The following is a 72,089-nucleotide window of genomic DNA, read 5'->3' as shown; positions in this document are numbered from 1 at the left end:
TGCTCAAGTGTGCATAAGGGCAACCCCTCTGATAACCTCCCAGGTCTTTTTGGATACTCATAGCCCTATAAACTCATTTGTCCTTTCCATTTCCCCCTTTGATTCAGGTCAAAAGCATTTTTAACTCCTGGTATTATATGTAGATTGAGATATTCTGCTGGTCCGAGTTGACCCTTTTATTCAAGGTCATTTTCTAGTTACATCATCAGCTGGTACTTGGGAGTAATTCCTCAGTGCCAGGGAGGCTCATCTCCAGGAGTCATGTCAGTTGGGAGGATTTTGATGATTAATTCAATCTTGCCACTTGTGATTGGTTTGTTTAGATCATGAATTTCTTCTTTCATCAATGTAGGCTGCTTATGTGTTTCTAGAAATTTTCCATTTCCACTAAATTGTCCTTCTTGTTGGAATATAGTTTTTCAAAGTATCCTTATGATGTTTTCTATTTCTGTGAGGTCAGTGGTGATATTCTCTTTCTCATTTTTTATTTTGTGCATTTGCATCTTCTCTCTCTTTTTCTTTGTTAGTCTAGCTAAGGGTTTGTCAATTTTATTGATCTTTTCAAAGAACCAACTCCTGGTTTTATTTTTTCAAGTGCTTTCTTATTTTCTATTTCATTTCATTCTTCTCTGATCTTTGTTATTTCTTTCTTCTTCCTTTGGCATTAGTTTGTTGTCTTTTTGATAATTCCTCCAAGTGTGCAGTTAGTTCTTCAATTTTAGCTCTTTCTTCTTTTCTGATGTACAAATTTATGGCTATAAATTTCACTCTAAATACTGCTTTTGCTGCATCCCATATGATTTGATAGGTTGTGTTATCATTTTCATTGGTTGCAAGGTAGTTATTGATTTCTTTTGAGATTTCTTACTTGACCCAATGTTTTTCTGAGTGTGTTGTTTAACTTTCATATTTTCTTCACAAATCTGGGTCTCTGGCCCTTGTGAACTTCCAGCTTCATTCCACTGTGGTCAGAGAAATTATTTTGTATGATTTTCATCTTTCTGCATTTATTGAGACTTTCTCTGTGGCCTAACACATAGTCTATCTTGGAGAATGATCCGTGTGCACTTGAGAAGAATGTATATCCTGCTGTATTTGGGTGTAATGTTCTGTATATGTCTATTAGATCCAGCTCCTCTAATATATTGTTCAAAGCCTTTGTTTCTTTATTGATTTTTTGAGGTGTTCTGTCCAAAGTTGATAGTGGTGTATTAAAATCCCCGACTATAATTGTAGAGGCATCTATTCCTTCACTTAGTTTTTCCAGTGTTTGCCTCATGTATTTGGAGGCTCCCTTGTTAAGAGCATAAATGTTTATGATTGTTCTTTCATCTTGAAAGATTATGCCTTTCACTAATATGTAGTGTCCATCTTTGTCTCTCCAAATTTTTTTGCATATAAAGTCTATTTTGTCTGATATTAATATAGCTATTCCTGCCCTTTTTTGGTTCTTTCCTTGTAAGATTGTTTTCCAGCCATTCAGTTTCAACCTCCTTGAATCCCTGGCTATAAGATGTGTGTCTTGTAGACAGCATATATTATAGATGGGTCATATTTCCTTATCCAGTTTTCCAGTCTTAGTCTCTTGACAAGTGAATTTAATTCATTGACAATCACTGTTCTTACTTATAATAGCCATATTTTTTTTGATTAGTGTTTGTCATATTTTGTTTGACTTTTGTTTTCCCTTTTTGTCTTTTCAGTTACTCTTACACTCTCCTCCAACTCTGTCTCTCCTGTTTTTTCCTTTCCTCCTTCAGAACTTCCTTTAGTATTTCTTGAAGAGCAGGAATCTTGTTGGCATACGCTCTTAGTTTCTATCTGTGGATGTTTTGAAACTCCCCATCATTTTTGAATGCTAGCTTAGATGGACAGATTATTCTTGTTTGGAAAATTTTCTTTTTGTTCTTTGACTATGTCATACCACTGCCTTCTTGCCTCCATGGTTTTTGATGAGAAATCAGCACTTAATCTTATGGAGCCTCCTTTGTATGTGATGGTTCTCATTTCTCTTTCTGCATTTTGTATTTTCTCTTTGACTTGAGCATTGGATACTTTAACAAGTATATGTCTTGTGGTAGGCCTGTTGGAATTTATGCTATTTGGAATGTGTTGTGCTTCCTGGACATGTACATCCATCTCCCTCAATAGGTTTGGGAAGTTTTCAGCCATGTTTCCTCCAGCAGCTCTTCTGTCCCCTTTCTCTTCTCTTCTCCTTCTGGGATGCCTATAATGAATCCCATATGCATATGTTTGTGCATTTTGAGTTGTCATTCAGGTCCCTAAGTCCCTGCTGGATTTTTTCTATCTTTTTATTGATCAGTTCTACTATCCCTTTGATTTCAGATGTACTGTCTTCCACATCACTAATTCTTTCCTCTGCCTCTTTGAATCTACTGTTATTTGCTGAGAGTGTATTTTTGATTTCTTAAATTGTGCTGTTCATCACCATCATATCCATTATCTTTTTTGGGTATGATTGCAATTTCTTCTGTATTCTCTCCAACTATTTTCTTCATGTTCTTAATCTCTTCATTCACTTCATTAAGTTGGTCCCTAATATATGTTTTGAGAGCTTTAATTACTTGTTCCACGTTCTGTTCCTCTTTCTGGTTTTTAGTTTGTTCCTTGGATTGGACCATGTTTTCCTGTTTATTGGTTTGGTTTATCATTTTTTTTGTTGCTGTCTGGTCATCATTTTATCTTGATGGGTTTATTCAGTTACTTAGCTTCTTTGTCTAGTCTTGGGTTTTAAATCATTGCTGTTTTTGTATGCAGGTTAAATCTTCTCTTTGTCACTTTTTCTATTTATTCTATTTCCTTGTTCTTGGCTAAGTTCATTTGAAGGAAAATTTTAGGGCAAGAGAAAGCAAAAGGAGTAATAAAATAAAACATATAAAAGCAGTATTGATAGTAAATATTAACAGAGGAACCATGTGAGACCCAGGAGAATGGATATTAGATTCATGTAAGTTGTGAAGAGTTATAACTGTAAGAAAATTGGGGTATCTATAAAGAGACACTAAATTGAATATGGGAAGGAATATAGTATGAATTGAAATGCCAGTGCAGCCAGAAGAGAGAGGAAGAGAAAAGAAAGGACAATAATATAAAGAATGAACAAAAGAAAACAGAACAAAGATATTAGGAAAAATAAGGTCAGAAAAATTGCAAGCCAAACAAAGAGAGGTGGAATATAAGAGAAACAATAAACAATGGAGGATAGAAAGATGCAGAGGAAAAGGGATGGTGTTGGTAGCCAAAATCAGTACACTCAGAAAAGAGGAAATCGAGGATGAGGAAACACAGCAAATGTGAAGTGCTCCCTGTAGCACCTAATATATAAAAAATTAAAAAGGAGAGAAAGAAAGAAAAAAGGGGAAGGGGAAGCAGGAAGGAAGCAGGAAAAAGAAAAAGAAAAAAGAAAAAAGGGCTATGGCAGATAAAGAGAAAAGAAAAACAAGAAAACAGACCAACAAAAAACAGAAGACAAAGTGTCAAGCAAGAAATCCTCTTTGCAGTTAAATAAAATGCTTAGGAGTCTGACATTCCTCCTTTCTTCCTCACTTCCCTCTCTCCCAGAGCAGCAGGAAAGCTGTGTGAAGGGTCTGGTACAGATTCAAGTGGGTCCTTGGTACATGTAGCTCACCAGAAAAGACAATGACTTGTAATTTCCACAGAGAGAGCACCCACACCTCACCAGGAACCCCAAATATGCTATTGGAAGGTTGGAAAGCATGTCCTACAGTCCTTCTCCCTTAGGTGTGCTACAGGAAGTCTAGTTGATTGTCTGACTCTACCTTCTCCCAGACCAAGTCTCCTATTCCAGGGCGTTTAGGTAAATTGGGCTTTCTCAGCAGATATGCCTCTCCTTTCTTCCCAGGCTCTCCCCAAGCCAGTTGGTATGCTCCTCCAAAAAATAAATAAATAAAAGGGAGAGGACCAGAGGATTGAACCTGCCCTGGTTTGGCCCCTCTCCACCTCCCACCAAATCCCTCCCACTCACAAATTCAGTCCACAGCTGGAGGGCCAAGTTTAATCCCAAACCTCAGGGAGAGCTGGATTCTGGAAAGGGAAGTCCAGGATATTGTGGACTCGGGGTATGTGGGTCTATGGAACATGGACTACAGGGGCTTAGGGGACACCAACTTGGGGACTACACATCTGGGAAATCCCAGGCTTGGGAATGCCACCACAAAACTGACAGTTTTCTGGGAACACTGTGGCCGCCAGTCCTAGGGTGAAGGGTCCTACCTCTCCACAACTTCTGACCTCTTTGCTAAAAACCCACAATTCTACCTTTAGCAAGCACTAGTTCTGCTGCAGTCTCTCCAAATCGATGTCCAGACACCTCCTGCCTTGCAAGTCCCCAAAACAGTCCATTCTGGCAAGATCCCAACCCTATTTGGCCAGTCCTTTGCAGGACAGTTTTTGAGGTGCACTCACTCAGGCACCATATTGCTCCACCTCCTACCTTGTTTCTTATTTTGTGTATTTACATTTTCTCTCTCTTTTTCTTTGTTAGTCTAGGTAAGGGTTTGTCAATTTTATTAATCTTCTTGAATAACCAGTTTTGCTTTATTTTTTTTTTTAGTGCTTTATAAAATTTTCTATTTTACTTACTTCTGCTCTAATCTTTGTTATTTCCTTCTTTCTACTTCTTTTGGAGTTAGTTTGTTGTTCTTTTTCTAATTCCTGTAGGTGTGCAGTTAGGTCGTCAATTTTAGATCGTCCTTCTTTTCTTGATGTATGCATTTATGGCTATGAATTTCTCTCTCAGTACAGCTTTTGCTGCATCCCATAGGTTTTCATATATTATGTTTTCATGTTCATTCATTTCAAGGTAGTTACTGATTTCTTTTGTATTTTCTTCCTTGCCTAACTGTTTGTCTAAGAGTGTGTTGTTTAATTTCAATATCTGTCTGCCTAATCTGGTTGTCTGGTCCTTTCTCATTTCCAGCTTCATTCCATTGTGGTTGGAAAAATTACTTGGTATAATTTCAAACATTCTGAATTCGTGCAGAGTTGTTCTGTGGCCTAGCATGTGGTCTATCCTGGAGAATGATCCATGTGCACTTGAGAAGAAACTATATCCCACTGTATTTGTGTTTAGCATTCTGCATATGTCTATTTGGTCCAGATCCTCTAATGTATTAATCAAAGTCATCGTTTCTTCACTGAATCTCTGTGAAGATATTTTGTCTAATATGATAACGGTGTATTAAAGTCCCCCACTATAAAAAGAGGCATCTTTTTCTCCATTTCATTTTTTCAGTGTTTGTCTCATCTATTTTGATGCACACTGGTTAAGTGCATAAATGTTTATGATTATTCTTTCTTCTTGAAAGATTACCCTTTTTACTAATATATAGTGTATGGCTTTGCCTCTTAAAATATTTTTGCATTTAAAGTCTATTATGTTTGATATTAGTATAGTTATTCCCATTCTTTTTTGGTTTTTGCTTGCAATATTGTTTTCCAGCCATTCACTTCATTAACTTGCTTCATGGTATTTGTTTGGACAACTCTGATTAGCTGTTCCATGTCTACATCTCCTCTTGGTTTTTAGATTGTTCAATGCACTGGGCCATTTATTCTTGTTAGTATGGTTTATAATTTTTGTTGTTTAGTCATCTCTTTATTTTGATAGGTTTATTCAGTTGATTAGTTTCTCCCTCTCTCTAATTTAGTGTTCTATTTAGTTGCCGTTTTTGTGTGTGTGTTAAGTTTTCTCTTTGACATGTTGTTCCTCTTATTCTGTTTCCTTGCTGTTGTCTCTGTTCCTTGAAAGAAAAAGATTAAGGCCAGAGAAAGGGAAAGAGGTAAGAAGAGAAAAAGGATAATAGTAACAATAATAGTAAAAGGTAGAAGAGGAACCATATAAGACCTAAGAAAATGAATAATTAACTAATGTAAGAAGTGCAGAGAAATAAGAATAAAAAAAGTGTGGTGCAAACAATGACATGAATAACCAAATACAGAAAAATATTTAGAATGAATTAAAAGGCCAGAATGATAAGAAGAGAGTGAAGGAGACAGGAAAAGAAAGTAAGAAAAAAGTTAAAAAGAAAGAAAACAGAATAGAGGCAATAGAAACAAAGACAAGGAAAATTGAAGACTGAACAAAGAAAGGTGGAATGTTGGAACAAAAAAAAGTGTTGGGAGAGAAAGAAGGAAAAAAGGAAGACAGAAAGAAAGAACAAACAACAATACTCAACCAAGCAATCAAACAAAATATAGGAAAAACAGCTTTTCCTCTTAGGCCCCTGAGCTGCTTCTCAGGCTGCTGGTGTTCATCAATTAATTACTCTGCAGCCTGCCCTCTGCAGATTTTGAATTGAGTTTTAGTGAGTAAACTAAGTTAAATTTTAAAAAGGGGCATTTTTAAAGAAAAATAAGAGACTCAAGAGAAGCCAATACAAAAATAACGTCTGTGTGTTCACTGTCCAAAAGTATCAGCTGGGTGTTTGATAATCTGGTGGATCAGTACTCTGTGGAGAGCTGGAAATTGAACCACAGACTGCATATATTCAAAGCAGAGACACCTCCAATGAGCTAAACTTTCTCTTTGGTCTGTTACCTAGAGAGCTATCCAGTCACTTTCCCTAGGGCAGGTTTGACTCTATGCAGTTGGGTGGATTCCTGCTGATTTGGAGCCTGTCTGTCCCTGTCCCTTTTCTATTCCTATTGCCTTCTCTCCCAGGGCAGCTGGTCCTGATAGTCTGTGTGATCCGATCCCCCCCTCACCTCTCCTCATCAGGTTGAGTTCTCTTCTGAAATTCAAATGGGACCCTGGTGACTGAACTCTCCACAGAGAAATGACTCTCAACCCTCTTCCAGACCTCCCCCTCCTCCTGGGACCCTAAATAGGCCTTTGAAAGCTTATTGAAGCTTTCTACTGCCTGCCTCCCTTAGGGAATTTGGAATTTTTAAAAATTAAAATTGTCTTTTTAAAAAAAGATACATAGATCACAAAAAAAAGTTACATCATAAAATATAAAATTTTCCCACACGCCCCAAACCTCACACCCCAACTCCTCCCCTATCAACCTCTTTCATCATTGTGGCACATTCATTGCATTTGGTGAATACTTTTTTTTTTTTTTTTTTTTAAGATTTTAGTTATTTATTTAATCCCCCCCTCCCCCGGTTGTCTGTTCTCTATTTGCTGCGTCTTGTTTCTTTGTCCACTTCTGTTGTCGTCAGCAGCATGGGAAGTGTGGGCGGCGCCATTTCTGGGCAGGCTGCACTTTCTTTCCCGCTGGGTGGCTCTCCTTACAGGTGCACTCCTTGCGCGTGGGGCTCCCCTACGCGGGGGACACCCTTGCGTGGCACGGCACTCCTTGCGCGCATCAGCACTGCACATGGGCCAGCTCCACACGGGTCAAGGAGGCCCGGGGTTTGAATCGTGGACCTCCCATGTGGTAGAGAGACGCCCTAACCACTGGGCCAAGTCCGTTTCCCATGGTGAATACATTTTGGAGCATCATAACCACAGAAAGGAAACCCCTCTCCAGCCTTCACCAGTACCTTCTTACTTTCATAGAATGCTCCCCCCTGCTCGGTGGCTGCTGTAAGTCAGGGGGTTTGCAGGGATTTTTTTGTCTTGAGGGTGGGGCTTAGCTTTCCACACTATTTCCAGCCACCGGGTTGAGAAACTCATGGTATTCCCTTGGGCTCTTTATTTCTTTGTCTAGTTCCCTTCAAATCAATGCCCTGAAGCCTCCTGCTCTGAGGTTCCCAAAACAACCCACTCAGGCAGGATCTTGCTCCTGCTCAACTGTTTTTTGCAAGAGAGCTGCTGAGTACTGATTTAAATTGATGCCAACTTGCCCGTATTGACACGTGTTGGAGCAAAATGGCTGCAAACGTCTGCAAGGATTCAGCTTTCTGGGTTCCTCTCTTCCTGGGGCTCGTTTCACTTTATACGCACCTGCTCTCCTCTCTCCACAAGGCCAGCTATAGACTATCAGGCGAACAGCTCATCTCTCTTCCAGGGCATCTGCTATGTCTAATAGGACCTTCTGTCCTTCCTCACCTATCTGCTTCTCTGTGGGTTTACTTCCCCCACTCCAGCATCAAAACTCCTATAATTAGTTTTGAAGCACTGGAATTCTCTAATGGAGAAATTTTCAGTGAGAGAGAGGAGCTAAAAAACCTTTTACTTAGATTAATATACTTGCCAAGGCAAAGCAAGTCAAGATTCTGAGTCTTTTGCTGCACTTTTCAGCCAGGGTACACACAGCAATTCTCACGAAGCTGGAAGGAAGGACAGCTGTGCTCCAGCCTTAGGGAGCAACACTTGCTGTCCAGTTCACCACTTTGCATCTTTCCAGACTTTCAACTGCTGGATGTATATTTAAGTTATCCACATGGCTACGTAAAATATTTTAAAACAATACTTCCAATTAAGACAAATAAATGCAAGTAATCAGAACTTAAATACTGATCTAGTTTTAGTTCTATTTTTGGTTGTTAAAAATAAAAGCTACAAATACACAGTCCCAGGATTTCCCCTCAAATCCATTAGCAGTGTTTTGGTAATTTTAGAGTGAGCAATATGACTGCCATACTAATTACATGCTTTTTAAGAAGTCTAAATAAAGAGTTAGGTAGAAATAGGAAGATAAATAGAAATGTGTGAAACACTATATAAACAGAAAACATAAATGAACAAACTTAATTTTGCCCATAAATGAAGTTGACATTTTTTCCAGTTTTGCAAAGGCAGTTACTACATGAGACACTTATAGAATGTAAGCAGTAAGAGTACTATGCAAAACAGTTTAGGAGAAAAGTCAGTGGTCGTCTCACTGTAATGACCCACACCAAATAAGGTAAAAAAAAATGGAATACATAGAATAGATATGAATATGACCCATTAAATATGATAAGTCATGTAATCAAACTAATCATTCTCCCCACTTTAATTTTTATGCATCACTTGTTAATTATACATATTATCAATTACACTAAAATTAAACAAAAAACAAATATGCTTTGATTTGAGTAATTCCACACGGTAAATTGGGTATATGGACACTAGAGTTTTAATGAAATTTTTGACTAAGATTCATATACAACAAAGTAGTTCTGTCAAAGGCAGCTATAAAATACACACCACAAGCTATACAGAATTATAAAATTCCCTTGAGTGGGGAAAGCCTGGCCTTTCCCAACATACCTTGTGAGCGCTGCAAGCCCGAAGTCAGAAGCATGTTAAGTAGAGAGCATTGGGTATTCAGGCAGGTGCAGTTTCTACTGTACTGTGTCTCCATCATATACAGGGGTAGGCGTCGCTCGCCTGTGCTCGAAGGCGGCTGCGGCCGGGAGGCGCAGGTGGGTTCTGCCATCACACCTGACCCGCAGGTGGGCCAGTCTCGGGACAGCTCGTCCTGCTCGGCCGGGGCCCACTGGTGCCCGCAGAGCCGGGCTGCCCCTGCAGCAGCTCCACGCCGAGGCTGAGGCCCCGCCTGCCCTCTGGAAGGGCATGTCCACCTGGCTCTGCAGTGTGGTCACCTCCACCGAGGCCTCCATCTGCTGCGCTGCACGGCCAGCGTCTCAGAGTGGTGCTGGAATTGTCCACCAGGGCGAACATCTGCTCCAGCCTCACGGCCTTCAACGTCGTGTCCACCAGCTCCGCCACGCCGGCCGCGGACCTGGTCACCCCACCCACCGTCACCGTCTGCACCCGCCGCCCCGTCGCCCCGCGCGCTCCCCATAGGAACAGGAACACGCTGCCGGGTTCTTCTGGGGCAGGGGGTTTCCCACGTTTCCTCGCAACTGCCCGGCTGCCTTCCCAGTGGCCTTCTGACCTTGGCCTTTAAAAGGCCTCTCCTCTTGCTGCACATCTTGGCACTCATGCTCGGTTCTTTGGCCGCGAACTTGAGAACTTGAGGTTCAACAGTTGGAGAAGGACTGAGTTCTGCTCAGGTGCCGCTCCTTAGTTTTGGTCACTCCTGTTTCTCTATTTCTTGAGATCAGTTGTGGGTCTAGAATTGGAACTGAAGCTCTTTAGTTCTAGGGACCCCCGTGGATCAGCCATCCGTGAAATTCACCATGTCATTTTAACTTGTTTCCCTTGTTGATTGGAAATCCACTAGGATGATGAAACCTTGACCAGCTATTTTCTTCTTCCTGTTATTTTCATTTGGGGTGTTATTTAGGAAATAGTTTTCCTCCTGAAATCATCATGACATGGTCCTAAGTTTTCTTAGCCAGGCTGGAACCTGAGCCTTGACGTAAGTGGCTGCACAGGCCCTGGGCTCTGGAGAGCCTCTCTCTTGGCTGCGTGATCTGCGCTCACTGTTCTGAAATGATCATAACGTTTGATCTAGGGACCCTGTATTTTTCTAGTCCTAGCATTTATGTAGCTGATCTGTTTATTAGCTTCAGAATTTTAGGTGTGCTGTTTGCATACCTAGCCCTCTTAGAGTTTACCTTACTTATGCCGTGAGGCAGTCTCCAAGAATTGACTCTACTTTGTCTCTGTGGAGTCAGATAACTAGCTATTCTTCACAGACATGTGATGCCATTTCTAAAGTATGCCATGTCTCCATAAATATTCAGCCTTTTGCTCCACTGATTGTTCCATTTATTTTTCTCTTTTTATTGCAGGAACAAACTGTAGAGTAACTGAAGACCTTACTGTGAGTCTTAATATCTTATAGGTGGGTCCACTGCTTCTTCTATATTTGTTAAAACGCCTTGGGATAGTCTACTGTCATTATTGCACATCCTGGCCAGATTGAGCAGGGAAGTTCTAAAGGTTTCCACTTGATCTCCCTCATTATGATAACTCATTTCCCACATTGAAAAGCCTGGTGTAGGGTTTCTCCAATTGCCAAGTGTGGTTTTGATCTCAATTATACCACCAGGAACTGGGTAAATGACTTTAGGGTGTGTCTGCAGACCAGAAGGTCCACTGTAGAACAGATTTGAAACAGGACTCTGTTTATTACCTGGCATCTGTATGCTCCTCTCACAGGTGAACCATGATGCCTAATCTCTTGGAGGATCAATGTCAAGCAAATCATGTGTCTAATAAACCTTAAAGATATGCATATTCCCCTTCTCCAAGGTAAACGGGGTCTGCAAAAGTGAATACAGGTTCTTGAATGGGTAGACCAACATTACAAAATGTATTTTTATGGTCTTGTCTAATTATTTGACTTTTTAAATGCATAAAAATACTGGCAACTGCTAGCATTTTAGTGTCATTTGTGACTTACAGGTACCTCGAGGTGAGGAATATCACACCTATTGTCCATTTGCTTCAGAATCATCTCAGTAAGTATGAAATCATTGCTTTAAATTTGTATGTGTTGCCAGGAAAGGAAAATAATATGTTTTAGTGAATTCTTCCTATTTTACCAGTATTGCATCATATTACAATACAACCTGTCAAAAAGGAAAACAAAAAATTTAAAGAGTTTTGAATCATAAATTTCCATGTCCAAGACAAAGGGAAAATAATACAGTCATTAGACAAAAGGAATTCTGCAGATATTTCAACCTGCCTGCAGTTTTATGCAATTTCACAGAATTCTTTGACAGTTTGGCTAGTTGAATTCCAAAAGCTCTCAGGATAGAGGGGTCCCAGAACACTTTAGGTGACCCTTGGTTATTTTATTTATGTTAATTACTGATTACAATGTCATTGACTTTAGTTAATTATTGATTTCCCTGCATGGAGAAGAAAAAATCAAGACATACCTCTGAAAAATTCCACTTAACTCATGTGTGAATTAGGAAATGCTTGTAGAGTTGAGTAATCATGACCATAAATCAACATAATCAAAATTTAACTACAACAATGAAAATATTACTAATAATAGTAACTTATTGCTCACATTAAAATGTATTAATCAAGAAGGATCACACAGATAAAAAGACCTAATTCTATTCACACGTATAATATAGGCATATTAATTCATCTGATTTCATACTAGAGTACATTAGAGTATATAACCAATCAGTTATAGCAATTATATCTAAAACAAATTCACCATTAAGGTTTCAAGGCTGGTGTCTATCTGTTCAAGTTTCTCTTATGTTACCTAGGAATGCACTGTTTAATACAACTGGACTAGACATTCTTATTTATCTTTTATGTATCCAATCCTCTCATATATATTATAAATTATTTGAGACAAGGTATACGTTCAAATTTCTACTTTCTCTTTGCCTACTTATTTATGCCTCAGAACTTCCTTCTGACTGCCCTACTCAAAGCCCGTTGTTATTTACCTCTCTAGTCCTCTTAGAGTTTAGCTTGCTGATAGTACATCCAAGACTTGGGTGTACTTTGTGAAGTTGAACAACTAACTATTCTTCACAGATGTGTGATGCCATTTCTAAAGTTTGCCACATCTCCAGAAGTACTCAGACTGCTCCTCCACATTCTACTTTGTTCCATTGATTTTTCTCTTTTTATCAGCAACAAGCTTTGTATTAATTGATAGATTTATTATAAGTTTCAGTATCTTATAGGTGGCTCCAGTATTTGTCTGTCTTTAGTAAAAATGCTTTGATGTGATTTGACAGCTCATTTCACAAGGAATTTCCATTTTTTTATGTGAACACTTTGCTTTGAGGAGGACGATCTAAGGCCACTAGAAGAGGGTGGGTTACAACTGAGACCCTTGGGTAAAGTCAGGATTCTTGAGGAATAATAATGTAGCTAATGGAGTATATTACACAGGAGTTTACCCACAAACAAAAGGAGATTATCAAGAATTTCTTCTGCTGTGTTCTAGGCTTTGTAGTGTAACTGCAGGGCTGCCCCTCAGAGTGTTTGGAATGTGAACTTACACTTCTTGAGAAAGCTCAGAACCAACCTAACAATACTAAGCAATTAACCTAACAATATTAATATAAGTGTGGTTAGAGAGATAAAAGTAAGAAGGACAGGGTGCTGTTACTGGCTTGAAAGTGGAGGAAGAGGGTCTCTAGCCAAGGTACGCTTCTAGAAGCCACAGCCTTCAGGTCATAGGCAGCAAGACAATGAGGATGCAGTCCTATAACTACACAGGACTGCATCCTGCCAGCAATTCCAATGGGCAGGCATGAGCCCTCCCAGAGCTCCAGAAAGGGCAGGACCTTGCCAAAACCCAATTTTACCCAGGTGAGACCCATTTCAAACTCCTGACCATCAGAATTGAAAGGCAGTACATTTTTATTGTTCTAAATGTGTGGTAATTTTGATGGTGAATAGAAAACTAATCCCTTTTCTGTCTGTGGTTGACAATTCCATCCTTCCAGTTGCTCAGGTCAGCAAGGTAAGCATCGACCCTGACTCTCTCTTATCTCACATCAGAGCCATCAGGATGATTCTGACTTCCTCTCCTGTAAGTACCCAGATCCATCTGCATCTATTGCCCTGGACTCAGCCATCACCTCTCACCTGAATTACTGCCAGAGCCTCCTCATTGATCTAAACATCTGTTCTCATCAGAATAACTAGTCATCCTTCAAAAACATAAATTAGTTCACATATCACTTTTCTAAAAACCCAGCAATTACTCCCCACAAAAGCAAGTCCTCACAATGGCCTTCCAGGTCAACACGATCTGGATACCCATTAATTCTCTACTGTCCTCTCTGACTACTCATCCCCCAACTCTGAAACAGCCCCATTCCCCCCCTCACTGTTCAACAAACCCAGCAACCATGGTCTATCCTCACCCTCCCTCTTGTGCTCATTCCCATTTCCACCCCTTCATCTTCTTCATATATTACCTTTTGTCTACTTCATGTCTGTCAAGAGACTTCCAGTAGAGCTCTGGATAGAGAGCTCCAGAACATTTAGGCCAGGGGTTCTTAGCCAGGGAGTTCAGGAGCTTGAATTAAAAATTAAAAAAACATTATTCTTCTTTGGATGTGTTGGAGCAGGTGTGATATATTTATTAAATATTGTGCCGTGTAGTGTGGACTTAGTACGATTTTTATTTTGAGGTAGCATGTTCCCTGTGCAGTGCATAACTGCCCACAAAAAGATTGGTAAGAATGGTGGAGTCAGTGTTATGACACTGTGGGAGAACCCAAAGTTCTCAATGTTTGAACAGATGTTGAACTGTGTTATCAGGCATTGAAATTATGGGAAAGCTGTAAACTGTAATTTTGAATAATTCTAAAGTTTAATTTGAAGACATAACAATATTGAGTGTCATAAAACTATCTCAACTACATTCTGAGAAGAAGCCCATGAATTTCAATTGACTGGCAAAGGGTTTGGAAAAAAAAGGTTAAGAACCCCTGCTTTTGGTGAATCATGTGTTATTTTATTTCTGTTAATTAGTGATTATAATTTCTTTGGCTTAATTACTTGCCTGCTTCCCTGATTGGAGAACAAAAAATCCTGACATACTTTTAAAAAATTCTCCTTAACTTCTATGTGATTTAGCATTTACATTTATAATTGAGTATGTATGTCTGCTATACAGGTACTAAAATATAATAATATTAACAATAATAATAATAGTCATTTTATTGGTAATTAAAATAATTACCCAAGATGGATCACACATCCACACAAGCCAAAGTCTATCCACATGAATAGTGCAGGCATATTTCTACATCTGATTTCATGTAAGAACATATTAGAACATTTAATAAATCCATTATAACAATTGGTATCCTAAAACAGTTTCGCATTAGGGTACCATGACTAGTATCCGTCTGTTCGAATTTCTCTTATGTTACCTAGGAATGTATTGCTTAATACTGCTACACTAGACATTCCCATTTATCTTTATGTACCCAATTCCTATGTATTATAAATCATTTGAGGTAAGTTATACATTTTTATTTCCACTTTCTCATCATTGCTTATATATGCCTCAGAAGAGTTTTCTATGTTTACTCAAGTCAGAACTTCCTTCTGATCACCCTACTCAAAGCCTGCTTCACCTCCCTGTTCCTCAAGGTATAGATCAGTGGATTCAGTACAGGAGTCACCACACTGTACATGAGGGCAATGACTGCATCCTGTTCCATGGAGCTGCCTGAAGCAGGACGAATGTAGGTGAAGAGAACAGGAAAAAAGAAAAGAGAAACTACCATGAAGTGAGAGGCACAGGTGGACAGTGCTTTCTGAAGCATTCTGCAAGAATGAGTCTTGAAGAAGAGGTACGTGAGAATGGAGAAATAGGAGAGAAGTGTCAGAGAGAAGGAGCCAATGGCAATGGTTCCTGTGATGGTATTAATCAACCACTGGTTGAGGTCAATGTTCCCACAAGCCAGTTCCAGCAGTGGCTTAACATCACAGAAGAAGTGATGGATATGGTTGGATCCACAGAAGTTCAAGTGAGAAGTCATTATGGAGTGCAGCAAGGCATAGAAGAAACCAATGACCCAGACTGTGCTGGTCATCTGGATGCAGAGGTGATGATTCATGATGATGGTGTAATGAAGTGGTTTGCAGATGGCCACAGAGCGGTCCAAGGCCATCACAGCCAACAGCAAGGCTTCCGTGCTGCCCAGTGAGTGGAAGAAATGCAGCTGGCTCATGCATCCCAAGAAGGAAATTGCTTTGTGTGAAGAGACTATGTTTTTCAGCATCTTTGGCAGCGTCACCGTGGAGTAGCAGATGTCTAGGCACGAGAGGTTTCCCAGGAAGAAGTACATAGGAGAGTGGAGTCTTGGGTCAGAGATGACGACCATCAGGATGGCTCCATTCCCAGCCAAGCTGCCAATGTAGATGGTGAGGAAAAGGATAAAGAGAAGAGGCTGCAGCTTTTGGATGTCTGTCAGTCCCAGGAGGAAAAACTCACTGACTGAGGTTTGATTTAGCATCACTGGAAGAAAAGACAAAATAAGGTCTGGGGAACTTTTACTCTTTAGAGTCAAATCCTTCCAGCCCAGGTATTTTTTCCAAGACAAAAATGCTTTTGGGAGAGCAAGATTGTTTTAAATGACAGAAAACACAGAGTTTTTACAGATATTGGGCAATCAGTCTGTTAGACATTAAGGTTATATATAGACTGAGCTTTAGTCAATTTTTTCATGTTAGCTATCTAATTTATATTTTCTCAGAGATCCATGTTTTCAGCCTATTATGTCTGTAAACATTTTCATTTTGATACTACTTCCCTGTCTTCTTCCTAAGTTGTCTAACAGGGTGACAATTTTATGTACTCCACTGTGCTACATCAATAAGCCTCAAGAAAAGACCACCTAAGGATTTTATCTTAAGGAAATAGACAGGGATAAACTAATTATAACTACCTGATCTTTAAAGATGTGAACGAAACCATTTAAATGGTAATCATAGCTTTTCCTTATCTTAGAATGGAAACAGGACTAGAGGTGACTTCTTTCTGATAACTTTGAATATGAAGATTTCTGCCTCCAATGATCCCAGGAATTCCTTTCTTAGATCACAAAATACTGACTTCTTGAGGTATCTGTGACTTCAACTCCTTGAAATCCTATCTTCTAGTATGATAAATTTCCTTAATTCCTGTTTTAATTATCTATTAAATAAACTCACTCTTTAAATATTAAGGAATAATCTACTTTAAGAGAGATGTTCCTTCTCCATCTTAGTTCCTTTAATATGACACTGGCCGTCACATTGGCTTCCATAACTTCAGTAAAATATTTGCTTCATTTCAGCTTCTTTTGAGGTCACCATAAGTTTCAGCTCTTCTCATTTGAAAAATATGCTTTCTCTTTATGCTTATCTTTCCATCAATAAAACTCATGCTTCCGACAAAAAGAATTCCTTAATTTTCATTTCACTCACACTTTTGTAATAATAATGTTTTCTTTAGTGATATTAAAACTTGAGGATTTGTAAATATGTAAATTTTAATAAAGTTTAATACTTGACTAAATTTGGATTGTTTACAGACAGGCAGAAAAATATTTTGAATCTTATTTCCTTCATTATTTGCAAAGAGCTGATATTATCTCCTTTATTTACTTAGACAAAAGTAGGAATATTTTGTGTTATAGCTTCTTTTTTTGGTCCTTTCATTTTCAGATGTAGTGAATTAGTTCTTGTAATTGAGAAGAAAGAAGGAAGATTGTAAGGGACATTTTCAGGTGTGGGAAACACTGATGAAAGAATAAAAATTTAAATTGAAAACTGGATGAGATGCTGACTGGGGAGTTTTCTTTAATAGAGTTTGAGAAAACAATGAAAGGAGAAGAAAATGATTTGAAATGGCTAGAATAAAACAGTGAGTGCCCTGGGGAGCAGATTTAGGAAGCACATGGGATTGTAGGTTTTATAGGTGGAAAAATGTTTGAGAAATGTTCTCACCTCTACTATACTTTCATTGAGGTCAGTTTCAGAACATCCCAATAACTTTTTCATTGTCATATATAATTTTTCTACTTAAGGAATTTTACCATCCTGGTAAAATACACGATATGCCAAACACCATTACTAATTTTCTGACTCACAAAACAGAATTGTATGAAAAATCCATTTAGGAATAATACTTTCTTGATAAATAAAATTAGAAATTAAACTCAATTCTTAAAGATTTTCATGCAGTTTTTAATATGTGAAGTTTATACATATGCTTTGAGAATGTCTGGAAAGCTAGGATGTTGAATTGAAAATAAGATATGGCAATAAAAATGTGGGAAGTAAATTGGCTCCATTACCCACAACATAAGGTGTGCCTTACTGTAAGGTAAGAAATATTTTTAAAATCCTGGCCTTTTAACTTTAATAATAGGAAGAAGACAGATCATTCACTAACAGATAATATATATGGGCAACTTACCAAACTGTCTCCTTTTTCATTCTTACCTGAATGATTGTTCAGATAAACAGGCAAGGATGCTGTATAGGTTTATACTCCCAGTGATTATAAATAATAGAAAAATATTTGAAGGGATAATTCATGGTGTAATCCCAGCATAGGTTCTACATCTTCCAAAACGTCTTTCTGAAATTCGACATGCCTTTTTGAGCCAAAGTTCTCTAGCTATGAAAATCCAGAGAGAATAGGTCCTCTGGGTGCTGAGAAGAACTGTTGTAAGAATAAACAGGGTAAGCTCCCCAACCCTCCCTGCAATATGGGGAAATAGCTTTGTGGAATTCCTCTCTTTAATTCCATTGTCCCTTCTTTTTCTCTTCTTTCCTTGGAATGCTTTGCCCTTTATTTCAGAACCATGGACAGCAACACAAGCCTCGATTGTCTGATGTTTCCATAATTGATATTCCTCTAATTTCCTGGCACAGAGGTTTGGATTTGATTTCTCATTTGGGGGCTCCCTTGGAAAATACTCTTTGGTTTATGAAGTGGAAAAAAATTGGCAAATAGTGTCAGGGAATGTGATACAGACACATCCTATTAATTAATGCAAGAATATGATTATCTTTAATATATTCTCTCTCTTTTTTTATTACTCTAGTTCTGTGGAAACAAGAGAAAGAGGACTTGAAATCATGGGTAGGTCAAAACTAGTTGGAGTGATGTTTTATGGTCCTGTAACCTTTTCTTCTGAGCTTGTTTTACTGTAGGTCATATAACCTGAACCTGTCCAGAAAACACTGACTCTTGTCCTTTAGGCCAACTTTGAGACAGCAGTAGCAGAACTCACCTTCCTCGGAACCAAGATTAGGAGGGTGAGGAGTCATCAGAGGATTACGAAAAGCAATGGGTCACTCAACAAGGAAGATCTGGTGCACACGCGTATTACCACCACATACAGACAATACTATGAGCAACCTATCAAAACCGGCCATCCCATGTCCCCAACACTGCCCCCACCTCCCTTTATTCCAATGCCATAGAAGTCTTCTAAATTATCATATAGACAGGTGTTAAAAACTTCTTTTTGACCTTGAATAAAAGGGGGAAATGGAAATGACAAATGAGTTTATATGGCTATGAGTCTCCAAAAATAGTCGGCAGGTCATCAGAGGGGTTGCACTTATGCATACCTCAGCAGGGTTCTAGAGACAGCCAAAGTAGATACAACCCCAGGTACTGGTTCTCCTGAGGGCTACAGAGACCTACAGTTTCTATGGTCATGGCAGATGACTCTGGAGTTCAGCGCCTTATCAGTTGGCCCTACTTTGGAATTTGTGCTCCTGAGTGTGATGGAGTTGGACTCAGATGTGACCTTTTTACACATGCCTCTTTTGTCACTTTTACTGAACCTGTGCTTGGCACAGAGGTTGGTGTATACTCAGGATACCTGAATCTCTGGACTGTCCATGTGACAGCCAGGTCCTGAGCCTCAGCAGACTTGCAACTCCTACCCTCTGGTTTATTGGACTTACCCTGGCCAGCTAACAGGGAGTTGAAGAAGATCAATCACCACACCAGGGAGCCAAGAGTGCCTACAGCTGAAAACAAGAGAACTGCATCCATCATCCATGTGGTATCTAAAACCCTTTCCATATAGAGGTGGAGTGGACATAACTATCCCAGAGTCCACAGGGTGGAGGAATAGAGTATGGATTAGAGTGTACTTATTGATATTCTACTATGGAAATAGTGTGATTAGTAATGGAAGAAACTGTAGCACTGATGTGGAGAAAGTGGCCACAGTAAATGCTGAGGGTAGGGAGAGGGAAGAAGAGATAAGATGTGATGTGGGGGCATTTTCAGGACTTGGTGTTGTCCTGTGTTTTACTGCAGGGACAAATGCTGGACATTGTATGTCCTGTCATGGCCCACTGGGTGGACTGTGGGAGAGTGTAAATTACAATGTAAAGCATTATCCATGTGGTGCAGCAGTGCTCCAAAATGTATTCACCAAATCCACTGAATGTGCCATGATGATGAAAGAGGTTGTTGATGTGGAAGGAGTGGGGTGAGGGGTTGGTGGGTATATGGGGACCTCATATTTTTTTGAATGTAACATTTAAAAAAAAGAGAGAAAAAATTATCAGATGGAGGAGCCGGATTTGAGCTTGCCTTCTGTGTCCTTGCTGTTCAACCTTGCAATAAAATTTTCTTTTTTCAGAATCCTGGTGTCATAATATTAGCTTCTGTGCACATCAGGCAGCAAACTTATTGCTCTATAACAATCAAGAGAAGTAGGATTGCTTTATGTCCCTGCCAAACCTGACTCTTTACTATGGAACTATGATACTAACACTAATATATTTCTTTTAATTTTGTGATCTAAAAGATCACGTTTCTCTGTGGGGAAATATCCAGTATGTATCCCCAAATCTTGCTGTATTCTTTAGGTAAGAAAATACTATCTTTTTCATCCAAAGATCATTGCCATGTAATCTTGCCATCTAGACAAACTTTCTAGTAAGTGTTATAAATGCAGAGTTCTTTTTCCCTCTTTGTTTTGCTTCCATTTTTATTGTTTTAAAGGAGAGTTCAGTTTGTAGTCATCATATTAATATCACCATTTTTTAATATTTTGCAAATATGATAAAAACAAATAAGGTTTACTGTTTGTTTTGTAAGTGTAAGATATTGTTCTTTGTTAATGCATATTAGTTCACTTATTGATTACAAAAACCCTGCAAAGAAAGTCCTGACACCATTACCATTTTAATGCAAGAAAACTGATGGTTAGGGGAGTTAAGTAAATGTCTCAGTTTCTTGAGATTAATTCTGGAACTAAGATTAGGTCTGAGGCTCTCTAGTTCTAGAGACAACTGCCATGTCATCTCCATGTTTTTTGAAATGTCAGTATGTTAATTTTTTTCAACAGTTTCATTTGTAGAGTAATGGTCTGTTTTTTTGATGAGGTCATGAACAGCAATTGTCCTCTTTATGTTTGGTCATTCTGGGGTCTTGTTTATGAATTAATTACCCTCCTTTAGTCATAATGATAATATCTTAAATTTTCTTGTATTAGCAAGGCCAGCTTCATGGACTTGAAACCTACAGAGTTACACAGAGCTCTGTGATAAGATGGCCCCACATTTCTGGTTTAAAACTTTGCTGTCACCATCTTAATACACTTCTTTGCTGTGCTAAGTCAGGAGTCAGTTGCCTTGAAGGGAAGGCAAAGCAGATCTTTACAAAATAAAGGACAGAGAGAAGACACAAGAGAGGAGGTAAAGATGGAATCAGGGGACTCACAGCTTCTGGAACTAAGAACCTGAACCCTAGTTTCCACATCATATTTATTTAGAAACTAATGAGCAGCTGTTTGCTTTCAGAACTGCAACATTTACAATAACAGGAAACAACTGCAACATTTACAATAAGGTAACATTTATAATAACAGGAAGCAATTGCAACATCATCTACAATAACAGGAAGCAACAAACAGGTAAGCCAGTTTCCCACAACACTTCTTAATACTTGACCAAAGAATTCCCTTTTATTTTGCACCAATTCCCACAAATTATGGAGCTGGCCCTGCTTTTTACCTTTTGAGAGTTAGATTTGCTATTTACCTCTCTAGTCCTTTTAGAATTTCATTTCCTTATGCTGGGAGATAATCAGCCAGAATTGGCTACTTTGTGCAGAGTAAGACTAGCTTTTCTTTCTTCACAGATGTGTGATGCCATTGTTAAATGTTCCAACTCCTCTGAAATATACTATCTGTTCCACCCCTTTCTATTTTGCTCCAGTGACTCTTCTGTTTTTGTGCCAGTAACAGTGTATTTTAATTAACATGACTTTCTTTTTAGTCTTAATATCTTGTAAGTTGGTCTGAAATTTATTCATCTTCTGTAAAAATGCCTTGAGGAGGTTTGATGGGACATTTCCTTTGTAATTTCATTGTAAAAAATAACTACTCCCCCCAAAGGAATGATCTAACAGAAGGGAGTGGGTTAAAATTGTGATCCTAGGGTAAAGCTAGAATGCTTGAAGATAAAGGAAAGGAGTGAAAGAAGTCTGTATGCAGACAGAGGGAGATAATAAAGAAGTTCTATTGTAGCCTGAACTGAAAAAAAATTTAAAGGTGTAATTGTTGCCCTGCTCTTCATTGTGATTGGATTTGCCTGTATACCAGTGGAGAACATTTGAAACTCTCAAAACAAGATTTAGAATACTAATTGATATCAGTGTGGTTATATCTCTGGAGCAACCAGCTGAAGCAAATATTTCTGATGGTATACATCCAGATGTGTCATGAAGAATACTTAACAACCAGTGCAATGAAATAACTTATTTAATAATTATCCTTTTATCCTTTAACTGAACTAAAATATAAACTGATCCTGGATCATATAATTAGAGTCATAAATAATTCATCAATTCAATTTGATACTTTCCAAATAACTTGTTGATTTTTTAGGATTTTTCATGTAATTTTTTCTTTTGATTAGTGTTTCTATTTAATGGTTCTTCATTTGCTTCAAGACTTTACATAGTAACAAACTTACCAACAGTTTTCCTCCAGAATTGAAAGTTGTTAGATCTCTTGTGGAGTCCACAAATAGACAGATTCTTTTGACGTGGATGATAGTGTTCATGGAAATTAAAAAATTTATAACCATTTGCTAAACTGAAATAAATTCAATGATTTTTTTTTGATTCCCATAATAATGTCAGAAAATGTTATATATTCAGTATGTTTATACTTGAAGTAGTAACAAATTAGTGAGGCAAAATGCCACATGTAATCCTGATACTTAATTTCTTAAAAAGGTTTGTTCATCTTTAATTCTTAAAACTTAATAACCTCATTTGGATAAGTTTCAGGATTAAAAAAATTGAAAGAATCCATGTGAAGTCCCATACTTCAAAGCACTATCAAGGAAATAAAAAGCCAGCTTAGGAGTGGGAGAATATATTTGCCATCTATCAGTCTGACAGAGAACGTAGCACCCAAATGCACTAAAGATTCATAGCACCCAAATGCACTAAAGGAGTGGCCTAGTAGAAAAATGAGCAAAATGCTTGACTAGACATGTTTCAAAAGAGAATATTCAAATGGCTTATAAATATATGAAAAAGTGCTTAAATAGAAGTCAATTCTATAATGTGACCCACCTATACACTCACTAAATTGAAATGTCTAAAATGAAACTTTTGACTACCCAAATCCACATAATTGGGTTATTTGCTCCCTATTTTCAGTAAGTAATATAATCAATAGGAAACAGGAGTAAGGATGTAATAAATGAATTTTTAAGCGAACCAAGGAAACATGGACCTTAAAACTTAGAGTGAGGGGAGCAGATGTAGCTCAGTGGTTAGGCCTTTGCTTCCCATGTACTAGGCCCTAGTGTTGTAGAAGTCAAGGGAGGTTCAATTATTTGTGTATAGAAAGGCCAGGACTGGGGAATAATTTTGGGGAAGGAAAAGGTTTCTTTATGACTGGTAGAGCTCGGAGCTTCTCATTCTTAAATTTAAGCCAAGCCCCAAACAAAATTTTTGAGCTCCTCTTATACAGAGGAAGGGCCAAATGGTTCTTTGTTTCAGTGCTCAATAGGTTTGAATTAGCATATATCTTCCACATCCTAGGTAAGCTTTAAGCATGACTTCATACATTCTAGATAAGCTTTTAGCACATTTGGTTTGCATATTTAAAGTTTATAGAGTTTGCATTTATATACTGTTTCTCCGGGGACTGGAGTTGTCATGGTTACCAAGGGCAGGGCTGCAGTTCTCACTGTCCCAAATGCACTGTTCAGAAAACATACCGCTCAGGTTATCTATGAAAATATGAACAGCCTCCCACCCATAGCCTACATCACCAGATTCAATTCCCAGTACCATCTAAACACAAACAAATGTGAATGTGTAAAATCAAAACGTCATTCCTGGTGATTTCTCTAACCTGCTGTACATGAGGCTGCCCGCTCAGTCCCTTGTCTATGTTTCCTCCAAAGGTGCCATCTCCCAGCACAGACCCTCCTCCTCAGTTCAGACTTGTGTGCCAGGTGCTTACTCCACTTGGGTATATAATTTAATCTGATTAAGAATTTACTCTTGGCATTCCCCTGAGAGAACCACTCCATGAAGGGCCTTCCTTTGGGGGTAAAATTATTGGGCCCACAGGAATGATGACGTCCTGATCCCCAGAACCTGCAAGTATGTCACCGTACATTGAAAACTGTGTTTGCATGTGTTATTAGAGCTTGCATCTTGAGATGGCGGATTTTCCCAAATTATGTGAGTGGATCCAAATAGTCCTCAAAAGTGGAGAACCTGTCAAAATGCAGTCCAAGAGAGGGAATGTGACAAGGACACAGCCTACACTTTGTGACTTTTGGGGCATGGATGACAAGGGCCTCTAGCACAGGATTGCTTCTAGAAGCTTATGGCCTTCAGTACATTGGCACTGAGAAAGTGGGGGCCTCAGTTTTACAACCACAATGAACTGAATCTGGACAAAAACACAAATGAGCAGGAAACTTACACTCCCCTAGAGTCTCCAGAAGAAAAGGTGCCTCTAACACTTTGATTTTAGCCCCTGGAGACTAATTTTGGATGTCAATACTGTAAGACAGTAAATTTGTGTTGTTTTAAGCCACTAAATTTGAGGTAACCTGTTATGGCAGCACGGAAACCTGACACTCTTCTTCAAATCTGTTTGCTGTTGCATCCCTCACTGAAAAGCATGGGTCATTCTCTCACACATCATAGGAGTCACCAGGAGATGATTCATGACCTAAATATCCAGAATACTGATGTGGGCTATGGGTGGGAGGCTCTTCATCTCTTTGTAGATAACTTAAGTTGTCTGTGACGTGTGGGTGCGGGACGGTAAGAGGCTGCAGTCCTGCCCTTAGTAACCATGGCAACGACTCTAGTCCCGGAAAAACAGTTTAGCAATGCGAACTCTATAGACTTTAAATATTCAAGGAAAATGCAAACCAAATGTGCTAAAAGCTTATCTAGAATGTATGAAGTCCATGATAAAAGCTTACCTAAGATATGGAAGACATATTCTAATTCAAACCTATTGAGCACTGAAACAAAGAACCATTTAGCCCTTACCCTGTATAAAAGGAACTTGAAAAGTCTTGTTCAAGGCTCGGGTTTCAAACAGAAAGCTCCCAAGTTAGGCCAGCCATCAATAAATAATTTTTCCTTCTCAAAATCATTTCTGAGTCCCAGCCTTTCAAATAATTGAACCTCTCTCAAATTCTACAACAATACAACAACTGATGATGTCTCCCTCCCCTGCTGTGAGCCATTGCCTCTCACTGGAGTGATTGCAGCAGTCTCCAAATTGAACTAATCCTTCCCTGTTATAGGCTTTTGCCTCCACAATACCTAGAGTAATCCTTTAAAGTATAAATCAGATCATGCCACTTTCCCGAAAAGCCAGCAATGGCTCCACCCAGAATCCAAATTTTTTTTTTGCCATGGCTTCTAAATCCAAACACAATCTGGATGCCCATCACCTGTAACCTCCTGTCCTCAGACTAGCCTCTCCTTCACTCTGAAATAGTTCCACCAGCCTCACTCTTCTCAGCCCCAGCAGCCATGCTCTAACCTTAGAAACTTCGCTTTATTTTCTTTTTTGCTCTCTGCCATCTTTTCAATCAAGCTTATTTGGAATTTGCATTTACAGCAATTGAGAACTCTTGGACCTCTCAGAATATTTACAGTTTTTCCATTAAATGCAGGAAGTTTTCAGCCATTATTTCAAAAAGTATTTTTTCACCTCCTGTTTGGCTCTGCTCTCATTCAGGGACTCTCATTATGTGTTGATATGTTTGACGATGTTCCACAGATTTAAGGCTCTGTCCTTTCTTCATTCTTTTCACTTTCTGTTCCTTAGACTGTAAAATCTTAATTGACCTGTCTTCAAATTTACTCATTGTAAATGTCTGTTCAAATCTGCTTTTGAATTCCTCTAGTGAAAATTTCATTCCAGTCATTACACCTTTCAAATTGAGCATGCCTGATGTGGGCTATGGGTGGGAGGCTCTTCATCTCTTTGTAGATAACCTAAGCTGTCTGACTTGGGGGTGTGAAACAGTAAGAGGCTGCAGTCCTGCCCTTGGTGACCATGGCAATGACTCCAGTCCCAGGAAACAGTTTAACAATTCAAGGTCTATAAACCTTAAGTATTCAGGGGAAATGCAAACCAAATATGCTAAAAGCTTATCTAAAATGTATGAAGTCCATGCTAAAAGCTTACCTAAGATGTGGAAGATATATATCCTAATTCAAGCCTATTGAGAACTGAAACAAAAGGACCATTTAACCTTTCCTCTCTGTATAAAAGAAACTTGAAAGTCTTGTTCAGGGTTCAGGATTGAAACAGAAAGCTCCTGACGTCTGGCCGGCCATCGATAAACCATTTTTCCTTCTCAAAATCATTCCTGAGTCCTGGCCTCCCTATACACAAATAATTGAACCTCTCTCAAATTCTACAACATGTTCAGCGACTGTGGCAGGACTGAAAATGAAGGCCAGAGACGGTAGCATTTTGCTGCCCCTTCCAAATCCCCAAGGAAGCCGGGAGGACTTGAGTGAACCCCAAATCTGGGCACCTCTGGATTAAATTTAATCCAGAAAAGATGTGAGCTCCACCAGAATCCTCCTGACAAAAATCAAGGGCAATGGAATGTCTGAAGAGAAAGATTCTGGGAATGAAAAAGAACTCCGAACATGGAAGAAGGTAAGACTCCCCAGGTGAGCACAGTCTGGAAAGCCCTAGCTTTAATTGCTAGGAAGGGGAGGCTGATCACCTCCTGAGAGAACCCTAGTAGCCCCAGAAAATTTGGGGGAAGCCATTCTCTCTAGGTCTGGAAAAAGGAGAAAAGCCAGGAAAAATCCCTGGTGTTTTAGGTTTGTCTAACTGCATGTTAGAATCTAGTACTGGTCTTATATCCACTAAAGAAGTGGAGGCTTGATTATAATAGGAAGGGGTGTTTATAGGTTCGGGTCATAACATCTTGGAAATTGGTCTGGATTAAAAAAAAAACTTGGTTACAGGAAAATGGATCGGCTTTTCTAGTGAAGCTTGGTCAGGGTATAAAGTTAAACAGTGAAAAAAGTCTAGCTGAAATCTTTTGTTATGGTACTAAATTGTGAATGAATTCACTTTATACCAAATGTTAAGTGTTCTAAGGTTTGTGATGGCTGTGGGGGCAGCCATGCTGAAAAAATATATATAGAACTTGTGGGTCAGATTAGTGACCTTTGTGCTTCTGTCTGTGTCAGCTCAATGCTAGTGTTGGAGTTGTGTGGTTATGTAAAGTAGAATTCAGTTGAGCTGGAACCCTCCCTTGCCATTGGCAAGGGGGTGAAATGATTATAGGGCAAAACTGAGGAGTCTGGATGTTTGCGGAGTCTAGATGTTTGTGCATGCTCTGCCCCTTTGCCAGGGCTTGGAGGCCATCTGTCCGCACCACACACTTGTTTGTTGGGGCTGTCCCAGTCAGGGTGGCTTGGTCTCCAGGAGAGTTGCTGAATTTGAGTAGGTTCTGTCTGCACATTTTGGCAGAAAGCTGGAAAGGGGGGAGCAGCTCGCCCCTGTCCAGTGAGTCCACACCTTCTATTCATAAGCCACATTCCTATTTGATTGTTGTGCACCTGACTGCCTGGAAGGGGGGGAAGTGAAGGGGGTGAAAAGCAGAATCAAAATAAATACAATAAAATTCCCTCCCTAGGATGTCAAGGCCAAAATCTCTCTCTCTGTAAGACTGTAGAAATACTTTGGAATGTTTTAGAACTGTAAAATCATCTGAAGAAAATAAGCTATGGCTTGAAACAATAGACCACTAATCACTTGATAGCCTTTTCAGTGGTCTGGCTGGGAACTTCAGGGTTGTGAATCTTCAGAGGAAGAAAAAAAGGAATGAAACACCACTTTAAAATCTATGTTTGACTTTTGTCAGTTGCTGGCGCCTAAGAATTCATGGTAAAAAGGTAGTTTAAAATGAATCTTTAAATGCCAATACTCTCTTGCTGGTGAATTAAATGCATAACTTGCAGATGAAAATTTGTTCCATTACTAAGAAAAACCAAAACTCCAAAAAATTGTTATTAATAAAATTCTTGTAGTTTAATTAATAAAGGTATCTAATTCACCTTAAGGTTAAAAAATTAATAAAAACTGTAACTGAGTTAAGATCATTTATAAATGCATTTATATTATAAAACAGTGGAAAGATAATAACTGAAATTATAGCTGGATGAATTTAGCCTGAAACTATTATTTAAGCATAAATTCTAAACTAACCTTTCCTTTGTTTATGGTTACTTCAAGCCTAACCTCACTCCTTTCCTTTGCCTAGTTATTTCATAATAGCTTCTGCCCCTATAGTCCAGAACTGGGGGAAATAATGGGAGTCTCCTGCCTTGACTGAAAGTGTTCTTAGGAGTGGTAATTCATGAGAGAAACCAGTTTGTCTCCCTGAGGCTTCCAATAGCCTCAGTGAATATACATAGAATTAGTTTTGTTGCTTTTCAAAATTCTGCTAAATTCAAAGTAAAATATAAAGTTCTGAAACAAAGAGAATTGTGTTGGAGCATTGGGAACAATTTGGTTACAATTCATTAATTAAGGAAAATTCTTGCATAAAACTTCACTTTCATAGTGTAAAACTGCACAGTCATAGTGAAAATTAAGAAAAGTTTCAGGAGTCTTTGAAATGTTTTGCAGTCACACTTATTTTGTAAAAAATTAGAAGTTTAAAGTAACTAAAGTTACGTTTTTCTGTCAAACTATTCATGTCTGCCTATTTGCTCAAATTGTTGAGGTTAAATATGCAGTTACAAAGTAATATATTTCTAAAACCCAAATTAAGCTAAACAGTATATAAAATAATGCAAATTATAAGTAACATCAATAAGTTGTGCTCTGTGTCTAACTCTATTTGTGTCTGCCCATTTGCTCAGTGTATGTCTTTATACATCAGGATAATAATATCAAGTTAACAAATGAAAATTCTTAAAAGGGTTCTATTCAAATTGTTAAAAATTAAATATGCAGTTATATATGTAAATAAATATTCTTGGAGCCCAAATTAGACTATGCAGGATGAAAAAGTCATATAAAATCTGATTATAGAAACTATTGTAGAAGGGCTCCCTCTTTGCAAGAGCTTTGAAGGCAAGACTAGGTGTGGCAGATTAAATCTATCTACTAGGCTAAGGAATTAAGAATCAGTTTGCCCTGTAATTTCCCAATTTAAACCTTTTGTTAGCCATAAAATGTAAAAAAACAAAGATTAGGTTAGTTTTCCCATAAAGGAAGAAAAATGTTAATTGGTGTAACCTGGTGGCCTGCTGCCTCAGTCTCCCACTCCCAGGTTGGACAGCAGCAGAGACCAGCTTAGGCCAGTCCTATGGGCAGTGAATGGATACCCAAGAAGGAGCTAGGTCGGTGCCATTTCAGCACTAAATTCCATTCCTTATTTGACAAAGGAGAGCAGGTAAAAACTAGAATGGTTGGGATGTGATAGAGGAAGCAATTAAATCACAAACTCTTGTGCAGGAAGGTTAGATCTTCTCAGGTAAACTGTAACTTCTGAAGTATCCAATCTATAGAGAAACAGAGGAAGAGCTTGCATGCCAGGCTTAAGAGTATAAATTGTGTCATTTTTCTTTGTGTTTGGGGCACCAGCCATATCTGGTTCTGTGCCCCTTCTTGCAAGATTGAGAATAAATTTTTTTCTTCTCCACAATTGGGTGAGACTTATTTTCTTCCAGAAGATTTTTTTCCCAACAAAATAAAGGTAATTAGTGGCTCTATTGACAAATTGCAGTAAGTAAAGAAAAGTCCATAAAAACTATGGAGAGATATTTCCTGGATTATGATTAAACAAATTAACTAATTGTGTAATGTGTTTTAAAGCCTAGTAGTCAATATGCTTTTAAATTATTCATTTTCATAACTTAAACAAAGAAAAGAAGTTTTTTAGCTTCCTGTAAGGATAAAAGAGGACATTCCTTGCATAAACTATAATGGTTTCAACTTTATTTAACTTGAGTGTAATCTCCTATAGTTAACTTATAAACTAAATTAACATTATATGTACAAAATCTTTAAAGTAATGGAAATTGTAAGTTCACATTGGTAAAATTAGGCTAAAGGAAAAAAATTGTAGATATGCTTTCTTAAATAAATAGAGTAAATTTCTTTGGTTGGTAATTATAATTTAATAAGTTTATTTAAACATGAGGTGGCTAGTCAATGTGGTTGTAGTCAATTATAAAGAGTTTGTAAAACATCTTCCAAACTGAATACATTTAAATAGTTTTAGTTCTAGAAGTCATTGTTAACTAAAAACTTAGATTGGTATTGGCTGCAAAAAATAACTTGGTGATAATAAAACCTGTCTGAAGGCCACTGCAAGGTGCATATTTAAGTAAATAGTAATAAGTTATCTTGATTCTATTGTGAATCTTTTGTTTTTGTTTTAACAATGAAAAATAATTTTTTCCCTCTATTACTAAAGTACCTACTGTTATCTTCATAGTAAAATTGTGTAAGTAAACAGTCATTTGGTATATGTGTTGCATTAAATTGTTTAAAATATATATAAAAACAAGGAATAAACTTTAACATTGTCAAACACTTTTGTGCATTCAAACTAGGCCTTGAATACATTGCACGTTGCCTCTCCATGTGAGTTATTGGCTGGGCTGGTCACTGACCCCTCAATTAAAAATATTTGCTATATCAGCCTCTAGTTCTGCTCCTGAAGTTGATGGAAGCTACATTGCAGTTTCAAGCTCCTGCAGCAGCCAATGATGACTCGGTACAGCCAAGTGTACAATGGATATTGCCTCCAGACTGGCACTGTTCCAAAGTGCCAGAGAACACTATGCACCAGGCTAGTAGAATACTGGAAAATCTCTCTAGGATCAAGGATGCTGTGACTTGCTCACTGCATGAAGAACATGCTAAGTGGAGCCGTGATACCAGGATACTGTAAGTAAAACTTAAACACAGTTGGCATTATGGCCTGCTCTCATGGAGAGATAACATGTAAAGTATTACAAACCTGAAACTTAAAACTATTTAATGCAGCTCTAAATCCTTTACATTAAGTAATACATTAATTAATATTAAGTGATGTACTCTTATCCTGTGCTAAATGTATGCCTAATAATTATAATGTAACCTTTTCTATTTTGGATCAAGTGCAAAAGTATATTAGACATGTTAAATTCCTAGTAAATTCATTTTCTAAACAGTTAATAAACATGTCTATAGAATAAGGTGGCAGTCTCAGCCAGGCTCAGTCAACTTACTATATTCTACTGTAGTCTACTGTGTAGCAAAAATGAGGCTTGCTTGCTAATAATGAGTCACTTGTTGAACAAGTTAAAATTACTAGAAATTGTACAATTAAAACCAAAATTTAAAAAACCTTTATTCTGTAGTTCTGATCACTCCCACAGCTAAAAACTAAGAAAATTTCCAACTTGGTGTACTAATCCTGAATGAAACCAGTTGCTGAAGGGTACCAGTTCACCAGGAGCATCTGACAGAGCACATGAGTGCCAATCATTAAACAGCTTGAAATGTGTCTTCAAACAAAGCTAAGTATCTATTGCAATTTCTCTCTAAAGATAAATAACTTTAAAAAGTATATATATGCTGTTCCCACCAGCTTTTAAGAAGGAGTACCATCTTTGTAAGCACCTGACCTTGTCTGCCTCTGTGGTCCAGTGTCCTCTTTTAGAAATGGGTATTTCAAATTTTTAATTAAGTTTGTTTCTTTCAGAATGAACATCTTATTAACCATATGAAGACTTCATCTAACTTTGTACAGAATGCCAGATCCATCTTCCTCCAGTTAAAATAAAACAAGAGTTTTACACCTTATTAGGCAATGACTACAGCCCATGACCAGCAGGAAGCAATTACAGAAAAGAGATCATCTCCCTTCAGCACCCCTTTTAAATTAAAGGTGTAAATTCTTTAAGGGTAAAATAAAATTAATAGACAGATCTGGAACCTGTCTGGAAATCCACATGAGTGTCAGTGGCCCCAGGATGACTTCAGGGGACCCCTGCCCCAGGATTCTGCTTTCCAGAATGAAAACTTATAAAAACAGTCCTGGATGCTACACTAAAGATTGATAAACAATCAATCAAAGCAACAAACAGCCATCCACCTCATAGCTCCAACAATAATTATGCCAAAGCTTAGCAAGTTAAACTTTGGCAAAGGGGGGAAATGATGTGGGCTATGGGTGGGAGGCTCTTTGTCTCTTCAGAGATAACCTAAGCTGTCTGACTTGTGGGTGTGAAATGGTAAGAGGCTACAGTCCTGTCCTTGGTGACCATGGCAATGACTCCAGTCCCAGGAAACAGTTTAACAATGCAAGGTCTATAAACCTTAAGTATTCAGGGGAAATGCAATCCAAATATGCTAAAAGCTTATCTAAAATGTATGAAGTCCATGCTAAAAGCTTACCTAAGATGTGGAAGATATATATGCTAATTCAAGCCTATTGAGAACTGAAACAAAAGGACCATTTAACCTTTTTTCTCTGTATAAAAGAAGCTCAAAAGTCTTGTTTGGGGCTCGGGATTGAAACAGAAAGCTCCCGAGTCTGGCCGGGCACCAATAAACCATTTTTCCTTCTCAAAATCATTCCTGAGTCCTGGCCTCTCTATACGCAAATAATTGAACCTCTCTCGAATTCTACAACATACCTATTTTTTTTTTCCTTTTTAAGAATATTTATCTCTTAATTGATATTTTTTATTAGGTGAGGTAGTATTCTCATTTTCTTTTACTTTTTGGCCAAGGTTTCTTTTGATGTGGGATACGGGTCAGAGATTCTTTGTCTCTTCGGAGATAACCTTAACCTAAGCTGTGTGTCCTGACTTGTGGGTGTGTGATGGTGAGAGGCTGCAGCCCTGCCCTTGGTAACCATGGCAATGACTCCAGTCCCAGGAGGCAATTTAACCTTGCAAAGTCTATAAACTTTAAATATTCAGGGAAAATGCAAACCTAATGTGCTAAAAGCTTATCTAGAATGTATGAAGTCCATGCTGAAAGCTTACCTAGGATGTGGAAGATATATATGCTAATTCAAACCTATTGAGCACTGAAACAAAGAATGATTTAGCCCTTCATCTGTATAAAGGGCACTCAAAATTCTTGTTCAGGGCTCCGATTTGCAACAGAAAGCTCCTGAGTCCAGCTGGCCATCAATAAACCATTTTTCCTACTCAAAATCATTCCTAAGTCCTGGCATTTCTATATGCAAAAAATTGAACCTCGCACAACTGCTACACCACTTTTGTTCTTTGAACATTTTGATGGGTGTTTTGAAGCTTTCTCAATGAAAAAGTGACATCTGTTCCCTCTCATGGGCAGTGTCTATTGTCTACCTTATTTTCTATGCTTGGGCCATATGTTTCTGCTTCTTTACCTGTCCAGCAATTTTGGATTGAAAACTGGAATTTTTAAGTAGTGTGTTGTAGCAATTCAGAATATACTTTATCTTTTCTCTCTTTCACCAGTGCTTGCTATTGTTGCTTTCTTATTTATTAGTTTTTTGAACTGATAAGGTTATTTTAGTGAAGCCTGTTTTTCCCTAGATGTGAAGACTTTGGTGTCCCTTCCTTGAGGGTGCAGTCTTTGGCATGCCCTCAATCCTCCTAGATTCATGGTTTTGACATGGCTCTCTTTGACTCTCTCTTTCCCTGATCTTTCTCTTAAGGTGTCTAGCTCATTTAGTATATAACTCTCCTATTAGTTTCTACTAATAAATGGCTGATTGCTCTATGATTTTTTTCAGTGTTTTGGGTCATAAATACTTATGTTGTCCAGTTAAATTCAGTCATGGGTAGTATTTGAGGCCAGTGTTTGAGGATGTTTTGACCTTGAGAATTTCCTCTTATATCTATAATTTCTTAGTTCTCTCTGATGAACTATCTATCCTATGGAATAGCTTATTTCTCTTCATGAAGAGTACCTGTGTTTTCAAAAGCACCCTTAGGCTTTAATCTTCCACATTCTCCTTCAAACAAAGTTGGGTCTTTGAGGAAAGCATCAGAGTTTCCTTTCTTATGGACAGTTTCTCCCTGGGACAACTCTGACAACTCTGGCCCAATACTTTTGGCCCTCTGAAGGACAGTAGCCCCTTGTCTTCTCTCAGCATGGGACTGCTACAATATGAATCTTTTGGAGTGTGCATATTCTTAGTTCACTTCCTGTGGTTTCTTAACCTACAAGCCACACTCACCAGGAATTTAGCCTCTTCAATGTGAAGCTGATGATGTGTGTTTATTGTGAACTCATCTTGGGTGGATTAAGAGAGCCTAGATTGGGAGCTGAGGTGAGAGAGAATCTGTGTTCTTCATCACATACTTACATAGCAGAGCTTCCATCAATTTGAGCTGGGAGGAGATGGAGAATGAAGATGGAGGTAGAAAGGAGTGGACCAAAGAATTTGTTGTTCTTACCATGTTTCAGTAGATGTTCTGACTGAATATTTCTTCATTTGCTGTGTGTCTTTAAGGACTTTTCTAGAGAGTATTATGTTTTCTTTTAACATAGTTTTCTTCAGTTAGGTTTTTTTTATTTGGAAGTGGTTCTGCAGAATTCCTCATTCTGTCATTTTTTTAAGTCGAACTTGTTCTGAATCCTTTTCATAAAGGACCTCATATAATTCTTACGAAAATATTGATTTTCATCAAAATCTTTACATATAGCTATTAATATAATCATGTTTGGCCTATGACCAATGAAAGCCAAAAATAAAATGACAATTGAGGGTATTTTGACAATTCAATCTGCAATAGATTTCCACAAAAATTAATTCCTGCTAAAGTTAGTGCACAATAAATATTGCAACCATGTCAGGAAAAAAATTCATCATGATTCTATATGATCATATATAACCATAGACTAGAATCTTTAGTATTTGATAAAAAAGAATCTGAACATAAGCATACTGGTTAAAATTATTAAAACAATAAAATGGGGATTTAGAAACCACAAGAAAGAAAAAGACATTAATGAAAAAAAAAGCAATTTTCAAAAATAACAAAGACAAACTTCTACAAGTGTAGTACACTTGTTGAAATAAAAAAATTGATGAATAAGTCAAATTGCTGATTGAATCAAGCTAAGGAGCCTAATTCAAAAGAGGAAGTCACATCTAAGATAAAAAAGTTAAAATGTGATTCATGATAATCAATTGATTGAGAATAAGAAAGAATGGTTAAGGAACATTGGGAATAGTTTGAGAGGCTCCCAACACATCTAAAAGGAATAGGATCCAGAAGAAGGAAACATGGACAGTGAGGGTGAGACTGTAGTCAAGGAGATAAATGCTGAAAACTTTTCAGAACTGAGGGAAAGCTAAAGTGTTGTTTAAGGAGAACTCTTCAGCCACATTGTGTAGGTTTGTTGTCCATCATTGTCAATTACAGTCTCAAAATTTCTACATTTCTAGAAACTTTGAGACTGTAAAATTGGCTACATTACTTAACATTTACTCATATATAAAATACAGTTAATGGTTTTAAAAATGTCCTAAATGAGTTAATATGTCTAAGTTACTTAGAATGCACCATGAATGTTTTTAACTAAAATGAAAAATCATAAGTTTTTGGTCTTCAGTTGAAGCATCATTTTGACAAGTCCATGTGGTAGCTAATCTCACAAGGTCTCAATAAGCCATATCACCTTTTTTTTTTATGCTCTGGGGTTTCCTTTTTCTTGAATATAAGTGAAACAGTGACTTTTGTGACCAATGGAATGAAGCAAAAATGATGTTCAAGGATTTCTAAGGGTAGGACATAAGAAGCTTGTAACCTCTTCTTAAGTCTCTTGATCCACCCCTCTTTGACTGCCACTATGAAAAAAGTATGAATTTACCAAATCAGTGACCATTTACCATTTATCTAAAGTCTTGTTATACTTTTCTGGCCATGGTGCCATGTCTAGTATAGCAGCTGTGATCAGGAGTTCTCCTCAGTTGATCTTTGGATATTCTGCAGTCATCATCCAATGTCACCTGATTTCTGTAAGTGCCCAACAGTCTTTAGCTATTGAGGGGTGGCACTAATCATGGCAATCTCTTCTAGAATGTGAAAGTGCTTTTTAAAATTAATTTCCTGTATATGGAGATTTTCAAAGGCTTCCCCATGGCTCTTCTCAGTATCAAAGCTCATTTCCCACCACCTAGGATCTGATGTAGTGCTTCTCCTTAACTAGTAGTATGTTATTCCCAATTACACAGCAAGTAGCCAGGGAAATTATTATTGGGTGTGTCTGCTGTACCAAGAGAGCCAGATTTATCCATGACTCCATTTATTACATGACCTTTATATACTTCACTCTAACAGGAGAGATGTTGATGTTTTGGTTTTTGGAGTATCATTGTCAACCAGATCATGTGTCCAATAGTCTTTGAAATACCTGGATATTCCCCCTTCCACAGTGTAAAATTTGGGTTTGCAAAAATCAGTGTAGAAACTTTGAAGAGCTAGTACACCAGCTGAAAATTTCTTTTTACCTTTGCTGAAGTGCCTCTGTCTAAATAGATATAAATTTTGGCTCCCCATCACTCCAGGGCCAACAGCCACTTCTATAACTTAGAAATGAGGAACATAACACCATTTGACTCTTAACTCTAGAAATATCTCAACAGCTATGACTTCATAGCTTTCAGGTAGTATGAGTTTTGTGCCAGGAAAGGAAAATAAAACAGTTTTGATGACTTCATATTTCACCTATTTTCCATCATATTACAATACAGTCTTTCAAAAGGGATAGAAATATGGAAACAAAACCAAAAAGTAGGAAATAATTTTCATTGACCAAAGACTGAGAGAGAAAATATTATGCTAAGGAGATAGAAAGGAATTTTTTTCAGTCTGTCTACACTCATAATATTTCACAATAATCATGATAGTTTAGTCAGCTGATTTCTTTATCTGGAGATAGATTTCTAGATATCTCTGGTGAAATATCAATTACTTTATTTCTTTTAATTTGTGCTTACTTTTTGTTATTGGCTTTAATTATTTATGCATCTCCATGCATGGAGAAGAGTAACCATGACATGTCTCCAAGAAATTCTCCTTAATAATTATGTGGGTTATCATTTGCTTTTTCAATTGAGTTATCATTACCCTAAGTTAAATTTTACAAAATATATTAATTATGATAACAATGGATATTGTAATTTCAATTCTCACATTAAAATGTGTTAACCAAAAGGGATAACACAGATACAGAGTCCTAAATACTAACCACTTAGTCATATTTGTCCATCTGGTTTCACAGAAGAACACATTAGATTATATAACAAACAATTATATCCACTGATACCACAAAAGCCAATTTAGCATCATGGTTCCAGGTCTAGTGTCCAATCTGTTCACCATTCCCTTATAACACCTAGAAATGCTAGACATTCCATTTACCTTTTCTGTATGCAATTCCATCTTGACTACATATTGTCATCAATTTGAGAGTCAATGTACATTGACATTTCAACTACCTCATGACTGCTTATTTATGCCTCAGTAGAGTTCTCCATGTTCACTCATGTGAGAGCTTCCTTCTGATCACCCTACTCAAAGCCTGCTTCACCTCCCTGTTCCTCAAGGTATAGATCAGTGGATTTAATACAGGAGTGACCACACTGTACATTATGGCAATGACTGCATCCTGGTCCATGGAGCTGCCTGAAGCAGGACGAATGTAGGTGAAGAGAACAGGAGCATAGAAAAGAATAACAACCATGAAGTGGGAGGCACAGGTGGACAGTGCTTTCTGAAGCACACTGCAAGAATAAGTCTTGTAGAAGAGATAGATGAGAATGTAAAAATAGGAGAGAAGTGTCAGAAAGAACGGGCCCATAGCAATGGTGCCTGTGACAGTATTAAGCAGCCATTGGTTGAGGTCAATGTTCCCACAGGCCAGTTCCAGCAATGGCTTAATATCACAGAAGAAGTGATGGATATGGTTGGAACCACAGAAGTTCAAGCGAGAGGTCATTATGGAGTGCAGTAGGGCATGGAAGAAACCAATGACCCAGATTATGCTGGCCATCTGGATGCAGAGCCAATGATTCATGATGACAGTGTAATGAAGTGGTTTGCAGATAGCCACAAAGCGGTCCAAGGCCATCATGCCCAAGAGTAAGGCCTCTGTACTGCCCAGGAAGTGGAAGAAATGCAGCTGGCTAATGCAACCTAAGAAAGAAATTGCTTTGTGTGAAGACACTAAGTTCTCCAGCATCTTTGGCAGTGTCACTGAGGAGTAGCAGATATCTAGGCATGAGAGGTTTCCCAGGAAGAAATACATAGGAGAATGGAGCCTTGGGTCAGAGATGATGATCATCAAGATAGCCCCATTCCCAGCCACATTGCAGATGTAGATGGTGAGGAAAAGGATGAAGAGAAGAGGCTGCAGCTCATGGATGTCTGTCACTCCCAGCAGGAAAAATTCAGTGACTGAGGTTTGATTTAGCATCACTAGAAGTAAAGATAAAATAACTGGGAATCTATCACTGTGGAGAGTCAAATCTTTCCAGGCCAGATTGTTTTCTCCAAGGCAAAAGTGTTTTGAGGGAGAACATTGCCATTTTAAATGACCTGAAACACAGAGCTTTTACAGATCATGGGCCATTAGCTAATCATTAATGTTACCTATGGAAAGGCATTCAAATGGTTTTTATTTTTTAGTAAATTTCTCACTATATTTTCAGTTTTTCAGGTATTCTCATGGTCAGTCTACAAATTTTTGTCTTTGAGCACTTACATTCTGATTCTTTTCTTTTATCTTCCTATGTCACTTTTACAGAGTGGCATTTTAAAGTACTCTATCACTCAGGTATCAAGAGGTCTAAGGAAAAGCCACCTGAAGGATTTTCACTTAAGGAAAATAGACAATGTTGAAGCAATTACAACCACAAAGTCTACAAATAAATTTTTTAATAATCCTTTTAAAACACTGATGCTTTACCTCATCTTATAATGCAAATAGGATCTGAGGTGTCCTCTTTCTGAATGAACACTTCATGATCTTAAACTTGCAAGCATCACCAAGCCTTAAATAGGGTAGGAAATGAGGCTGCATTATTAACATATCTGAAATTTTATCATTGACACATCTATTGATAAGTTTAGTTTCTTACTCTACTTTTGGCTTAATAGTTTCTCAAAACAGGATCCCCATTTACTTCTGTGATGACTAAGGTATGGCATGGGCATTCTCTTGTTGCCCTGGGCTCTGCTTCATTTCCTGCTTCCCTGGATCCCTGGGTAAGAAGATCCTTCCTCCCATGGATTCTGGATTTACTCCCTTAGATCACACAGTACTGACTTGAGCCAAATGTGACTTCAACCCCCTTAAAATTCTATCTTCTTTTATGATTAGTTTCCTTAAATCCCATTTTAATTTTGCCTTAAATAAAATCTCTCTTCAGATATTGATGGATAATCTACCTGAAGTGAACTACAATTTCCTCACCTGTAGGTTCATTAACAGGGCACTGACATTCACGGGGGCTTCCCTCACCCAAGGAGTCTGCTTGCCTCACATCAGGTCCCTCCAAATCCCACATAAATTCTCAGCTCTTCTCATTTGAAAATGTTTTCTTCCTTGCCCTTACTTCCAATCAAAAACCTTCGTTTCCTACAAAAGGAATGCATTGATTTTCATTTCCTTTGCAGGGGTGAAATAATATTGTTTTCTTTAGTTATGTTAAACTAATGAGGAATTGCAAATAAGTTAATTATAATATAATAGTATGAATATTTTACAAAATTTGGGCTGTTTACAGAAAGTCAGAAAATCCTTTGAATCTTCTTTCCCACATTATTTGCAAAGTACCTGGCATTATCTCCCTTAGGCACATGACAAAAGTAAATATACCTTGTGGTATAGTTCCTTCTTTGCCCTTATAACCAACAACCAGAAGGAGAGGTCCATTCTAAGATAAGAAACTGACATTAAATCCTGGGCATTTAACTTTAATAATAATAAGAAGACTGATCACTCACTAACAGGTAGAATATATGGACAAATTCCCAGCCTGTGTCCTAGTTTATTCTTACCTATTTCAAATTCACAGGCAAGAAAGCTTTCAGGTCTACACTTTCAGTGATTGTAGATCCTAGAATAACATTTAAAATGATAATTCATGTAGGGATTGCAGAATAAATTCATTCTCTTCCAAAACCTCTCCCTACTTTTCTGAAATTCTACTTGCATTTTTTATGAGCCACAGATGTCTTGCCATGAAAATCCAGAGAGAATATATCCCCTGGGTGCTGAGAATTGTTGTAAAAATAAACAGGGTACTTTTCCACACCTGTAATGTGAGGAAATAGCTTTGGGGAATTCTTATCTTTTATCTTTTTTTAGTCCAGGACTGCCAAGCTGGTTTATTATTTAAAAAATTCAATCAGTGTAATTCATCACAATAACATTCTCAGGAAAAATAATCACACGATCATTTCAATTGATTCATAAAATGCATTGCACAAAATTCAGCATCTATTCATGTTTTTAAAAAACTATTACTAAGGTAGGATTAGAAAGATTTCCCTTTTTCCCCCATTTTACCCCCTTGGAATACTTGGCCTTTTGTTTCAGGACCATGGACAACAACACAATCTTAAATTGCTTTAGATTTTCCTCTCGGACAGAGGAATAGATTCACTTTCTCATTTGTGGGCTCTCTTGGAAAATAATCTGTGGCTTATAAGGTGGAAAGATTTAGGGAATGTGGGCTAGTCACAGTCCACTGATTTATACCAGAAGTATTATTTTAAATATATTTTTTTACTGTGATTCTGTGTATGCTAAAGAAAGAGGAATCAAGGAAGTAGTATTGCTTTTTGTATCTAAATCTGACTCTTTACTTTCATAATAACAGTAATGTATTTCCTTTAAATCTGGATCCCAAAGCTCATCTATCTCTCTGTTTGGATGGATAATGCTTGTGTCTTCAATGTGTATCCTCACTTCTTGATGTATTATAAATACTATCTTTTTAATGCAAGGAGTATCTCCATGTGATCTTCCACCTACCTAAATTTTAACAACAACAATCAAGGCCATGTTCTTTGTCCTTCTTTGTACTGAATTTTCATTTTTGTTCCTTTGCAGGAGAGTTTAGTATATATTCATGCATTAATATGTGATATATATTCCAAATATGATAATAATAAGCACTTAACTTATGATCTTTATGTGATGTTATGGTTCTGAGTTTTCTATATGTATTAGCTCATTTAATACTTACAAAAATCCAATGATGGGAAGCAGATTTGGCCCAATGAATAGGGCATCTGCCTACCACATGGGAGGTCCAAGATTCAAAACCAGGGCCTCCTGACCCATATGGTAAGCTGGCCCATATGCAGAGATGATACGAACAAGGAGTGCCATGCCATGCAGTGGTGTCCCCTGGGTAAGGAGCCCAAGCATAATGAGTGTGCCCTATAAGGAGAGCCGCCCAGCACAAAAAATTGCAGCCTGCCCAGGAATGGCACCACACACACGGAGAACTGATGCAGCAGGATGATGCAACAAAACAAGACACAGATTCCAGGTGCTGCTGACAAGAATACAAGCGGACACAGAAGACCACACAGAAAGCAGATAACTGGGGGGGGGGGGGGGGTGAGAGGAAGAGAAATAAATAAATAATAAATCTTAAAAAAAAATCCAATGAAAGAAGAACTAAAAGTATTCCTATTTTACCAAAAGAAAACTGAGGCTCAGAGGAAGTAAGTAAATGTATCTTCTAAGTGGACTAAAATATTGCTTCCTGGGTCATATAATAACAGGCACAAATTATTCTTCAAGTCATTTTGATACTTTCCACATAATTCATTGATTTTAGGGTATTTTCCATGTGATCTATTACTTCCTATGGCTGTTTCTAGATTAGTGGTGCTCTATTTGCTCCAGGACTTGACCTATGTAATAGCAACAAAATTAACAACACCTTTCCTATGTAATTGATAGCCACGAGGTCACATAGATTCAACAAGTACAGAATTTCCTTTGATATGAATGATACTGTACTTGAAAAGTAAAATTTTGCCAGCTTTTGCTGAACTGAAATAAATTCATTATTTTTCTCTAGTTATTATGATAGAGTCTGAAAATTTTATATTGAATAAGTAAATGTTTGTTATTGAAGTAGTAATAAAATGAAGTGAAACGCCATGAGTAATTAATGGGCTTAATTTCTTATACATGCTTCTTCATTTTTAATCCTTAAGTTTTAAACACTCGTTTGGATAGGTTTCTGTATTAAATAAATTGAAACAATCCACATGAGTTTCTGTACATAAAAATACACAATCAGCAGATTAGGAAGACAAACAAACCTAGCAGTAAGAGAATATATTTGCTATTTATCAGTAGGAGAGAATTTATATCTAAATTCATAGTATATCGAATTAATTAAAAACTTGCAGCCCTGCTCTTCTGGCAGACCATGATCATGGTGCAAAGAGTTCCAGGTGCTGTCTCCCCATATAATCTTTGATGAACTAGCAAAAACTGGCAGATCCACATTCCCAAAAATTCTGGAAAACAGGTCAAGGGTTGCAGTAACTGGGCTAGCTCTAAATCAAGGAAACATAGCTTGGTAAATTGATGGTGAATCTCATGGTGTCCTTGTGAGTCCTTCCCACACCTCCCCAGTGTGGTATGCAGTCCACCTATATTCCCACTGTGAGTTAATGGCCATGTTCCAGAAACATCTATGCATATAATTCAGTCCTTCTATATCAGTGACAATCTATCACGTGGAAGCCTAAATCACTGAATCTTGAGCTTGATCTCCCAGGTCTTGTCTTTTAGGCAGAGAAACAGGCTATAGATATTTAAAGCAGTTTAAGTCAAAATGGCCTGGGGCAAAGGATTACCTGCATTAAGTCAAAGGAGGGAGTGAAAGTATATTTCATAGGGAGTAGAGGGGGTCATTCCTCTAAATGGGGTATTCCAAGGGTCACAAGCAGGTACAAGCCCAGGACAAAAACCAGTTACCCAACTGGCTCAGAAAAGATCAACAGGACACTCTACTTTGCATTTGCCTTGGGCAGATCTTATTGATAAGAGAGCTAAGTTCTGAAGGAGACCACAAGCTAAAGCAGAGACCATGTGTAAAGACTGTGAAGGATGCTTTTGCTTCAGTTTGTTGGTTTTTGTTTGCTCCTGGAAGTCTAGGAAGTTTAAGTTTTATCAATAGCTGGATATAAAATTAGGTAACAGACAGATCAAGATGAAATTCCAAAGTTAATATTTTAGAATATTAAAATGTACAGTGTACAATAAAAGGTCCACAAACAGACAAAGAATCAGGAAGTGTTCACCTATCCAATGGAACAAGATAAAAATCCAGAAACCATCAAAAATGAAGTTTTGAAGATACCAAAGATTTTTTAAAAAGATCCTCAATAAACTCAGGGAGAGAACAGAAAACATGGAGAAAGAACTAAAGGGTATAAGGAAAACAATGAATAAATAATATATGCATCTCAATAAAGAGATAGATACTTTAAAAAGGAACCAAACATAATTACTGAAATTGAAGCTTTAATCTTTCAACTTTGAGTACAATGTTAGTTATGGGTTTTAAATATATCCCCTTTTTAATTTTTCAGAAATGTCCTTCTATTCCTAGCTTTCAAAGTTTTTTTTTTTTTTTTTAATGAAGAAAGGATACTGGATTTTGCCAAATGCTTTTTCTGTGTCAATCAAGATATTTATGTGGCTTTCCACACTTTGGTTTGTTAATATGGTGTATTATATTAATTGATCTTGTGTTGAATCACCCTTGCATACCTGGGATAAAACCCACATAATTGATATGTATAATTCTTCTAAAGTTCTGTTGGATTCAATTTACAAGTATTTTGTTGAGGATTTTTGCATCTATATTCATTAGATAAATTTATCTATAATTTTCTTTTCTTGTAATATTGTCATCTGGCTTTGATATTAGGGTGATGTTGGTTCCATAGTATGAGTTAAGTATTGTTTCCACTTCTTCAATTTTTGGAAAGTGTTTATGCAGAATTGATACTGATTACTCTTGGACTGATTGTTAGACTTCCCCTGTGAAGCCATCTGGTCTTGGACTTTTTCTTTTTGAGTGGGTTTTGATGACTGATTCAACCTCTTTACTTGAAATTGGTCTGTTTGAACTCTTCAATTTCTTCTAGAGTCAGTGAAAGCTGTTCATGTGTTTCTAGGAATTTGTCCATTTCATCTAGATTACCTAGTTTGTTGGCATACAGTTGTTCACAGTATCCTATTATGATCTTCTTATTTCTGTGGAGTCAGTAGTAATGTCTCCCTCTCATTTCTGATTTTACTTATTTGCATCTTCTTGCTCTTCTTTTGGTCACTTTAGCTAAGGGTTTGTCAATATTACTGATCTCATAGAATCAACTTTTCTTTTTGTCAATTCTCTCCATTGTTTTATATTTTTATTTATTTCTACTCTAGTCTTTTTTCCTTCCACTTGTTTTGCGATTAGCTTGCTCTTCTTTTTCTAATTCTTCCACATGGGCAGTTATTAATAGGTATTGCATTTTTGCTTTTTCTTTTTTAGTAATGTAAGCATTTAGGGCTATAAATTGACCTCTCAGCACTGCCTTCACTGCATCCCACACATTTTAATATGTTGTTTTCTCATTTTCATTCATCTAGAGTTATTTATTGATTTCTCTTTCAATTTCCTCCTTTACCCACTGATTGTTTAAGAGGGTTTTTTTTTTTATCTTCCATATATTTGTGACATTTCCAGTTGTTTGCTTGCTATTGATTTCCATTATAATTAGAAAGCATATTGAATAATTTTAATTTTTAAAAAATCTTTTGAGATTGTTTTGTAATCCAACATGTATTCTGTCCTAGAGAATGATCTATGCACACTTGGGAAGAATGCATTACATGCTGTTTTGTTGTGAAATGTCTGTTTATGTCTGTTAGGTTTAGTTCATTTATCAAGTTATTCAAGTTCTGTTTCCTTATTGATTCTCTGTCTAGATATTCCATCTGTTGATGAGAGTGGTGCATTGAAGTCTCCAATATTAGTGTAAACATATCTATTTTTTCCTTCAATTTTGCCAGTGTTTGCCTCACTTATTTTGGGACAAGCATGGTTAGGTGCATATATATTTATGATTATTTATTCTTGGTGGATTGTCTCTTTTATTAACATATAGTTCCCTTCTTTGTCTCTTGTAACAGCTTTGCATTTGTCTGATATTTGTATAGCTATCCTAGCTCTTTTTTGTTTACTATTTGCATGGAATATCTTTTTCCAAACTTTTCACTTTATTTTTTTATTTTTATGTTTACCTAATTAATTTATTTTTTAGGAGGTACTATGGATTGAACCCATGACCTCATATGTGGAAAGCAGGCACTTAACCACTGAGCTATATCTGCTCCTCCAACCTTTCATTTTCAACCTATTTGTGTCTTTGGGTCTAAGGTGGGTCCCTTGTAAACAACACATTGTTGGATCATACTTTTTAAATTGATTCTTCCAATCTGTATTTTGATTGCAAAATTTAATCCATTAACATTTAATATTATCATTGTAAAGGCAGTATTTCAAACATTTTATTCTTTGGTTTTATATATCATATCTTTATTTTTCTCTCTTCCTTTTCCCTTTTAATTACCCTTAATGATAATCTTCATTCCATCACTCTACTCCAATTCTTTCTACCCTGTCTTTTCCTTTCAACCTGCAGTACTCCCTTCAGTATTTTTCTGTAGGTTAGGTCTCTTGTTGATGAACTCTCACTTTCTGTTTGTCTGTGAATATTTAAACTCTCCCTCATTTTTGAAGAATAGTTTTGCTGGATAAAGAATTCCTGAGAAGTTCTTTTTTTTCTTTCAATACCTTCAATATATCATACCACCGCCTGCTTGCCTCCATGGTTTCTGATAAGAAATTGGCATTTAGGCTTATTATGGATGACTTGTTGTGTTGAATCACTTTTTTTCTTGCTGCTTTCAGAACTTTCTTTTCATATTTGGCATTTGACATTCTGATTAATCTGTGTCCCAGGGTAGTAAATAAATTACTTAGAATTTATTCTGTGTGCAGTATATTGTGCTTTTTGGACATGTATATTATGTCTTTCTCAAGAGTTGGGAAATTTTTGGCCATTACTTCCTTGAATTTTTTTGGCCCATTTCCCTTTTCTTTTTCATCTGGGACATCCATGACACATATGGTTGTGCACTTCATGCAGTCACTCAAATCCCTAAGACTGTATTCATTTTTCCCCCATTCTTTTCTCTATCTTTTCTTCTGTCTGTAAGATTTTGTTTATTCTCTCTTTTAGTTCATTGATTCTTTCTTCAGACAGTTTAAATCTGCTGTTGTATGCCTCTACTGTATATTAATCTCTTCCATAGTGCTTTTCATTCCCATAATTTTTGCTATGTTTCTTTTTAAATTTCAAATACTTCATTACACTCACACTGTGTCTTCTTAATATCTTTTACCTCTTTAGAAATATTTTCCTTTATCTCCTTGAATTGCTTTATGAGATTTGTTTGAAAATATTTGATTAGTTGTTCCAAATTGTGTCTTCTTTAAAGTTGTAATTTGTTACTTTGACTGGGTCACATTTTCCTTTTTCTTAGTATGGCTTGTAACTTTTGCTGATGTCTAGGCATCCGATTATCTTGATGCATTTACTCTGAAGGTCGGTTTCTGTTGTGTAGGGTTTTCTTGTTGGTTGTCTTTGTGTTAAGGTTTTTCTTGATGTTTGGTTCAACTTATTCTAGATATTTAGAATAGCCTGCGTTTAATTGATCAGATTTACTTGACTGTTCTTCATCTGATTCTTGATTTGGGTATGCAGTACAATTTTTAGGTTACACTATTTGTGCAATTGTTCCACCTCTAGGAGAAATCAAACTTTCCTTTGTTCCTTCTCTGGTAATTTTGATCTGTTCTTTTAGTTTCTGTGCAGAATTTTCACCCCAGATCACATTAATTGTTTAAATTATCTCTGACTCTCAGTGCCCATTGTTCACTACACTTTACAGTCCTGGGAACCTCCTGTCTTATAGAAATTTTTAGTTCCTCCCCTCTTTTTTCTTTCTTTGAGGTTTTTCTCCCACTGATTTCTTCCTGGTAGAGTATCCTGCTCTGGGGATCCAGGTAGAGACAGTCTAGAAAGATAGGTCACTCCAAAAAAGTTTGCTTTGCATTTAGGTGATTCAGACAACAGAAACTGGATTTAATGAGGGCACCCCTTGCCAGCCTCAGTCTCTCTCTTCCTTTTTCTCACAGATAAATGAAACAGAGAGTTCATTAAGAAAAGACCTGACCTATAAGAATTATTAAAGTAATTTATTCAGGTTCAAAGTAATTTACAGTGATCGGCTTGGAGCAGTGTTGCTTACACACAAAAAATTAAAAAGCATTGCTAAAAGAAGACAAAGATGATCTAAATAGAAGGACATTCTGTGTTCATGAATTGGAAGAGTAAATATCATCAAGCTGTAAATTCTATCTGAAATGAATTACAGATTCAATGCATTCACAATAAAAATTCAAAAACCCTATTTTTGGTATGGAAAAGCAAATTATCAAATTCATTTAGAAAGGTAAAGGGCCCCAAATAGCCAAACACATCTTGAAAGTGAAGAACAAAGTTGGAGGACTCACACTTCCTGAGTTTAAAGCATACTACAAAGCTACAGTGGTCAAAACAGCATGGCACAGAGATAGTCCTATTGATCAATGGAATCAAATTGAGAATTCAGAAATAGACCCTCTTATCTATGGCTAACTGATTTTTGACAAGGATGTGAAGTCCACTCAGTCAGGAAAGTATAGGCTCTTCATTAAATTATCTTAGGAGAATTGAATATCCATATGCAAAAGAAAGAAAGAAGACCTCTATCTCACATGAACTGAAAATTAACTCAGAATGGCTCAGCCATCTAAATATAAGAACAAGAGTTTTAAAGCTTATAGAAAATAATGTGGGGAAGCATCTTTAGGATCTTGTGTTAAGAAATGGTGTCTGAAGTATGGGCAATGAAAGAAAAAAATAGATAAATGGGACCTTATCAAAGTAAAAAAAAAACTTTTATGTGTAAGTGGACTTTGTCATGAAAGAGGAAAGGCAACCTATTCAATGAGAAAAAATATTTGGAAACCACATATCCAATAAGGTTTTATGCCATAATATGTAAATGTGCACCTGAAATAAGAACAAGGCCTACAGCAGCAGTGTGCCCAAGAGTTCCGTCCTGAGAGCCTCTGTGTTGCTCAAATGTGGCCAGTCTCAAAGCCAAACTCAGCATGTAAATGCACTGCATTCCCCCCAGTGTGGTACATGACTCCCAGGGATGAGCCTCCCTGGTGCTGAGGGATCACTACCAAGTACCAGCTGATGACGTAACTAAAAAATGACCTTGAATAAAAGGTTCAACTTGGACCAGCAGAATATCCCTGTCTACATATAATAACAGGAGTTAAAAATACTTTTTGACCTAAATCAAGGGGGAAATGGAAAGGACAAAGGAGTTTATATGGCTATGAGTCCCTAAAAAAGAGTCTGGAGGTTATCAGAGGGTTTGCCCTTATGCACACCTGAGCATAAGGTCACAGACACAGATAAAGTAGACACAACCCCAGGTATTGGGTCTTCTGAGGGCTAAAGCGACCCACATATTTTATGGTCATGGCAGATGGAGTTCAGTGCCATGTCAGTTGGCCCTTCTTTGGAGTTGGTGTTTCTGTATGATGGAGCTGGGCTCAGATGCGATCTCTTTTAACAAGCCTTTCCTGTTACTTTACCAGAATTGTAGTTGGTGCTGGGGTTTAAGATATACCTAGGGGATCTGAATCTCTGGACTGACCATATGATGGCCAGGTCCTGGGCCTCAACAGACTTCAGTTCCTACACTCTGGTTTATTGGACTTACCCCACTCAGCTAACATGGAGTTGAAGAAGGTCAACCACCACATCGTGGAGCCAAGAGTGCCTACACCTGAAAGCAGGAGGTTTGCATCCAGCATCCATGTGGAATCTAAGTCCCCCCTTGACACAGATGTGGAATGGACACAACCAATCCAAGTTCCACAGGGTGGAGGAATAGAATATGGATTAGAGTGGACTTACCGATATTCTGTTCATGAACTATTGTGGTTAGTAATTGAAGAAAATGTGGCATTGGTGTGGGAAAAGTGGCCATGGTGGCTGCTGGATGTGGGGAATGGGAGGAAGAGATGAGATGTGGAGGCATTTTCGGGACTTGGAGTTGTCCTGGGTGGTGCTGCAGGGACAATTACCAGACATTGTAGATTCTCCCATGGTCCACTGGATGGAACGTGGGAGAGTGTGGGCTATGATGTGGACCATTGACCATGAGGTGCAGCGATGCTCAGAGATGTATTCACCAAATGCAATGAATGTGTCATGATGATGGAGAATATTGCTATGGGGGGAGTAGTGGGGTGAGGAGGTTGGGGAGTACATGGGGATGTCATATTTTTGTAATATTAAAAAATGAATTAAAAATAAATAAAAAAGATAACATACCTAATGGTGACAAAAGACAAAAAAAAAAAAAAAAAGAAATCCTACAATGCAATAATTAAAAGACAAACAATGCAATTACATATGGGCACAAAAAGCTTCAATAGACATTCCTCCAAAGAGTTGCTACAAATGGCCAAGAAAGCACCTGAAAAGATGCTCAAAATTACTAGCTATTAGGGAAATGTAAATTAAAACCACAATGAAAAACTATTTCACATTGACTAGAATGGCGACTACTTACAAAAACAACAACAGGAAATTGCAAGGATTGGAGAGGCGATAAGAAACAGGAACACTCATTCATTGCTGGTGGGAATGTAAAATGGTGCAGCCATCTGGAAGACAGTTTGGCAGTTCCTCAGAACATATATTACCATACAACCATGCAATCCTACTGCCAGGTACCAGAGTAGTTGAAAGCAGAGAGTTGAACAGATATTTGCGCATGGACATTCATAGTGGCATTATTCAAAATTGCCCAAAATGGAAACAATCCAAGTGTCAATTAACTGATGAATGGTTTCTGTGGTAGGGTGGTATATGGGAATCCTGTTTTTTAATGAATAAATTGCTCTGTAAATCCACACCTTTTCTAATAAAAATTTAGTTTGTGTCTATGTTACAAAATAAAATTTAATAAAAACCATAGGACTATAGAAAACAGAGAACCCTAATGTGAACCATGAATATATTAATTGTATCATTATAATGTTATTTAATTGATTATAGAAAATTTGCTGAAGGAATTCAAGTTGTTTCTAATGGAGGAATGGGGAATTATACCTTTTCTGCATGATTTTTCTGTAAAACTAAAACTTCTCTGATAATAAAGCAGCATTCCAATAGCAAAATGGACAAAACACTTGAATAGGTATTTCATGAAAATGAATATTCAAATGGCTCTAAGTTTTTAAAACGTACTTAAATTCATTAGTCATCAAGGAAGTAGAAATTAATGCTATAATGTAGTCTAACCACACACTTCCTAAAATGAAATGTCTAAATGAAGAAGATAAAAAGCTGAAAAAAAGACTAATAATAATAAATGTTAGGGAGGATGCAGAACAACTCATACTCTCATATACTGCTTGTCAAGTGGTACAACCAGGTTAGGAAATTGTCAGTGTGTAATAGCACAGAATACATTCAGCTCTCTCATTTAGTGATTATAATGCATACATAAAGACACACTTTAAAAGAGGATATATATATAAAGACAGGTCCAAGAGTGTTCACAGCAGCATAATTGGTTACGGCCCCAAACTAGAAACTTCCCAAATGTCCATGAACATCACATTGAACATAAGAATCTAAAGCCTAAACAAACAGGACTCAAAAGAATGCCATGTATGATTAAAGCTTTACAAAATCATGTGAAACAAACCTTGATGAATGATATGTGAGCAGTGGTGAGTTTTGTGAGGAGATATTGACAGGTAAATCAGAAAGAGTGAACTGGGGATGTGGCAATACTTTGTCGATCTCAGTGCTGATAACACATGTCAGTTCATATTGTGAAAATTTACTGTGCTTTCCTTTCTTATTTATATACTTCCAGAATTGAAGTTATACTTGAATTAACAAGAGTAAAAAGAAAAATCCACAGAGTTAAAAAAATAATAATAGTTTCTCAGGAAGAAATTCCCAAATAATAAATTTTCAGGACAAAGAAAGTGGAATATTAAATTAAGGAGTGGAACAAGTCTAGTAATGGTGAATAATTAAATATCATATATGTAAGTTAAATAAAGAATATCTAAACAGCCATAATGAGATTATTATCCAAGTTAGGATAACAAGAAGATATATAGTGGAAAGATTGGTGTTAAAATGTTCTGAGGTACTTGCATTTGTAGTTCATCAGAAATACAGATATCTTGATTAACTGTGGACTTTGTTAATTCAAGTAGGCAAATAAATTTTTTTCTAAAATGAGGAAAATTATATATAATTTTTAAACTATTAGAGAAAAGAAAATAATACTTAAGAAATCAATTCAATATAAGTCAGGTAGAAGAAAAATATGAAGCAGGGAAAACAGGATAAATAAAAAGCACAAAATAAGATGGTAGGCATGGATCCAAATTTGTCAGTAATTGCAACAAATGGAAATGGACTGAGTGGGTCAAGTAAAGGACAGTAATATAAGATTGTGTAAAAACACTCTAGAAGTTTGCTGTTTACATGATATTCCTGAAACAAAAGCAGAGGGACTGAAATAAATGGATAGAAAATAAATATCAGAAACTACTAGCCATAAGAGTTATTATTATATTAAAATCATAGTTAAGTGGTTGTAAGATTTAGAGGGTTAGTATTCAATGACAAAATAGACAGCTTCTGACTTTCCACTAGCATCTACAGAGAGCTGTGGAGAGGTGGTGCACCTTCTTTTTAATTTATTTTATGTCATTTAAAAATATATTTCTTTTTTCCTCTTAAATTTTTTATTACCTTTTTAAAAAGATTCATAAATAACACAAAATGTTACAATGAAAAATATAAGGTTCCTATATACACCACTCCCCACACCACACACTCCTCCCACATTGACAACTTCATTCATTAATGTGGTACATTCATTGCATTTGATGAGTACATTTTGTAGCACTGCTACACCACATGTATTATAGTTTATGTTGAAGTTTAAACTCTCCCTCAGTCCATTCAGTGGGTTCTAGCAGGATACATAGTATCGTGCACCTGTCCCTGCAATATCATTGAGGACAAAGCCAAGTTCCGAAAATGCCCCCATATCACACCTCTTTTTAGCCTCTCCCTGCCTTCAGCAACTCCCACGGCCACTGTCTCCACATCAATTATGTAATTTCTTCCATTGCTAGAGCCTAATCTATATTTTATTCCTCCATCCTGAGGACCCTGGGATGGTGATCTCCACTCCACCTCTAAATTGAGAGAGGTCTTAGATCCCACATGGCTGATGGATGGAATTCTCCTGCTTGCATCTGTAGACTGTCTTGGTTTCCTGGTGTGGTGGTTGACCATCATCACCTCCCTGTTTGCTGACCTGGGTAAGTTCAACAAACTGGAGAGTAGGTATGACAACTCTGCTAATAGGGCCTATCTGGCACATCTTTTTCTCTTTTTTTTTTTTTGTTTCTTAGTAATTTTTTCTTATTTTTGCCTTCTTTCATTTTTTCCTTTCCTTTTTTTCTTGTTCCTGTTCTGGTGGACTGAAGAATGAGACAACAAGATTTCCTGGGTACCACAACATGATACATAGAATGTTCAATACTCAACAAAAAAAATTCTAAAACATACAAAGTGACAGCAAAGTATGACCCAGTCACAGGAAAAAAAAAAGAATTCAATGGAAATTATTCTAGAAGAAATTCAGTCTCTGGAATAACTAATCAAAGATGTTAGATTAGCTCTCTTAAATGGGATCAACTAAGTAAAGGAAAACATAGACAAAAAATTAAATGAAATCCATTATGAACAAAATAAGAATTTGAAAAATGAGGTAGACATGATAAAGAAGAAGGAAATGGAAATTCTGGTAAAAAATATAATTGAATGAAAAAATGCAATAAAGGGGTTCAATGGCAGATTGATTGAGGCAGAAGAAAGGATCAGTAAACTTGAAAATAAGACATTGATATTGCCCAAAGAAAAAATGATCAGAGTCTGAAGAACCTGTGGGATGCCATTTTAGTTTGCTAAAAGTTGCTGGGAGTGATATACAAGAAACTGTTTGCCTTTCATAATGGGAATTTGTTAGGTTAAAAATTTAAAGTTTGGAGGCTGTGGAAATGTCCAGATCAAGGCATCATCAGGGGTTTTGCCTCTCTGAAGGTTGACTGTTTACAATCCTGGACTCTTGCCACATGGCAAGACACAATGGTAGCTCTTTTGTCCATGTCTTGTTGCTTCAGCTTCTTGCTCTCCAAGCTTAGCTCTGGTTGATCCTGTGTATAATTTGTCTCTTCTCTTCTCCAGGCTCATTGCTTTAGCTTCTTGCTCTCTCACCCTCTCAGGGGCCTCTTTTTTTACATACTGCTTTTTTTCTATGTGCCTCTGGGCTTTTGGTCCTCTGTTTATAAGGGACACCAGCAAGAGGACCCAGGATCTAGTCTGGGTCAGGCATCACTGAGGCAATCCAATCAAAGGCCCCCCAGTGGAATCCAATCCAATTAGAGGGCCACATACCTACAAAAATAGATTAACTCTGAGAACATGATCTTTTCTGGGATCTGCCAATTCCTTCAAACTGTCATAGACACCACAAGCATACCAATACATGCATTGTAGGATTCTCAGAAGTGGAAGAGATAGATCAAGCGCCAGAAAAATACTTAAAGAAAAAATCACCCAAAATATCACAATTCTGATGAAAGTTACAAATATTCAAATCCAAGTTGTTCAATGCATGCCAAGCAGGATGACAAGAGATTTACACAGAGACACATTATAGTCAAACTGTTGAATGCCAAGAACAAAGATAGACAGTAAACACAGCAAGAAAGAAGAGACATCACAAATAAGGGATCCTTAACCAAATGAACATCCAATTTCTCCATAAAAATAATGGAGGCCAGAGGCAGTGGGAGAACACCTTTAAAGTGCTTAAAGAAAAAAGTTACTAAGAATAACATCTCTGACAAAACTGTCCTTCAAAAATGAGAGAGATTTCCTTGAACAATCTTGTATAGTTCTCGTTGTATAAGTTCTTTACCTCTTTAGTTAAATTTATTCCTAAGTATTTGATTTTTTTATTTACTATTGTGAATGGTATTTGTTTCTTGATTTCCTCCTGATCTTGCTCATTATTGGTGTACAGAAATGCTACTGATTTTTGCACATTGATCTTATAACCTGCGACTTTACTAAACTCATTTATGAGTTCTAGAATCTTCGTTGTAGATCTCTCAGGGTTTTCTATGTATAGGATCATGTCATCTGCAAATAATGAAATTTTGACTTCTTCCTTTCCAATTTGAATGCCTTTTATTTCTGGTTCTTGCCTCAGTGCTTGAGCAAGTACTTCTAAGACAATGTTAAATAGGAGCGGAGACAGTGGGCATCCTTGTCTTGTTCCTGAGTTTAGAGGGAAGGAGTCTAGGATTTCTCCATTGTAAACAATATTGGCTTTAGGTTTTTCATATATACTCTTTATCATGTTCAAAAAATTCCCTTGTATTCCAATCTTTTGGAGTGTTTTTATCAAGAAAGGGTGCTGTATTTTGTCAAATGCTTTTTCTGCATCAATAGATATAATCATGTGATTTTTTTCCTTCAATCTGTTTATATGGTGTATTACGTTGATTGATTTTCTTATGTTGAACCATCCTTGCATACCTGGGATGAATCCCACTTGGTCGTGGTGTATAATACGTTTAATGTGTTGTTGAATACGATTAGCAAGTATTTTGTTAAGTATTTTTGCGTCTAGGTTCATTAGAGAAATTGGTCTGTAATTTTCCTTTCTTGTGATGTCTTTGTTTGGCTTTAGTACTAGGGTAATGTTGGCATCATAGAAGGAGTTGGGTAATGTTCTTTCTGTTTCGATGTTTTGGAATAGTTTCAGCAGGATTGGTGTCAGTTCTTTCCGGAATGTTTTGTAGAATTCACCTGTGAAGCCATCTGGCCCTGGGCTCTTCTTAGTTGGGAGATTTTTAATAACTGATTCTATCTCTCTGCTTGTGATTGGTTTGTTAAGATCATCAATTTCTTCTTTTGTCAATATGGGCTGCTTATGTGTTTCTAGGAATTTGTCCATTTCCTCTAGATTGTCATTTTTGTTGGAATATAGTTTTTCAAAATATCCTCTTATGAGAGTCTTTATTTCTGTGGGGTCAGTGGTGATATCGCCTTTCTCATTTCTTATTTTGTGTATTTGCATCTTCTCTCTTTTTTTCTTTGTTAGTGTTGCTAAAGGTTTGTCAATTTTGTTAATCTTCTCAAAAAACCAGCTCTTGGTCTTGTTTATCTGTTCAAGTGCTTTCTTATTTTCTATTTCATTTAGTTCTGCTCTTATCTTTGTTATTTCCTTCCTTCTTCTTCCTGTTGGGTTACTTTGTTGTTGTTTTTCTAATTCCTTCAAATGTGCAGTTAGTTCTTCAATTTTTGCTCTTTCTTCTTTTTTGATATATGAATTTATGGCTATAAACTTCCCTCTCAGTACTGCTTTTGCTGCATCCCATAAATTTTGGTATGTTGTGTTATCATTATCATTTGTTTCAAGGTAGTCATTGATTTCTTTTGAGATTTCCTCTTTGACCCACTGTTTTTCTAAGAGTGTGCTGTTTAGTTTCCAAATCGTGGTGTGAAATCTGGGCTTCTGTCCCTTGCAAATCTCCAGCTTGACTCCACTGTGGTCAGAGATAATGTTTTGTATGATTTCAATCTTTCTGAATTCATTCAGCCTTTCTTTGTGGCCTAGCATATGATCTATCTTGGAGAATGATCCATGTGCGCTTGAGAAAAATGTATATCCTGCTGTGTTTGGGTGTAGCGATCTATATATGTCTATTAGATCGAGCTCCTCTAATATACTATTCAGATGTTTTGTTTCTTTGGTGATTCTCTTTTGAGATGTTCTGTCCAGAGTTGATAGTGGTGTATTAAAATCCCCCACTATAATTGTAGATGTATCTATTCTTTCACTTAGAGAGAAATTGAAATGTTTCCAGATAATCAAGGGAATCCATTGCCGCTAGATCTGCCTTAGAAGAAATACTAAAGGTGTCCTTCAAGTTGAAAGGAAAAGATATTAGACAGTAATGTGATGATGTATGAAGAAATATAGTCTTCAGGGCTGAAGTCTATATGGGTAAATGTAAATGTCAGGAGAATTACATTTTTTCATTAAACAAGCATAAACTTTTGTTACTGGGCACAAAATACATAAGGTGTTATTTGTGACAAGAACAACATAAAAGGAAAAGATTGAGGAATATAGGAAGAGAATATGTGTGTAAGCTATTGAAGTCAAGTTGGTATTAACAACTGAAGTGTAATAGATTTAAAATACTAAATGTACTCCCCATGATAACCATAAAGAAAATACATGAAAAAACTATACAAAGGAAAATGAAAAGTGATTCAAAATGGCTTATTGTTAAAGATAATCTAAACAAAAAGGAAGACAGAAAAGTGCATAAAACAAAGTGACAGAAAATGTATAAAACAAAAAACAATTATCAAAATGGTAGAAGTATGTCTTGCCTTGTTAGTAATTGCCTTAAATATTCATAGATTAAACTCTCAAATAAAAAAGCAGAGATTGGAAGAATGGATTAAAAAACCTGACTTAGGGGAAGCAGACTTGGCCCAACAGAAAGGGTATCCACCTACCACATGGGAGGTCCATGGTTCAAACCCCAAGTCTCCTTGACCCGTGTGGAGCTGGCCCATGTGCAGTGCTGATGCACACAAGGAGTGCCATGCCATGCAGGGGTGTGCCCCATGTGCAAGGTGTGTGCCCCATAAGGAGAGTCGCCCAGTGCAAAAGAAAGTTCACCCTGCCTAGGAGTGGCAGCCGCACACACGGAGAGCTGATGTAGCAAGATGATGCAACAAGAATAGACACAGATTTTTGGTGCCACCAACAACAATACAACAATGGAAGCAGACATGGAAGAACATGCAGCGAATAGACACAGAGAGCAGACAACTGCAGTGGAGGGAAGAGAAGGGGAGAGAAAAAAAAACTGACTCAATTATATGTTGTTTACAAGAGACCCATCTTAGATTAAAATATACAAACAGGTTGAAAGTTAAAGAATGGAAAAATATTTCATGCAAATTGTTACAAACGCTCTGCATTGGCTATACTAATATCAGACAGAATAAGCTTCAAGTAAAAAATTGTTACAAGGACAAAGATTGACATTATTTATCAATAAAAGTGCCAATTAAAGAAGACTATTTAACAATTATAAACATATATACACCTTACGACAGAGACCCTCAATATTTTAAGAAAACATTGACAGGATTGAGGGAGAAATAGACATTTCTATAATAATAGTTTAAAATTTCAATGCATCACTTTCAATATTGGATAGAACATCTAGACAGAAGAAATAGAGACCAGAGCACAATATACTAGGTATAGCAGATATATCTGGAACACTTTCTCCAACAACAACTTTTCATGTAAATATGGATCATTCTCCAGGATAGACTCCGTGCTGGGGTACAAGAGAAGTCTCAACAGTTTATATCATACAAATTAAATTTTCCAACCACCAAAGAATCAAGCTACAAATCAATAAGAGAAGGTAAACTAGAAGATTTAGAAAAATAAGGAAATTAAACAGACACTGTTAAACAATAAATTGGTTAAGAAGAAATTACAAGAGAAATTAGACAAGACTTTCAGAAAGATTAAAATAAAGATTCCATATACCAAAACTATTGGATGATGTAAAAGCAGTGCACATAGGTAAATTTATAACTATGAGCATCAATATTTTAAAAAAGAAAGATCCCAAACTTAAAACTTAACTTCACATTTGAGAATTAGGAGAGGAGCAAAATAAGTCCACCATTGGAAGAATGAATGAAATAATTAAATTAGGGCTGAAATAAATGAAGTTGAGTATAGAGGAGAAAAAAAATTGAGAAAGTAAACAAAAGAAAAAGTTGGTTCTCTGAAAAAAAATCAGTAAAATTGATAACCATTTAGCTATGCTGACAAAGCGAAAAAGAGAAAATAGGCAAATAACTGAAATCAGAAATGAAAATGGTGATATCACTACTGACCTTTTAGAAATAAAAAGAATTATAAAAGAATGCTATGAGCAATTGTATGCCAGCAAATTAGACAATCTAGACAAAATGGAAAAAATCCTAGAAATACCACAATTACTTAAATTGACTGAAGAAGAAATAAGAAAGCTCAACAAAACTATAACAACTACGGTGCTTGAGTCAAGCTCTATGATACTGCAATGATGGGCAAATGACATTATACATTTTTCAAAGCCTATAAAACTGTACAGCACAAAATGTAAACCATAATATAAAGTATAGGTTTTGGTTAGTGTAGCAATGCTTCAAGTTTGGTTCATCAATTGTACCACAAATACTACACTAATGTAAGATGTTAATGAAGATGGAACTATGAGTATGGGGGTGTATGTGGGGAGTAAATTATAGAATTCCTATATTTTAGGTACAATATTTCTCTAAATGTAAACATAAAACGTCTCTAAAAATAAGGTGTATTATTTAAAAAAAGAGTATTCTAGGACTTTGTTAGATTTCATTAATGAATTCTAACAAACAACTAAAGAATTAACATCAATCCTTCTCAAAGTCTTCCAAAGAATTCAAGAGGGGAGATCAATTCCTAATCTTTCTATGGGCCTAATATTGCTCTGAGACCAAAACCTTGTACAGACATCACAAGAAAACAACATTACAGCCTAATTTCCCTTATGAATATAGATGTGAAAACTTAGCAAAATACTAGCAAACTGAATCCAGCAGCATACTAAAAATATGCAAGGGGATTTATCCCAGGAATGCAAGAGTTGTTCAACATATGAAAATCAATCAATACAGTTCACATTATAAAGAAAGGGGAAAAAACCAAAAACCATATGATTATCTCAATATATAACAGAAAAGGTATCTGACAAAATCCAGCACTGTTTCTTAATAAAACTACTCCTAAAACTAGGAATTTAAAGAGAAATTTCTCAACATGATAAAGGCTATTTATGAAGAATCCACAGCTAATATGTTCATTGATGAAAGACAAAACTTTCTCCCTATGATCAGGAACTAGACCATGATGCCTGCTTTTACCACTACTATTCAACATTGTACTAAAAGTTCTCATCAAAGAAATTAGGGATGAAAAAGAATTAAAAGGCATCCAAATGGGGAAAGAAGAACTAAAACTATCTCTATTTACACAAAACATGATCTTATATATAGAAAATTCCAAAAGAATTCAAAAGAAATTCAAAGGAATTCAAAAGAAAATTATTAGGGCTAATAAAGGATTTCAGTCAAGTGGTAAGGCACAAAATCAACACACAGAAACAAGTCATGTTTTTATGCATTAGGAATCAACAATCTTAAGAGGAAATTGAGACAATATTTCCATTTACAATAGCATCTTAAATAACATCCAAGAATAAATTTAACCAAGGATATAAAAGACTTGCACAGTAAAAACTACAAAGCACTACTGAAAGAAATTCTATTAATAGAAGACCTAAATAAATGGCAAGGCATTACATGCTCATAGATTGGAAGAATTGATATTGTTAAAATGCCAATATTATCCAAAGTGATATACAGATTCAATGCAAGCCTATCAAAATTTCAGTGATCTTTTATTTTTTTCATTTCAGAGAACTGGCCATTTGTAGCATTTCTATTGTCATTTCATGAATCCTTTTTATGTACATATTTATATATATTTTATATATTCATACAATTGATATAACTTATTAAAGATAGTAAAAAATAAAAAATAAAAAAACCTTTTCAAATGTGCCATCCATTTCAAACCAGTATTAATATGGTGTGATCTATCATGGCATGTGTTTTCTATTGATTCATATTTTTTGAAAATTTGGCCCAACATTATAAAAATGCTTCAAATCTATACAACTGAAATAATAACATAAAACAATATGGTGAAATTAATCTCACATATCTGTGTCCTCCACAAGTATAAATCTGCTTAAAGAAACTGACTCTCAGTCTGAATCAGAAAGGAAAGCCCAACTATGTGAGGTATATAAGAAACCTACTTGAGTCAGAATGATACATGGAGTTTCCACTTCCACAAATGTATGACAGACAGGATAGTCTTAAGAGCTCTCCCACTCAAAAACAACTAATTTCTGGATAAAGCATACTTTTTAATCCAAGAATATCTCATAGTAAAGAAAGAAAAATCTACAAAAAGTCCTCCATCTAATAATATATAGACAATATGAGTTGAGATCAGAACTGTGAGCTGTAAGCAAATAAAAAGGTAGGGTAATCTTAAGGGAAAATGAAATATTATATTTGAAATCAAGAGCTTATTCTGTGGGCAGGAGTGGGGGGAACAAATATATTAATTCCAAAATAATCCATGAAATCAGGAAGTGTTTAGGGAGATCTCATTTTGGTAGTCTCCTCTGTATACAGGAAGAAATGAATGAAAACATTCTGAATTTAGGGTCCAGAATTTCCATCTTGAGACTATCAAATGTAAGTTGATAATCAAAAATAATCAAATGTGTAAAGACATAAACCAATATTAGTAAAAAAAAAAAAAGAAATAGCTAACTATATATTTAGATACCCAAGAACTCCAGACATTAGAATTATTTTATTCAGAATATAAAACAAATAAGTATTAAATAATTAAAGAAATAAAGACAAGAATTACAAAAAATATACAAGCAGAATGGATGATCTAAAACTGTCAGTTTTAAATGGAAATTTAAAAATAAAGATAAATGATAAAAAAGAAAAAATGGAGAGTTTAAATTACAGCTTTTTCTTTTCATTTGAAAGGAGATTAAAGGAGGATACTTTGTAGAAATTAGCCAGAATGTGGCCTTAGAAGACAGTGATTGATAATATAAAGGAAAAGTTAAGAGATGCAGAAGATAGAACATGGTAAAGTCTGATACAGTTCTAATCAAAGCAAAAGAGAGAAAGAGCAAGAGAGAGAGAATACAGAGCAGGGATTAAAGGAAATAAGAATTTTATACAAAGTTAATATACACAGATACAGGATGCTCATTAAAAAATAAAGAAATCTGATCCTAGACATACTATACAGAGTTTTTACAGCAGCAAAAGCAAAGGGATTATTTTAAAAGCACCAGGACTGAAAAAGCATCATCCTATAAAGCATGACAATTAGATTGACACCAGATTTCTAAAATAAAAAACAAACAAACAAAAAGGAACACAGAATTCAGTGTGAAAATATTCTCAAAATATTGACAGAAAAGAACTGTCAATTTTGGATTTTCTACCAAGCAAACCTTCAAAAATGAGGATGAAAAAGGGGATATTTTCTAATAAAAATGTCTTAAAGTTTACTATCAACACACTTTCATTAAAGAAACTTTGAAAGAGAGTGCTCTGTAGAGCACATTATTGATCTTAAAAATATTGTACAAGATAGCATAGTGAGAGAAGATATTGTTAAAATACAGCCAAATATAAAGAAACATTTTCTCATTCAAATAGTGGTAATGATAATAATTATGATAAATATCTGATTTATGGTGTCTTATTTAAGGCTTCCCCCTAAGCAGATCCAGTTTAAAGTTTCAAGTGCAAATAGATATATGGGAGTAGATTCTAGAAAATACTAGAGAGAAATGAGAAAGTGAGACAAGGAGGGGAGGGATGCTGCAAAAGTGTATATTATCATGCAAGTCACCACTGTGCACAATGGAACTTCATCTTACGAAGGTTTTCTGGGAAGCAGTTCAGAACATGCACTTCATGTTTATCCTGCTTGAGAGGCAAGGTGGTATTTATTCACCAGTGCCAACCAGTTGTTAGTTGAGGACTGTTCTTAGGGGTTTTTTATTCCTAAGCACTTATTTTTTTTTATAATTTTATTCATTTTGTAAAAACATTACATTCAAAAAATATGAGGTCCCATTCAACCTCACCACCCCCACCCCCCTACTCCCCCACCAGCAACACTCACTCCCTTCATCATGACACATCCATTGCATTTGGTAAGTACATCTCTGGGCATCTCTGCACCTCATGGTCAATGGTCCACATCATAGCCCATACTCTCCCACGTTCCATCCAGTGGGCCCTGGGAGGATTTACAATGTCCGGTGATTGCCCCTGAAGCACCATCCAGGGCAACTCCAAGTCCCAAAAACACCTCCACATCTCATCTCTTCCTGCCCTTCCCCATCCCCATCAGCCACCATGGCCACTTTTCCCACTCCAATGCCACCTTTTCTCTGTGGACCTTGGATTGGTTGTGTCCGTTGTACCTCTATGTCAAGAGGAGGCTCAGATTCCACATGGATACTGGATGCAATCTTCCTGCTTTCAGTTTAGGCACTCTAGGCTCCATGGTGTGGTGGTTGTCCTTCTTCAACTCCATCTTAGCTGAGTGGGGTGAGTCCAATAAATCGGAGTGTAGTAGCTGAAGTCTGTTGAGGCTCAGGGCCTGGCTATCATATTGTCAGTCCAGAGATTCAAATTCCCTAAATATATCTTAAACCCCAACACCAACTACAATTCCAGTAATGTAGCATGAAAGTCTTGTGAAAAGAGATCCCTGCACACAGACTCCAGTGGTCAGAGAGAGTCTGCATTGAAAGCTGGAGCTGAAGATTAGAATCTAGGGTAACCAAGAATTGAACCTGGGATAGCGTTGGAGAGCATGACTGTGAGTCAGGAGGTCAAATTGCTGTAAGACATGGTATAATGACTTTCACATTAGTTGTGAAAGTCATATTTCCAAAAGATGTATTTCTGAAGATTCATTCAATATAGCTAATTTAATTTAGATTCAAGGTGATATCATGTAGCAATTATATAACAGTAGTGGATATTCTCTGACTCTGCTGTGAGATCCATTGCTTTCACTTGTTCCTTGCATTATGTACTATTTAGGCCTCTCTCCAGCACCGAACTATAGGTTGGTAGGACAAAATGTTAGGTTAATTCAAGGTTAGGTTCTGCAGACACACACTGACCATTGTTATGGGCCTGGAAAAGTAACTTGCCTTTTTGTTCCATTCCAAAAATGATAAACATGACATCCAATTACCACATTTCCCTTATCTTTATGGCACATAACAGAAGGTTTCTTCTATTTTTAAAAATAGAAATATTGCAAATCAACATGCACGAATGTTTTCTCACTACACATAATAAAATATATAAAGACAGGAGAATGTCTTACTCTGTTATCTGCTTTTGTTATAACTTACATAAATCATCTACTGAAAATGTAACAGCCTGAGTCTCAAGGCACTAAGTGATATTTTCAAGTCCATGTGCTTTTAGGTGAGGAATTTGGAAAACTGCCAAGGTCTTGGCCCAGTGGGACAGATTTTCTAAAGACCTCCTGGCACATAATTGGAAATACTATGTTCACATACACTCACGTTTTCTTAAATATATTCATTAAGGAAAGTAAGCTTGTCCCAGTATTGTCAATATTGTTTGTTATTGACAAATTCCCATACCTTGGCTTTTGAATAATGAAACAAATATGTTCTGAGTGCTGTGTGAAAAACATCTTAATAAATTCTTTCTCTTTTAACTTATAACCTTAATTTAGCGAATATATTGAGTTTAAGGTATAAAGAAAAGTTTCCTTCATTTACACCTTTTGGCTGATATTTGGTGAGAGCAATCAGAAATTATATCAGCAGTGATCTTGCTATTTCTCTTGCTATAGCTTGATGTTTACACCATTCTTTGTTTTTGATCTTTTCCTCCTCTTCCTTTTTCTTTGCCCCTTTTCCTATTGTGTTGGAACTTTACTGCCATCTTATATTGCAAAGGTAAAGTGCATGTTGCAAGAGTAGTGGAGAATTAATTGCTGAAAAGAGCCCGGTTTCTGAAGGACTTTGTGAAGCAGAGTTGCAATATTCACTGCAGACTGATTGTACGAGATTTTTTTAAAAAATTGAGATGAAATTCACATTATAGCAGAATCTTTTTTCCTTTTTTTAAATTCATTTTTTAAAATATTACATTAAAAAAATACGAGGTCCCCACTCAACTCCCCCTCCCAACCCCACCACTCCCCCCACAACACTCACCCCCATCATCATGACACATCTATTGCATTTGGTGAATACATCTCTGGGCATCACTGCATCTCATGGTCAATGGTCCACATCATAGCCCACACTCTCCACGTTCTATACAGTGGGCCATGGGAGGATCTACAATGTCTGGTAATTTCCCTGCAGCACCACCCAGGACAACTCCAAGTCCCGAAAATGCCTCCACATCTCATCTCTTCCTCCCATTCCCCACACCCAGCAGCCACCATGGCCACATTTTCCACACCAATGCCACATTTTCATCGATTACTAACCAGAATAGTTCATGAATGGAGTATCAGTAAGTCCACTCTAATCCTTACTCTATTTCTCCACCCTGTGGAACTTGGATTGGTTGTGTCCATTCCACATTTATGTCAAGAGGGGGCTTAGATTCCACATGGATGCTGGATGCAATCCTCCTGCTTTCAGGTGTTGGCACTCTTGGCTCCATGGTGTGGTGGTTGACGATCTTCAACTCCATGTTAGCTGAGTGGGGTAAGTCCAATAAACCAGAGTGTAGGAGCTGAAGTCTGTTGAGGCCCAGGATCTGGTTATCATATGGTCAGTCCAGAGATACAGATCCCCTAGATATATCTTAAACTCCAGCACTAACTACAATTCTGGTAAAGTAACAGGAAAGGCTTGTGAAAAGAGATCACATCTGAGTCCAGCTCCATCATGCAGAAACACCAACTCCAAAGAAGGGTCAACTGACATGGTAGTGAGCTCCATCTGCCATGACCATAAAACCTGTGAGTCTCTTTAGCCTCAGAAGACCCAATACCTGGGGTTGTATCTACTTTATCTGTCTCTGAGACTCTGCTCAGGTGTGCATAAGGGCAACCCCTCTGATAACCTCCAGACTCTTTTTTTAGAGACTCATAGCCATATAAACTCCTTTGTCCTTTCCATTTCCCCCTTAATTTAGGTGAAAAAGTATTTTTAACTCCTATTATTATATGTAGACAGGGATATTCTGCTGGTCCGAGTTGAACCTTTTATTCAAGGTCATTTTCTAGTTACATCATTAGCTGGTACTTGGTAGTGATCCCTTGGCACCAGGGAGGCTCATCCCTGGGAGTCATGTCCCATGCTGGGGGGAAGACAGTGCATTTACATGCCAAGTTTGGCTTTGAGACTGGCCACATTTGAGTAACACGGAGGCTCTCAGGATGGAACTCTTAGGCACACTGCTGCTCTAGGCCTTATTCTTATTTCAGGTGCATAAGCTCACAAGCATAGTCATTAGTATCAGGGGCTCACTGTTGGACCCTCATTCTTTCCTGGGCCTTGCCATTGCACTCAGGGGACTGCTGCTGCTCCCCTATGGACCATGACAGAGCCTTCCCCCCAGCCAGGAACCCAGCACCCCCCAGCTGTTGTTTTTAATTGTTTCCACTATGAATATATCCAAATATTTCCATGCACCCCGGACACATGCCCTGTATAACTCCTTGTCAACCATATGTCCGCTGTCAATAACATTCCATACCAGTATTCCTCCGCTGCCATTATTGAACCACTCTGTTATCCAAAACTTCCTTTAAAGTGAAGCCCAATATAATGCAGGGTTCCCTTAATAGTAAAATGGAATATAGCAATGAGTTTAAAGATTAGATATAGAATACATATTAATTTGGAGAAATTCTACATCCTATCTTTTTCTTTTCTTTTTTCTAATTATGAAGCTTATCTTCACAAGAGTTTTAGATCACAGTAATTCATATATATGATATACAGTACTCCCACATATCCAATATAAAACCTTTTACCTTCCACAGCAATAATCTTTTAACATATTCATACCATATTTACTAAAACTGATGTATAGATATTGAGACAATAGCTTTCAAACGAAGTAATATTTGTGCTTACATTGTGGTTTATACTTTAGGCTATACAAATTTATAAATTTTTAGTTATCCTATTTTTTACATTATGATTTACATTATTAGCCTATCAGCCCTTATATGTTTTTGGTGTACTATTACATGTTTTATATCCATCCTTGCATACTCTTGTGAAACACTTCTATTGCCCTCACAGTTACGTTGGTTCCATCTATTCAATATTGATTTCCCCCTCCCCTTAGGGCCCACACTGACAGTCACTCTTCATTTCTTGAAGAGCCATGTTCAGAGATACTTGCAACAGTGTTGAGGGCTTGACATGCTCAACTGCCCTAATGCCCTGGGAGCCACCATTTCTCTTGAGAGATACAGTTCCCTCTATTTGATGGCATCAGTCCTCTCCAGGATGTGGGTATACCTTCACTCTCATTATATGGGATTCTACCCAATGATATAACCCACTCTGGCAAAATGAGCATTCACATATTCCCTAGGAGTCTGTCCTACATCAGATTATCCCCTTTAAGTATCTTAAACAGGAAACTTTCCTTATTATATTTTGAAAAGGCTTTCTCAGCATTATACTCTCAATGAACACCTGACAATCTCCTATGTTCCTATGTTGCCCCACCCTCCCCCCAATTTCTTGGGCAATATTACCCATCCGCCCATCCCTAGCCCCCTTCAATCCCACAAAGCCCCACCCAAAGGTAACCCTATGCCCCCATTTTATCCCTTCCTTGTTCACATACTTACCTCCAGGTTATTATAGATTTCACCCATGTAGATGTCAGCTTACATCCTTCCTCTACCCCCTGATTTCCTGTAAGCTTATCATCCATTCTCTAGCTCTCTGAGGCAACTTGGTTTACTTATTTCATATCATTGAGGTCATGTAGTATTTGTCCTTCAATTCCTGGGTTGTTTCACACAACATAAGGTTCTCAAGATTTACCCATGTTTTCACGTGTGTTTGTAGTGTATTTGTTCCTAAAGCTGAGTAGTATTCCATTGTATGTATATACCACATTTTATTTATCTATTCATCTGTTGATGGGCATTTGGTTTGATTCCAACTTTTGGCGAGAGTGAACAATGCTGCTATGAACATTGGTGTGCATATATCAGTTGTGTCCCTGTTTTCAGTTCTACTGGGTATATACCCAGCAGTGGAATTGCTGGGTCATATGGCAAATCTATGGTTAGTTTTTTGAGAAACCCATAATGTCCTCCAGAATGGTTGTATCCTTCTGCATTTCCACCAGCAGTGGATGAGTGTTCCCATTTCTCCACATTCTCTCCAGCACTTGTATTCTTCCGTTTTTTTCATAGCTGCCAATCTTATGGGAGTAAGATGATATCTCATTGTAGTTTTGATTTGCATTTCCCTGATAGCTAAAGATTTGGAGCATTATTTCATGTGCTTTTTAGCCATTTGTATTTCTTTTTTGGAGAAGTGTCTTTAAATCTTTTTCCCATTTTTTAAATGGGTTGTTTATCTTCTTATTTTCAAGATATAGGAGTTCTTTATATAGGCAAGTTATAAGTCTCTTATCCGATATATGTTTGCCAAATATTTTCTCCCATTGTGTGGGTTCCCTTTTTACTTTCTTCACAAACTCCTTTGAGGTGCAGAAGGCTTTAATTTTGAGGAAGTCCCATTTGTCTACTTGTTCCTTTGCTGCTTGTGCTTTTGTTGTGAAGTTCATGAAGGCATTTCCTATTACAAGGTCTTGTAGATGTTTCCCTACACTGCTTTCCAAAATCTTTATGGTCTTGGCTCTTATATTTAGGTCTTTGATCCATCTTGAGTTGATCTTCGTATAAGGTGTGAGTTGGTAATCCTTTTTTATTCTTTTACATATGGATATCCAGTTCTCCAGGCACCATTTGTTGAATAGGCCATTCTCTCCCAGTTGAGAGGGTTTTGTGGCTTTATCGAATATTATATGGCTATATATATGAGGTTCTATATCAGAACTTTCACTTCGATTCCATTGGTCTGTGTGTCTCTCCTTATGCCAATACCATGCTGTTTTCACTACTGTAGCTTTGTAGTATGTTTTGAAGTTAGGTTGTGTGATTTCTCCAAATTTTTCTTTTTCAATATGTCTTTGGCTATTTGGGGCCTCTTTCCTTTCCAAATAAATTTCACAGTTAGTTTTTCTATTTCCTTAAAAAATGCTGTGTTGATTTTTATTGGGATTGCATTGAATGTGTAGATCAATTTTGGTAGGTAGACATCTTAATAATATTTAGTCTTCCTATCCATGAACAGGGAATATTCTTCCATTTATTAAGGTCTTCTTTGATTTCCTTGAATAGTCTTGTGTGTCCTCTGTGTATAAGTTCTTTACCTCTTTAGTTAAATTTATTCCTAAATATTTGATTTTTTAATTTACTATTGTAAATGGGTATTTGTTTCTTGATTTCCTCCTGAGCTTGCTCATTATTGGTGTACAGAAATGCTACTGATTTTTGTGCATTGATCTTATAATGTGCAACTTTACTAAGCTCATTTATGAGTTCTAGAAGCTTTGTTGTAGACCTCTCAGGGTTTTCTATGTATAGGATCATGTCATCTGCAAATAATGAAATTTTGACTTCTTCCTTTCAAATCTGAATGTCTTTTATATCTGGTTCTTGCCTCAGTACTCGAGCAATTACTTCTAAGACAATGTTAAATAGAAGGGGAGAGAGTAGGCATGCTTGTCTTGTTCCTGATCTTAGAGGGAAGCATTTTAGGATTTCACCATTGTAAACGATGTTGTCAGTGGATTTTTCATATATACTCTTTATCATGTTCAAAAAGTTTCCTTGTATTCCAATCTTTTGGAGTGTTTTTATCAAGAAAGTGTGCTGTATTTTGTTAAATGCTTTTTCTGCATCTATAGATATAATCATGTGATTTTTTTCCTTCAATCTGTTTATATGTTGTATTGCATTGATTGATTTTCTTATGTTGAACTATCCTTGCATACCTGGAATGAATCCCACTTGGTCGTGGTGTATAATTCATTTAATGTGTTGTTGAGTATGATTAGCAAGTATTTTGTTAAGTATTTTTTTGTCTAGGTTCATTAAAGAAATTGGTCTGTAATTTTCCTTTTTGTGGTGTCTTTGTTTGGCTTTGGTACTAGGGTAATGTTGGCATCATAGAATGAGTTCGGTAATGTTTTTTCTGTTTCCATTTTTTGGAAGAGTTTTAGCAGGATTAGTGTTAGTTCTTTCCGGAATGTTTTGTAGAATTCACTTGTGAAGCTGTCTGGGCCTGGGCTCTTCTTATTTGGGAGGTTTTTAATGACTGATTCTATCTGTTTACTTGTGATTTGTTTGTTGAGATCATCAATTTTTTCTTTCGTCAATATAGGCTGCTTATGTGCTTCTAGGAATTTGTCTATTTCCTCTGAATTGTCATTTTTGTTGGAATATAGTTTTTCAAAGTATCCTCTTATGATAGTTTTTATTTCTGTGGGGTCAGTGGTAATATCTCCTTTCTCATTTCTTATTTTGTGTATTTGCATCTTCTCTCTTTTTTTCTTTGTTAGTTTCGCTAAGGGTTTGTCAATTTTATTGATCTTCTCAAAAAACCAGTTCTTGGTTTTGTTTATCTTTTCAAGTGCTTTCTTATTTTCTATTTCATTTAGTTCTGCTCTTATTTTTGTTCTTTCTTTCTTTCTTCTTCCTGTGGGATTACTTTGCTGTTTTTTTTTGCTAATTCCTCCAAATATGCAGTTAATTCTTCAATTTTTGCTCTCACTTCATTTTTGATGTATGAATTTATGGCTATAAATTACCCTCTCAGTACTGCTTTTGCTGCATCCCATAAGTTTTGGTATATTGTGTTATCATTATCATTGGTTTCAAGGTAATCATTGATTTCTTTTGAGATTTCCTCTTTGACCCACTGTTTTTCTAAGACTGTGTTGTTTAATTTCCATATCTTGGTTTGAAATCTGGGCCTCTGGCCCCTACAGAGTTCCAGCTTCACTCCACTGTGGTCAGAGATATTATTTTGTGTGATTTCAATCTTTCTGAATTCATTAAGCCTTTCTTTGTGGCCTAGCATATGATCTATCTTGGAGAATGATCCATGTGCACTTGAGAAAAATGTATATCCTGCTGTATTTGGGTGTAATGATCTGTATATGTCTATTAGATCCAGCTCCTCTAATATACTGTTCAAATATTTTGTTTCTTTAGTGATTCTTTTTTGAGATGTTCTGTCTAGAGTTGATAGTGGTGTATTAAAATCTGCCACTATAATTGTAGATGCATGTATTCTTTCACTTAGTTTTTCCAGTGTGCCTTACGTATTTGCAGGCGCCCTTGTTAGGAGCATAAATATTTATGATTGTCCATTCTTCTTGAGAGATTGTCCCTTTCACTAATATATAGTATCCTTCTTTGTCTCTCACAATTGTTTTGCATTTAAAGTCTATTTTGTCTGATATTAATATAGCTACTCCTGCCTTTTTGGTTATTGTTTGCTTGTAAGATTGTTTTCCAACCATTCACTTTCAGCCTACATGAATCTCTGGGTCTAAGATGTGTCTCTTGTAGACAGCATATAGATGGGTCATATTTCCTTATCCAATGTCCCAGTCTGAATCTTTTGATAGGTGAGTTTAATCCATTGACATTCAGTGTTATTACTTTCAAGGAATTTTTTATGGTAGCCTTATTTTGATTGGACTTGTGTTTGTTATATTTTTTTCTTCTCTTTTTGTTGCTCTTACACTCTTCTCCAACTCTGCCTCTTCTGTTTTTTCCTTTCTTCCTGCAGAACTCCCTTTAGTATTTCTTGAAGGGGAGGTTGCTTGTAAGCATACTCTTTCAATTTCTGTTTATCTGTGAATATTTTGAACTCTCCATCATTTTTGAATGCTAGTTTAGCTGGGTAGAGTATTCTTGGTTAGAAATTTATTCGTTTAATACTTTGGCTATATCATACCACTGCCTTCTTGCCTCCATGGTTTCAGATGAGAAATCAGCACTTAATCTTATGGAGCCTCCCTTGTATGTGATGGTTTTTCTTTCTCTTGCTGCTTTTAGAATTTTCTCTTTGTCTTGAGCATTGGATAATTTGACAAGTATATGTCTTGGGCTGGGCCTGTTGGGGTATATGATGTTTGGGGTGCGCTGTGCTTCCTGGATATGTACATCTGTCTCTCTCAGTAGATTTGGGAACTTTTCAGCCATTATTTCCTGCAACACCCTTTCTGACCCTTTTCCTTTCTCTTCTCCTTCTGGGATGCCTATAATGCATATGTTTGTGCATTTTGCATTGTCATTCAGGTCCCTAAGTCCCAGCTGGATTTTTTCTATCTTTTTATTAATCAGTTCTACTATCTGTTTGTTTTCTGATGTACTGTCTTCCTCATCACTAATTTTCTCCTCTGCCTCTTTTAATCTGCTTCTATTTGCTGTGAGTGTATTTTTGATTTCTTCAACTGTGGTGTTCATTCCCATCATATCTGTTATCTTTTTGCGTATGTCCACAATTTACTCTCCAAGTGTTTTCTTCATATTGTTAAACTCTTCCTTTACTTCTTAAGTTTGTCTCTAATATATGTTCTGAGATCTTTAATTACTTGTCCAAAGTTCTGCTCCCTCCCTGGTTTTTAGTTTGTTCCTTGGATTCAGCCATGTTTTCCTGATTCCTGGTTAGGTTTGTAGTTTTTTGTTGCTGTCTGATCATCATTTTATCTTGATGGGTTTAATCAGTTCCTTAGGTTCTTTGTCTAGTCTTGGGGATTAATTAGCTGTTGTTCTTGCATAAGTGTTATATCTTCTCTTTGTCACTTTGTTCTTCTTATTCTAATTTCTTGTTGCTGTCTGAGTTCACTTTGAAGGAAAATATTAGGACCAGGGAAAGGTAATTGTGTAAAAAAGGAAAATGTGTAAAGTAGTTTTGGTAATTAATGTTAACAGAGCAACAATATGAGATCTGGGAGAATGGATATTAGATTCATGTAATTTGTGTAGAGTTATAGCAGTAAGTAGAGTTCCTATAATGAGATAGTCAACTGAATATGGGGAGGAATATGGTATGAATTAAAAAGCCTGTGTTTTTATGAGAAAGGGAAAGAGAAAAGAAAGACAATAGTATCAAGAGTGGATAAAAGACAGAA

General features: G+C 36.8%; 2 protein-coding genes across 2 annotated transcripts; both read right to left on the bottom strand.

Moving 5' to 3' along the window:
- Positions 1–14,868: 14,868 nt before the first annotated feature.
- Positions 14,869–15,795, bottom strand: LOC101438583 (olfactory receptor 12D2-like). Its single transcript, XM_004459961.2, has one exon. It carries the CDS (start codon positions 15,793–15,795, stop codon positions 14,869–14,871), a length of 927 nt encoding a protein of 308 aa, XP_004460018.2.
- Positions 15,796–37,329: 21,534 nt separating this feature from the next.
- LOC101438140 (olfactory receptor 12D1-like) lies at positions 37,330–38,265 on the bottom strand. Its single transcript, XM_004459960.3, has one exon. The coding sequence runs from the start codon at positions 38,263–38,265 to the stop codon at positions 37,330–37,332; it is 936 nt and encodes a 311-aa protein (XP_004460017.3).
- Positions 38,266–72,089: the final 33,824 nt, after the last annotated feature.

This window comes from Dasypus novemcinctus, chromosome 22 (genome assembly GCF_030445035.2).
Source record: "Dasypus novemcinctus isolate mDasNov1 chromosome 22, mDasNov1.1.hap2, whole genome shotgun sequence".
NCBI lineage: Eukaryota > Metazoa > Chordata > Mammalia > Cingulata > Dasypodidae > Dasypus > Dasypus novemcinctus.
This window is presented reverse-complemented; position numbering and strand designations above follow the sequence as displayed.

What these genes read in the sequence shown, in the direction of transcription:
- LOC101438583 (XM_004459961.2), bottom strand. Translation starts at nt 15,795, where the DNA reads ATGCTAAATCAAACCTCAGTCAGTGAGTTTTTCCTCCTGGGACTGACA.
- LOC101438140 (XM_004459960.3), bottom strand. Translation starts at nt 38,265, where the DNA reads ATGCTAAATCAAACCTCAGTCACTGAATTTTTCCTGCTGGGAGTGACA.